This window comes from Schistocerca americana, chromosome X, assembly GCF_021461395.2.
Source record: "Schistocerca americana isolate TAMUIC-IGC-003095 chromosome X, iqSchAmer2.1, whole genome shotgun sequence".
Classification (NCBI taxonomy): Eukaryota; Metazoa; Arthropoda; class Insecta; order Orthoptera; family Acrididae; genus Schistocerca; species Schistocerca americana.
The window spans coordinates 587,981,031-588,053,119 of record NC_060130.1 but is presented as its reverse complement, the minus strand read 5'-3'; the positions used below and the strand labels follow the sequence as shown (position 1 = coordinate 588,053,119).

Here is a 72,089-nt window from a genome sequence, read left to right as displayed (position 1 = left end):
CAAGCAATTACTGATCCAGTGGCAATAAAAGCTACATCATGGTGTTCTGGTTCCAAACAGATCTGGATATGCAATGTGAATGGTTAAAAGCTATTCCAGGGAAAGACTAGTTACCTTACAAGAGATCTGGGGTCTGTGCCAAGCATTTCAAAGAAAGGGGTGTAATAAACTTTGACATGTTTAAACATGTGCTAGGAAATGAGAAGAAATACCCAAAAGCTTGACTAAAATTAAGAGATGGTGCAATGCCAAGAATTTTTGCCAATCTAACACATTATTTACGTGAACTGTCTAAATCTGACTCTATACAAGATCCAGGTGAAATAAAATGAAAGCAAGAGGAAGATTTTCATAGGAGAAATGAATAGTGGCTTGCAGAAGATGTTATTAAAAGTTTTACAGAGTTGTGTGAAAACATCTGATAATAAAATTAAAGCAATTTGGAATATTATTGAAAGGGAAACAGGGCAACCAAGAGCACAGGAAGACTTTAGTGCCATAAAACTGAATGACAAGTGTACTAACAAACAATCAGAAATTGAAAATATTTTCAATAATCATTTTTTAAATGTTGTGGAGAAAACAGGATCTAGATCTTCACTAGAAGAGGCAAGGCTACTAATAGAAGAGGCCATACCTGTGCAGTTTGAAACAACTGTAATTCCACCAACCTCTCCCTCTGAAATCAGTAAAATAATAAACTCACTGAAAAGTAAAAGCTCTTACGGAATTGATGGTATTTCCAGCAAGGTACTTAAAGCTTGTTCCCCACAGATAAGTAGGATTCTCAGCCACGTATGTAATAGCTCTTCGGAGCAGGGTGTTTTCCCCGATAGACTGAAATATGCCATTGTAAAACCATTGCATAAAAAGGGGGATATGTCGGATGTCAACAACTACCGCCCAGTCTCTCTTCTGACAGCTCTATCAAAAAATTTTGAGAAAGTAATGTATTCAAGAGTAGCCTCCCATATTTGTAAAAATAAAGTACTAACAAAATGTCAGTTTGGTTTTCAGAAAGGCTTTTCAACAGAAAATGCTATATACACTTTCACTGATCAAATATTAAATGCTCTGAATAACCGGACATCACCCATTGGTATTTTTTGTGATCTCTCAAAGGTCTTTGATTGTGTAAATCATGGAATTCTTTTAGATAAGCTAAATCATCATGGTTTGAGTGGGGCAGTGCACAAATGGTTTAATTCATACTTAACTGGAAGAATGCAGAAAGTTGAAATAAGTGGTTCATGTAATGTTAAAACAACAGCTGATTCCTCAAACTGGGGGGGGGGGGGGGGGGGCTAATCAAGAACGGGGTCCCACAGGGTTCGGTCTTAGGTCCTCTACTGTTCTTTTTGCTGATGATACAAGTATAGTAATAACATCCAAAAACCAAGAACTAAGTGATGTAATTGTAAATGATGTTTTTCACAAAATTATTAAGTGGTTCTCAGCAAACAGACTCTCTTTAAATTTTGATAAAACACAGTATATACAGTTCCGTACAGTAAATGGCACAACTCCAGTAATAAATATAGACTTTGAACAGAAGTCTGTAGCTAAGGTCGAATTTTCAAAATTTTTAGGTGTGTCCATTGATGAGAGGTTAAACTGGAAGCAACACATTGATGGTCTGCTGAAACGTCTGAGTTCAGCTATGTATGCTATTAGGGTTATTGCAAATTTTGGTGATAAGAATCTCAGTAAATTAGCTTACTATGCCTACTTTCATTCACTGCTTTCGTATGGCATCATATTCTGGGGTAATTCATTGTTGAGTAGAAAAGTATTCATTGCTCAAAAACGCGTAATCAGAATAATTGCTGGAGCCCACCCACGGTCATCCTGCAGACATCAATTTAAGGATCTAGGGATCCTCACAGTATATATATTCACTCATGAAATTTGTTGTTAATAATCCAACCCAGTTCAAAAGTAATAGCAGTGTGATCTTCACTATGCAGGGTTAAATCTGACTTTGGCACAGAAAGGGGTAAATTATGCTGCCACAAAAGTCTTTGGTCACATACCAAACAGCATCAAAAGCCTGACAGATAGCCAACTAGCATTTAAAAATAAATTAAAAGAATTTCTAGATGACAACTCCTTCTACTAATTGGCTGAATTTTTAGATATAAATTAAGGGAAAAAAACTTAAACATTAGTGTCATGCAATATTTTGTGTAATGTAATATCTTGTACAGACATCTTTTATTAACCTGACACGTTCCACATCATTACGAAGTGTCGTATTCATGATCTCTGGACCAAGTATTAATCGAATCTAATCATAGGTATAATTTTGCAAAGTGACATGTAGTGTCACGCTGAAATTAATGATTATATATGTTCTTAATTGATATCAGTGGAAGGCATGCCAAAAATTCAAGTTAGTGTAAAGGCTCACAGTTGTATGCGTGTTCAAGTGTGTTCTAGCAATACCGTAAATGCCCACGATCTGAAATGGATAGTGCCTCTAAACTTGAAAATAACACAGCTAGAACGCATTCTATAGTGTTATGTAACCACTGAAACATCCAATGGAGGTTGTGAGCTAAGAGACTAAAAGACTATGTTGCATATTTGGAGCAAAATTTTACTAATGGCAATTAAAACAGCACTTGTATCAATTTCTTCTGAGAACAAATTATGTTATGTGGTATGAAAAAGCAAAAGTACTCGGTCAGTATGTTCTCTCTTAATATTTGAACACTCCAATGCAGCATACAATGCTCCTCATTCAAGCTGTCTTCTATATCTAACACATCCAAACGAAATACAGAAAGTTATTGCTTCCTTAAATGTTTCAGCAGAAAGTAAGTAATTATCATTTTCTTACGACTGTAGCAACCAAACTGCCTGAATAGGAAAAAAATACGTATTTTACAGTTGGATGAGATTTATATTAATCCAAAATTTCAGTTCAAGGGAGGTGTTATAGCTGGTGTTGCTGAGAATTCATTAAGAACTGAAGCTAAAACAGTTCTAGCTTTTCTACTATCATCTGCATTGGGGACATGAAAGAAATTGTTTCATTGCATCCAGTGAAAAATGTGTCTATACAGGAGGTATATGAAAAAACACTTGCAGTTTTACAACTTGTTAAGTCTTGTGAGCTTAAAGTCATAACTATAATCTGTGATAACAATGCTGTGAATAGAAACTTGCTCATGAAACTGCAGAAAACTCTGAAAGCAATTATTACTTCCATTTTTCTTTTGACAGTACAGATAATGTCATGTATGACACTGTGCATCTGCTTAAGAACACAATAAACAATTGGATAAACTTAGCAGATGCAGACAAGGCATTTATATTCCCATAATTTGATCAGACTTGTGAGCAAGTTTTAGAAGCTAAGTTTTCTGATGTCGTGAACTTCTACATAGCAGAATGTAAAGACATCCATGATAAAAGCAGCTCCAAAGTTCAATTACAAAAATGTGCATCCCAATGAGATTGAACATCAAAATGTAAACTTAGCAAATAACATTTTTCACAACACAACTGTTGCTGCTTTGATGAGTTTTGAAGTGTAGAGTGAAAGTACAGCCCAGTTTTTATGCATAATTACAGATAATGATTACAGATTGGTGGAAGGCAGTCAATGTGAGAAATCCAGTTCATGGCTTTGTTTGTAATGATTCTCCGCTACAGCTTTAGGAAAATTTTAAATGTTGGTTAAGCAGGGGCAGTCATTAAATGTAAAGGGTTCATCACTTTCAACAGAAACACACATAGCTTTTTACCAAACTAATGGAATTCTTTGCATTATTCAGTTATGTTTTAATAATTTCAAAATGCAATATTTTCTTACTGGAAAGTTTCAGACTCATGATTTAGAAGCAAGATTTGGATAATGCAGACAACTGGAGCAAATTATCACATCTCATACACTCAGATTTTAGAATCTGAAAAAAAAGTGTTTACTTGATTTATGGTCTTCAGTGGGAATGGTCCAGTGTGTTTGTAGTGATGTGGATGACTACATTTTTCTAGCAAACCCAGATTTTGAAGATCCATGTATCAAAATAATGAACGAAAATGATATAACTAATACTAATCCTATTTTTGTTTACATCTGTGGTTATGTAGCACAGAAGGCTTAACTAAAAGTGTGTTGCAGTTGTAAAGTCAAATGAATGTTGTAGCCTTTATTTCGACAAGCTCAGTAAGGGTGGCTTAACACTACCATCCTCAGCAGTTATAAAATTATGCCATGTGGCTTAGAGTTTGACGTGCGATGATATCACAATCCTACGGATCGTACTTTTTAAAAATGTTTAACCAAAATCAGGTTCTAAGGTTAGTTCTGAAAAGAATGGCTTTTTCAGACAGCAGTTTAAACTTCTTTCTTCATGATACATGTTTGTGTGGGTGATGCTCTAAGTGACATGTCTGAGGATACAGCCAGTACAGTTTCCAATATTCTGCTGAATAATTAAACTAAACAAAAAATGATGGCATACAGTCAAAAAAGTAGCAAATATAAATAAAAGGAAGCTTAATGTCTTTCAAGGAAAATAAAAATTTATTGACAGGGTGATGATTTTTTTTTTTTATTCAATTAATTTCATCTTTTGCTCTTACGTGTCTGATTCTGGTTTTTGCTGGTTGAGTCTACTGATTTAGAAAGTGTGGTATAATAAAAGCATAAAGATTACACCAATTTCAAACAATGGTATGTGAAATTTTTCCTGCCCCAAAGTTTTCAGGGAAGTTACTTCAAGGGACGTTGGATTCACATGGCATCTTTCCCTTGCATTCCCTAATGTGTGAGCCTTTGTTTTGATTAATTGCAAATGGATTTACTGGCACCAGGAAATCAGTCAAAATAGCTCATCAAATGTATGCTGCTTGTATTGAAATTCTAATGCATTAAGCAACTGTGTAAAAAAGCTAAAACCCACTTGATGCATATTTAATTTAATATGTAATAGCAAGTTGCTGTTATCTTTTACAATTATTGGCATAGAAAACTTGTTTTTTAATGTGTAAGTATATACTGATCATGCTGCCCTATCAAGCTATACAATATTTTGATTTCATGCATATAATAAGTTTTATGTACATTAAAATTCCACTCTTGAACATTTAAATGGGAAGTGTAATAGTGATTTGTTCGTGCACACTTCTGTTAGTGATGGAACTGAGCTAACGTCCTACCATATAACTGATTTCTGTACCACTTTATGTTTCCATGTATTACATTTTACGACACTTTAACAAGTGATGTGGCTATTTAAATATGAAGAACACAAGTGATTCAGTCTGGTGTGCATGCTATAATCATATACCTGCATTCATTACAGAATGAAACAGTTTTGTTTTTATCATGCAACAAGACATTTGTTCTAGAAAGCCAGCTGTCTATTTGAAAGCTGTGAGACATTGTGTGATAGTGCATAACTCAACATTGCACGGACTCAACAAGTTGTTGGAAGACCCCTGCAAAAATATTGAGCCATGCTACCTCTATAACCATCCATAGTTGCAAAAGTGTTGGCAGCGCAGTATTTTGTGCACAAACTGACCTCTCAATTGTGCACCAAATGTTCAATGCGATTCATGTTGGGCAATCTGGGTGGCCAAATCATTTGCTCGAATTGTCCAGAATGTTCTTCAAATCAATCACAAACAATTGTGGCCTGGTGATATGGTACATTGTCATCCACAAAAATTCCACCGTTTGGGAACAAAGTCCATGAATGGCTGCAATTCGTCTACAGGTAGCCGAACATAAGCATTTCCAGTCAATGGTCAGCTTAGTTGGACTAGACAATTCAGTCCATTCCATATAAACACAGACAACACCACCAGCTTGAACAAAGCCTTGTTGACAACTTGGGTCCATGGCTTCATGGGGTCTACCACACTTGAACCCTACCATCAGCTCTTACCAACTGCAGTCGGGACTCACCTGACCAAGGCACAGTTTTCCAGTCATCTGGGATCCAACCAATATTGTCCTGAGCATAGGAGAGATGCTGCAGCCAATGTCGTGCTTTTAGCAAAGGCACTTGCATCGGTCTTCTGTTCCTATAGCCTATTAATGCCAGATTTCACCGCACTGTCATGACAGATATATTCATTTTACATCCCATATCGATTTCTGTGATTATTTCATGCAGTGTTGCTAGTCCGTTAGTGCTGACAACTCTACGCAAATGTTGCTGCTCTCCATCATTAAGTGAAGGACATCAGCAACTGTTTCGCCCATGGTTAGAGGTAATACCTGATATTTGGTATTCTCAGCATACCGTTGACACTGTGAATCTTGAAATATTGAATTCCCTAACAATTTCCAAAATGGAATGTCCCATGTGTCTAGCTCCAACTAACATTGTGTGTTCAAAGTCTGTTAATTCCCGTCGTGTGGGCATAATCATGTTGGGCACCTTTTCACATAAATCACGTGAGTACATATAACAGCTCTGCAATTGCACTGCCCTTTTATACTTTGTCTATGCAATACTATCACCATCTGTAAATGTGCATATCACTACCTCATGACTAGGTATTGTCACCTCAGTGTATTACAGATAAAGTATGGGAAACACATGTAAAACAAAGGCTAGACCAGGCATGGAAAGCACTCAAAAGTCTGTTAGTTTAAATGTAGGTCTAAAATATGAGAAAGAAATTTCTCATCTGGAGCACAGAAATGTGCAAAAGTGAATCATAGATTGAGGAAAAGCCAAAACAGAAGACAATCGATACCTCTGAAGTGTAATGTTACAGGGAGTGCAGCAAATTAAGTGGACTGACATGTTAAGAAATGTGAAGATTCTATGCAAAAATACTGAGGAGAGGAATGCGTGGTAAACACTAACTACAAGATGGGCGAGTATGATAGAATTTGTTAAAACAATAATAACTTCCATGGTACTTGAGAGAGATGCAGAGGGTAAAAATTGCATGGGGAGACAGAAATTCGGACATATAAAACAAATAATTGAGGAATTTGGGAGTAACTGATATTCTCAGATGAAGGATGGAAATTGTAGCCAGCTGCATCAAAGTGATCAGAAGACTGATGAGATTCTCCTCCTCCCTCAAGAAAAAACAGATATTGTTTCCAACATTTTCCTCATAATCTCTGCCATTATAACCAACACAAACAAGATGCAGTTCGAACAAGAAGCAAATACACGCCTCTGGTGAAGAATAAAGATTAGACATTGGAAACATCAAGAAAAGAATCAAGTATTTACAGAAAAAATTCTAAAATTATACATATGACAGAACAGATCATCTGGTATTGTTTGGATAATTCCTGCACTCCAGTGTTGTGTCAGTCCATTTCTTTTCCATTTTTCACTCATGATTTACTTTCTCCTCTCAGTTGCTGCTTACTTTTGCACTACTTGTGTGTTTGAAATGCTCCCTTCCTCAAACATCTTGGGAATAGCAGAAATAGTCACTTCTTTTTAGTCTCTATTCATACACCACAATTTTACTCCTGAGTATCTGCACAAGCTTTAATATGTAGGACATCCGCAACAGAGACGCATGATAATAAACTTAGAGAGGTCCACTTCAGCTGTACTACTATTTATTCAAACCATGACCAGTTTTGAGATCTTAAAATCCCTTCTTAAAGTGTATGAAATTACTGTATTTGGTAATATACAACATGAGGTCAGGCCAGTCAGTGCAAGAGTTCCAGTCATTGCATATTGGTGGAAACTGTTTGCTGCCGGGCAGCCACATGGTAGGAATGCCAACCACTGTCATCTCAGAATATCAGTTAAGTTACTCCCAAATTCCTCAATTATTTGTTCTACACACCTGAAGATGGGATTTTAAAATCTTGACACTGGTTGCAGTTTGAATAAATATCAGTACAACTGAAGCAGATCTCTCTAAATCAATTATCCTAAGTATCTGATATACAGGTGACACAAACTGAAAATTAGCATTTCAATTACTTATAACAACAGTTTCTTTTTTAAGTGTGAGACACATACATACTATATTTGATAATTAGCAACAGCATAAAGATTCTTTGTTGATGTCCATTCAGCACTTCCAGCAGGTTTCAAAAATTCCATGGCAATTTGACAAACCTCTCACCTACTATTCCATTTTCCCAGCCTAACACCTTATGAATACAGAGTAATTATAGTTTCCAATGTTGTGAATTCAAGAACCATCCTGATTAATATTTATTCCCTTTATGTTGCATATATTGTCTAAATGGTAACCTCTTCATTCAAAGGATCATTGATTGATCTAAAGATAGGTCTCATCATCTTGTTTCAAGTATTCCGGTTGTAGGTTTTGGCAAAATGTAAGGAACATAAGATGATTATATATACTTGTAACCATCCCTATTCCTCCACTTTCAAACAGTAGTTCTTTTCTCCAGCAGTCTATAATATATGATTTTATGTTACCCATAAGTAATCAAATTACCAAGAAGATAAATATTTCCTCTGTACTTAAGCCACTTCCAGTCACAAATCTTAAAACCATCCATATTTTTGCTCAGGAATATAACTGCACCATTGTTGTTTGTTTCAATTATCACAAACAGAAGTCTCTCTGTTGAAAGTAGTAGACTAAAGAAATTCATTGATATTTTAGTAGGGGAATGAATTTGCAATCAATCTTGTTTTGACACTGGATGATTGTGCATGCCACGTAGGATTCTCCTCATCCATAGTTTCACCCAATTTCTCTCCCAATTCAAATGTGGGTTCTTCATCATTGCTGATTTGGTCACCACAGTTACCAATATCCGCATGGTTTCCATTGTCACAAAACACATTAAAAAAGTCTGCTTCCACACTGTCACCACTATGTGAAGTTTCTGCATTCCTGGGGTTGCAACCATTGTCCTTTGATTTGTTATTTCTGAACTTGTAACTGCTATCTTCAAATAATTGGTAAATTGTTCAATCCTCCTACACTTTATTGCGTCAGATTATCAGTTTTCAGTTGTTTACCCACCATTTCAAACAATGCACAAGAAAATTAAACCATAGGCAGGAAAATGTTCCTTGAAACTTTGTGCAAACATGTGGGAACAGCTTCAAAACTAGCCTGAATAACACACATGTGGATGGCACACTTGTCAGTCACACTGGCTCACTCATAGAAACCGAAGTGTCAAGTGCACTAATCTCATGTTGACACTCACAGATATCAATGGCAGCTAACATGATAAAAAAGGAGATGCACAAGACACTGGAACACATTGGATTACAGTACACTTCCACAACATATGCCAATATTGATCATTAGGTAAACCAAGTGTAGCAAATAAATTTATAGTATGTGCATTATTGTATGTGACGTTAGGTATGTTTCTTGGTGGGCACAGCGGAACCTCATGCCTGTCACTGCTTGTCCACTGGCGGCCTCAAGCTCCACCTCTGTTTAGCACAGTGTATCTTTGGATGGAATATATGTAAAACAGAACATGTAGTTTGCTGATGAAACACATACTTTAGTTGAATGTGGCCTGTAAATGTGATGATTAGTTGGCAAAATGTTATCAGTTTAGCCTTGGCAGCAGTTGTGGCTTCTCACAGCTCTATTTCTTGCATTGCTGTGCATCAATTTGTATTTCTTCGTTCAGTTGATGCCATTATACATGAAATTAGGTATCATGTCTTTTTCAACATTCTCTAGGAGTCAGCAACGATTACCACAGTCTCATGGTTGGCTGGTTGGTTGATTTGGGGCAGGGAACCAAACAACTAGGTCATCAGTCCCGTTGGAGTAGGGAAGGATGGGGAAGGAGTTTGGGGATGCTCTATCAAAGGAACCATTCCAGCATTTGCCTGAAGCGATTTAGGAAAACCATGGAAAACCTAAATCAGGATGGCCAAACACAGGTTTGAATATTTCTTGAGACAGGTTTTTAAAATGTGCATACAGCATGAGTCTTACAATAGGCCTCTCTGGCTTGACAGAATCTCACTCATAATTTTGCAGTTTTTGGACTAATGAAATTAACTGATTGGCAAGGCTTCACTATGTTCTCTTACTTACAGTAGTATAAAAATGTTTTCTGGGAAATATTCATATTGTCTCATGACAACGAAAATTTAGTCCTTGAAATTATATCTTTGCAAGTCCTCACACTGAAATACTGAATTAAGGTAATTTATGTTAGCACACCCTCACACTGAAATACTGAATGAAGGTAAGCAGAAATGGTCAGTCATTTACATTTTCTAAAAATTGCATAAATAAAATGTAAATTTGAAATTAAAGAATTACAGCTAAACAGTACTTTTGTTTACCTGTGTTAATTATGAAAGCAGTCAAACTGTTTGGTATGTAAAAGTTTTGTGATGAACAAATATGTTTAATATTATGGAACTTTATGAACATTAACTGCTCTGAATGTGTTAACACGCGCGCCTTTGTACCTGTCCCTGTGTGCTCTGAACGTGTTTACACGCGCCACCAGTCCTTCTACAAGGTACTCTGAACGTGTCTACGCAGTCCTGCAGTTATGTTTCCATAGATGCAATCCTTGCAGTATTTATACATAGAAGAAAAACAAGAAAATATTTTTGCACCAAAGAAAAGTAAACATTTAAACATTTTCTACAGATTCATTTCATAGTTAACTTTATTCTTTCAAGTTAATCACGTGAAACTGCAGAAATTCGCTTGCTCCATCCCCCATGTGATACCTTAAAGTATCATGATTCAAACTGTGTGTTTAGTCATCAAACTAACTTTGTAATACACTTGTTCCTATCTGCCTAGATCATAAAGTTCCACACAATGAATAGCATCCCTGTATGACATGAGTGCATTTCTTATAGGACTGCGCCTACTCACCTGTCCTGCAAAAACAGTTCTCAGCAATTCAAGAAAACGTGTTTTAAGTGAAAGTCTCCTTGCATCTTTCAGTAAATAATGCATGGAAACATCGCCAAAATGTCGACCTATAGCAGATCTCACACTGAGAGGGGAACCCTAAGTTCATTTTGTCCAGTTCAGCAAAACAGCTAGATGTGGGACGCTTCTATCTTTATTAATGCCAACATAATTCAGAATTTCTGCAGACTTTACTCTAGGTGATGAAATTTGCTTAATGCATGAACACAAAGAGGATTCCAAAGAGGTCAATAGTCAACCACCATGGAACAATAATGGTATGAGAAAACACAAGGAGATAATCAAATGTCCAATTTCTGACATTTCACCTTATATTACACCATATCTCATTAATGACTGCTGCAATCACTGAACATCAGGACTGATTTTTTTTATTAAAATCATATTTTCCCTGTTTAATATAAGGCCAAATAATTTTCACTTCTCACATACAACAATCAAATTCCTAATAATGTCAAAGCTATCAAAAGGCGCTAAGCTGTAAATGTACACTTCTAAAGACGCTTTGCAAAACCCCATAAGTTGAGATGGCCTGATAATAAAAAGAAAGTTAACATGCAATACAGATTTTTAAAAAGTGAAAAACATACCATTCAATTATTAAAGGAATCACTTTTCTCTCATTCTGTTAAGACACGTACATTTTGCTGGTTTTCAGGGCAATTTATTTGGTATAAATTCTTACAAGAAATTCAAGCACTTGACAGTGTAAGTCAGGTTAAATACCTGAAAAGAAACAGTTTATGTCTGCTGAGGGACAATTAAACCAACCAACACATCAATAAACCAAACAACACATCAATAAACAAAACAGAGTTAAATATTGTAACATACTCTTCACACTGTTTGAAGCCAATAAAATTTTTCACGTCATTACCAATACAATTAAAAATGAAGTAGCAAACTGAATATAAAATAACACTTGTTATCAATAATTTTTTTTTTTTTTTTTTTTTTACTGTATTAGGATATCAAAACATGCATTACACAGCCTGGAATGCAAGACAGAACTACTTTAACTATTACAAAGCTGTGGTGTTTTTATATTTAGATATTCCTTCTTGTGACCAACACCATTCAACATGACTTTGGCAATGACCACGGAAATTAATGTAAACTAATGACAAGTTTATTCACAGTATAAACACAGTTTCAACTGAAATTTTGTACATCTACTACTACGCTCTGAAGACAGCTTAGAGAGTATGGCAGCAGATACTTCCAGTATCATTATCATTACTCCCCCTCCCCCTACCTTTTTGTGGTCCATTCATGATTAGTGAATAAGAATAATAACTGTCAGCAATCCTTCCTATAAGAACTCGGTATAAGAAAAATAAAAATCAAGTTTATTCCAGGACACCTAATTCTTTAAAGTATATCATTAACAAAAACACTACAAACAAGTTCAGACATATAACCTATTCCATAAATATCAAATAAATGCAACTCCATCCAAGTCTTTTCTCAGCTGCTGCCAACTGTTAACATGAGTGTTCCATCATGCAGGAAACATTCAGGATGAAAGCAAATAACCCACCAGATTCCTAATTTGCAGTTTTGGAAACTACTCAAGTTAACACTCCCACACTTCAAAAACAAACTGATACCACAGAAAATAACACATCAAAGTCACATTATCCATCAGATCTAAATCTTTAAATCAATCTCTTAGAATAAAATATTATAATTCAGCAAATCTCCAACCATTCTCACTCCATCCCCACTACCACACTAGCCAACTCAAAGACCCCCCCCCCCCCCCCCCAAGAGAAGAGAAACTATTTAAAAAAAAAAACACACAAACTTTTGAATTAACCTTCTATAAAACCTCAACAACACCTCCGCAGAATACACTTACCGAAGACCTATTTATGAAACAGAGATCTCTCTCACTTCCCATAAGTAGGTGTATGCGATATTACACCATGATAGTTTTGGTGTAACAGAATTCTTTCAAGAAATATACAAGAGTAGAGCTACCTCCATCCACAATAGTCTAAATAAAAACATTACATAAAAGTTTAAGGCATAAAAATTTACCAAGCCAAATGTTTAACTTTGTAAACATGTCCACAATTTACAGAACATTTAGGATAAGTTTGTTTTTGGATGCACTTGACAATTAACAGCAATAGATCACTTGACTACAGAAGTTGTGTGTTGTGACTCGCTGATCATTCAAAGTGCCGCCGCGCAATTACGCGCATCCTCTACGTGCGGCGCTGTCTGCCAGCCATGCAGCAGCTGCGTCACCTAAGCGGCCAGCCAAGCAGCGGCCGCTAGACTGGGACTCAGTGCTCATTCGAATGCTAACGTGTACACATGTCTTACTTGTCAATTTACTCTTTGACTTATATGTGTTGTTGTGTCGTTCCACAATATATGTGTTAAACTTGAAGTTCTAACATTATGCACCAGCATCAGATAATATAATTGCTTTGACCAATTTGTAATCATCTGCTTACAAAAACAAAAATTCTGAGGTCAAACACTGTACCTCTCAACTGCTGGCACAAAAGAAAATAGTGCGTTTTTGTCTCTACAATAACAAACTTGAAAGAAAATTTCAAAAAGCCAGACCAATACAGAAAAAAATTTAAATGCCACTTCAACCCAATTTAGTCTTATTTCTGCGTAAGGATGCAAAAGATGATAGAATAAAAAAACGAGGAAGCACCTATTATGCAAATTTTCAAGTTTTATGAGGTCTGCTGTGTCAATGATTAAATTCAAGAGTGTTTCTGTCACTCCAAAATTACTGTCCAAGCAATAAACTTGAACGATTTGAGACTGAGGCCAGTGACAAAAATGTGCAAGGCCAAAAAATGCATTAACAATGCCAACATCACAGATACATATACACTTTGCATTTTCAGTACATTAACTCAACTACTCCAGAGTAAAACGTCGACTAAGACAACCACTCATAACAAGACAGAGAAAACGTGCAGTATCAAGAAAAAAATAATGTATTTACCTAACTATTAGAAGACCATGAATATGAGATGACTCATTATTTTAATATGCTTCTTGGGAGTTATTTTTTATTTTAAAGAAATACTCGTTAATCAAAATTACAAATTGTCTCACTAATGTAAAGTACCTTAAGATCAACCAAAAAGATTTATGTTATTTTAAACACTTCAAAATTATTGGTTGCCTAAATTATAATGATATATTCCCAATCTTATGCATCTGCCCAAATAGTCAAGTACATTAGTATGCAGCTTCTGGGATTTACGGAGGTGCCCCATCCCATGATTGAATCTGTCAAGCAGATTAACGAGGACCAGTGTGCCAGCCCACCTCGATGTGGTTTTAAGCAGTTCATCACATTCAACTAGGTGAATACCAGGTTAGAATCCATATCCAGCCTCAGTTATCACTCGGATAACACTACACATAGATGTATGGGGATACACATATTCCATCCCGTGGGTAGATTGAAGGCGGCGGGAGGGGGGGGGGGGGGGGGGTCGTCAACAGGAAGGACATCCAGCCACCTTTTATCAATAATATTGCCAAATTCATAAAATAATGTGCTGATCCAGTGAAAATACAGAATAAAAGCCACAAAAAAGAAGACGATATTCTAATGTTATACCCCACCTTACTGCCACACAGTTTTTTTTGTGGCCTCTGCTTCAGGTATGAACATTAAAGTTAGCATCACACTGAGTTGGCATTACACTTGTAAACTGCCAACTGTTAGATCTACCTTTCTCAATGAAGTCACTGCTATGACTAGGATCCACAATCATTCTGTATAAATTACAATCCTTACAGATTTGATAATGAAAGCAAACTAAATGCTGTGGTCACTCTGAAAAAGATCATCATCATGATCTCCAAATGTTGGTTTACCAATTACATAAAATACTTGTAAATTTGATATCTGATATCAAAACAAGTATTAATTTTTAGTGTTCAGCAGCAGTAAGTACACATTGTAAAACCGCTGAGGTCAAGTACTAAAGTTTCACTTGCAAATGAAAGATTGCAGGTTTTTTAAGGGTGAATTTGAAAAATTTCTTCTTATAGCCAGGTAAATACAGTATTCCTTCCACACAGTACAATACAGTAAATAGGACAATACATGACGACAGTATTTACACAAGATGACAAACTTACTGAATTGAAGAAATCTATTTCAACAGCATGACACTAGATCACAAAGTGGCCATCAGCAAAGAAACTCTTAAAATTAAGTAATAATAAGTGTGTGTAAACAAAAGTTACAAAGCACTGGAGTGGATTCTTTGCTGATGTAAAGTTTCAATAGAAGGCAATAATGACAAAATTATAATGCTATGGTCACCAATTTTTCTTAATCCTCCCAACAGATCTCTTGGAATAGACAAACAACAAAAAACCAAATCACATTTTGTATAACAATGAATGTCAATATTTTAAGTCTCCATTGTAAAGTCTCTGCATCATTAACAGAAATCCTAATAGCATGAGAAAGAAGGATTAGTTAATAACCTGAATTAGATAAGAGCTTGAATAAAATAGTGAAATAGTTTATTGCTTTAAAAAATCTAATATCAGTACGCTGACACAGTAAATGGCTTGTTATTTTCAATATTTGTGTAATGTGATAGTAGTAGAATTCAAATGCACATTTCAGAAAATAGTGGAAGTTTGTATAGTACATGACAGAAAACTAAAATAACTGGACTGATGAAATTGTCAAACCACAATTAAGAGTAGAAAGTAAATCACTTGTACTCCTATATATGCAACTTAATAACATCACTGCCATTATAAGGAACTAATACTGTACGACTTATCTTTGCAGCATGAATATGATGTTCTTACTCACAAAACTACAACTGCAAATTCTCATATATTTAATGGTAATTTTAAGGAGTTATTTTTTACTTGCTAATAGTGAGAAATGAATATTGTACTGTGGCAGTTCAATAAATGTCTATAAAGCGTAATATTGTATTCGATAAGTAACTACCATTTTACAAAGATTAATGTACATATATAAGAGAAATATGCAAGTTCAGTAAACACTTACATCTACAATACTTTATCAAAAGCCATTTAAATGATACACTGCAGTGATAAAATATGTCTTTGCCTTAAAAAATTAGTTAGATATTGGAACATTTCAGCCTTTTTAAACATCAACATTATTTTACAGTACTGTTGCATGCACTTTCACATCAGTTAAGTCTCACATTTCAAAATAAGCAGCATTTGAAAAAAATGCAACAGCATTATCATGTAGTAAAAAATAAAGCCAACCAGTTCTTGGTCCAACATCCATTTAAATATGCACAAAAACATTATTTTAAATTACTCTAATTTTAAAATTTCGCTTCAAGCATTTACTGTAGATATGAGTTTGGTGAATTTCATTGGTATAATATTTAACATTAATTGCTTAAGTATCTCTCTCATTCCTATTTCCTTTCATACTTAAATGAGTCACTACAGGAGACAAGCTGCCATTAGATTTTTGTTTTTTCATGTTACCATTACCACATGTAAAATGGGCATGACCCTACATTTAGAAATTTTACATTTCCAAATATATGTTCACAAATCACACCTTACCAGTTCCTTTCAATTGCCCAGGATAGCATCATATTATATATTTTTTCTAAAATAGTTTTCAAATTACATTTACACTATAAAACAATATTTTCATTTGATATTTGTCATTTTCAATCACCAAGCAAACTTATCATTGCCTTCAAACAAAACTTCGGAACAGATACAACATAAATAATATAATCATGATACATGGACTGTTCTTCAATGAACACTGTCAACAATGATTAATACTGATGCAAATAAACACTTTGGTGAACAACAGAAAAACAAAGCTATAACCATTTAAATAAATGCTAAGTGCAATGTACTGACTAGGTAGGGAACTGTTGTAGCTGCAGGCCATTTACAGCTACTCATTGTTTCCTGCAACGTACAAACAGCAAGATGACCTCTGTTCTGGTTGTTGCCTTCTAAGATCCACTGTTTCTCCAATATACGGACGATCCAGTTTGGCTTCTAGCTGTGCCCAACTCTCGACAGCTAATGAAAATGCTTCTTGTACATTTGTTGCATCTTTAGCACTAGTTTCTACATGTGGTAGATTACCGTTTTCCAAACACCAAGCACGTGCTTCTTCTGTAGTAACTTCACGTTGCTCATTACCCATATCCACTTTGTTCCCAACGACCAAAAATGGAAATGCTGTACCTTCTTTCACGTCAGCATAATATAAAAACTCATTACGCCACATTGCCAAGTTTTGGAAGCTGGCTCGATCATCGACTGCATAGGTCAGAAGACAAATGTCAGAGCCACGATAAAATGGGGTACGGAGGCTTTTAAATCTCTCCTGACCAGCAGTATCCCATATCTGAAACAAAAGACACAAAGAATTATTTGAGTGACATCTTTTGTGTTATAAATAATATATTCATTTGTATGTTACAGGTAAGAAATATGCCAAAGACAATTAGACGATACACACTGATGCCATGTAACTACAACAACACACAACACAAATAATTTTGCTGCTTTTCTAGCAGTTTCTCAGAATAGAATATCTCCATGTAATTAAACATATGTATAATAAATTTGTGCAAACAATAACTTGGATGAAATTACCACATTTAATTATTAAAAAGCCTAAAATTTTCTTTCATTCCATGGCAGTATAATCTACATCTTTATTCCAGATAAAAGATTCACTTTACACCTTTACACTTTGTGCAGGGTATCAGCCTTGATCACACAGCACTATCTTAGTACACAAGAACTTCACTTATCTGGCCCTCATTAAGTCCAATTTCTGGTTTACCCAGATTCATTTTTGATTCCTTTTCTTTTTCTTTAAGATGAAAATGTGTGGTACACAGTTGGTACAGTGTGTTGCACATACAGCTGTTATATTTGCACCACAGGTAGTACAAAGAGCAGAGAATGGCAGCTGGAAGCTTGGGACTGGCATGCTCTATTCTACCTGTGGTGGAAACATAACATCTGTACATAAAACAAACTGTACCAACTGTGTACCACACATTTTCGCCTTAAAGAAAAGGAAACAAAAATGAATAAATCTAACTTAATGAGGGCCACATCAGTGAAGTTCTTGTGTATTACGACAGTGCTGTGTGGGCAAGGCTGATACCCTGCACCAAGTGTAAAGGTTTAAAGTGAATCTTTTACCTAAAACAAAAATGTACATTGTACTGCCATGGAATGAATGAAAATTTCAGGCATTTTAATGATTAAATATGGTAATATCATCCAAGTTATTGTTTGTATAAATTTATTATATATATGGTTAATTGTATGGAGATATTCTATTCTGAGAAACTGATAGAAAAGCAGCAAAATATTTTATTCTATGGTCTGTATGGACCTGTTTGTTACAGAACTGTACCAGTATGTTCTTTTGTTCCTTTTTGAGTGTGCACAAGTGAAATGGCTTCAAAGTGAATGAAAGTGGTCATTTCAGTGGTCAAAAAATTGACAGCATTAGACAGAATAGGCAAAGGAGAACTGAAAACGAATAACTGCAGAATATAGAATAGGGACATCAACTGTCTTAGACTGGAAGGAGAACTGAAAAGAAATGCAAGACTTCTGCTTCAAAAATATGACTACAGAAAGTTTGCAGAATTCTTTGAAATGTTAGCAAACATTCCTGGTTGTTCAGATGTAGACAACAGTGACACAGATGTCTTGTCACAGAATGACGGTGAAGCTGGTTACAGGATGATAACTGATGTAGAAATTTGTACTGCTGCCTGCTGTACTGCAGAGAACAACAGTGACTGTGAAGTAGACAATGATGTGGTGTTACAAGGGAAGAAATAAACATTTCATGTGGAGGCAATTGCGTAGCTAGAAAAACTGACAGTATATCCAGAATGTCACATGGAAAACACTCCAGCTGAACTGATTCCAGCGAAACATCTGTGCAATAGTGCTGCTCTCCTACACCAATCAAATTTGCCACAAAAGACCCTTCACACTATTTCGATAAATAAACACGAGTAGATCACAGGAACTATGTAGTATAAGTGCCAAAAAAGTGTTTCATGTCAGTATCAAAATAAAAAGTTTGTATACAGCAGAACATTTCGGGGTCATCCAGATTACATCTGGTCCTGCCTAGTCCAGATAAATGAAGTTCTTGTGTACAAGACGATCTCACCATCTTTTATCTTGACTATGTGATAAACTGCTGTTACAAGGACAGAAATAAACTGTAAAAAGTTATTCTGTTTTCATAACACATTACAAATGTGCCAGCAATGTTTGTAGCGGTAAGATTAAACATTAGGATGCTCCAATACAAAATTTCAAAACTTACAGCAATAAATTTTTGCTGTAAGTACAACACAGAACAGTGACCATCCAAAGCTACATGCATGATTCTAAAGGAATTATTCTCTTATATGGGTAAATCCTTCTCATCCTTCCCCACAGAGATCTGAACAATTATTTAACACATTTAAGAACATGTAATATAATGTGTGTATATGACAAGTAAATGCCGATTATCTGTATTTAAATTTTGTCAGTTCAGACCGAAGTTGCACAAATGCAACACCATCTATTAATTGCTCATGAAGCCACAAGTTACTGTTTTGAGCCCGTTGTCCTTTTATAATTGTGAGTGAAAGCAAGCAATGGCTTCAAAAAAATCATTGCTCTCATCAGTTACAAAGAGCATCCTGTATACCATTTTTGTGTGCAAAAGGGCCTGCAGCTGCTCAAATTAATCTGAACACAGTAATTAATGGTGTTGAGACTTTAAAAATGGCAGTACACACACACATTATGAAGAATGGAGTGCCAGGTCCAGTATCCAGATCTACGAAATAATGCAAGAAGTGATGATGGGTGCTCTGGCTGATGAATTTCCCTACATTGGACACACCAATATTATTTACATGAGTGTCATGGAAAAATTCGGACATTGCAAATTGTGTTTGTTCAAAGTCAGTACTGCAGACCCTACTGACCGACACAGAGCAAAGTATATAAATGCAGACAAAAGCTTATCGACCACTATCTACAAGGTGGGGATTATTTGTTTATTCTTGTTGTTATGGGATACCCAGAATCAGAAGAACCATCATAGCAGGAGACCAACTTAGCCAAAACTTAAAACTTCAAGCAATCTCCTAACTCAAGCAATGGTTAAAAAATGACAAAGAAACCAAGCTTGCCACTGTCAGTCGGCTCAATTCCCACACAAAGAACATCTACACAGAAGGATTTAATAAGCTAGGGTAAAATTATGAAAAATGATTTGAAGTGAAAGGCAACTTCATGGAAAAGTTAAGTAAGTTTGTAGAAAACTATGACTGCCAATGAAAGCTTTATCCAACTTCTTTTTAATGACCAAACAGCTCTTACTTTTCATGTGTCTCATACAATGCAAATATGTTCTCTCTCTCTCTCTCTCTCTCTCTCTCTCTCTCTAGTATTGGTGTTGTTTGTCGAAAGTATCAGCCATGTCCTTCATAAAATACTTGCACTGGTAATTGTCTTGAATGACTAGTGCAAAGCAAACAAACTTAATAGATGGCTCTGTTGAAATGTACATCTGGGTTGCTTTAGAATGATCTAAAGTAAGGTACTGAAATAATCTGAGACTAATGAGGATCAAAAAAATATATGGCTGAAAGTGAATAAGATACTGACTCAGTTAAAACTGCACTCTCTCATTCACTTACACAATTATTTTCAACCACATTTTTCTAAAGCCAGCTAAAAACTTGTACAAAACAACATTGTAAAGACAAAATAAAGAACTCAGGAAAGTACAGCTGGCCATCACTTACAGGAGAAAGAGAGCGGAGGATCTGGATAAAAGAGGGGGGGGGGGGGAGGGGAGGAGGGGATTGAACGAGTAAACTGTGTTGAAAATACATTAAAGTCTCCTTCCCAATAATTTAGGAACATGAAACTTCCTGGCAGATTAAAACTGTGTGCCAGACCAAGACTAGAACTTGGGACCTTTGCCTTTCGCGGGCAAATGCTCTATCAACTGAGCTACCCAAGCACGACTCATGCCCCGTCCTCACAGCTTTAATTCCGCCAGTACCTCATCTCCTGATAGGATACTACACAATATTATGCAAATTATTTAACGTATACAGGGTGTTACAAAAAGATACAGCCAAACTTTCAAGAAACATTCCTCACACACAAAGAAAGAAAATATGTTATGTGGACATGAGTCTGGAAACGCTTACTTTCCATGTTAGAGCTTATTTTATTACTTCTCTTCAAAGCACATTAATCATGGAATGGAAACACACAGCAGCAGAACGTACCAGCATGACTTCAAACACTTTGTTACAGGAAATGTTCAAAATGTCCTCCGTTAGCGGGGATACATGCATCCACCCTCTGTCACATGAAATCCCTGATGCGCTGATGCAGCCCTGGAGAATGGCGTATTGTATCACAGCCGTCCACAATACAAGCACGAAGAGTCTCTACATTTGGTACCGTGGTTGTGTAGACAAGAGCTTCCAAATGCCCCCATAAATGAAAGTGAAGAGGGTTGAGGTCAGGAGAGCGTGGAGGCCATGGAATTGGTCCGCCTCTACCTATCCATCGGTCACCGAATTTGTTGTTGAGAAGCGTACAAACACTTCGACTGAAATGTGCAGGAGATCCATCGTGCATGAACCACATGTTGTGTCGTACTTGTAAAGGCACATGTTCTAGCAGCACAGGTAGAGTATCCCATATGAAATCATGATAACATGCTCCATTTAGCGTAGGTGGAAGAACATGGGGCCCAATCAAGACATCACCAACAATGCCTGCCCAAACGTTCACAAAATCTGTGTTGATGACGTGATTGCACAATTGAGTGCGGACTCTCGTCAGCCCACACATGTTGATTGTGAAAATTTACAACTTGATCACGTTGGAATAAAGTCTCATCCGTAAAGAGACCATTTGCACTGAAATGAGGATTGACACATTGTTGGATGAACCATTCGCAGAAGTGTACCCGTGGAGGCCAATCAGCTGCTGATAGTGCCTGCACACTCTGTACATGGTACGGAAACAACTGTTTCTCCCGTAGCACTCTCCATACAGTGACGTGGTCAACGTTACCTTGTACAGCAGCAACTTTTCTGACGCTGACATTAGGTTTATCGTCAACTGCATGAAGAATTGCCTCGTCCATTGCAGGTGTCCTCGTCGTTCCAGGTCTTCCCCAGTCTTGAGTCATAGGCTGGAATGTTCCGTGCTCCCTAAGACGCCAATCAATTGCTTTGAACGTCTTCCTGTCGGGACACCTTCATTCTGGAAATCTGTCTCCATACAAACGTACTGCGCCACGGCTATTGCCCCGTGCTAATCCATACATCAAATGGGCATCTGCCAACTCCGCATTTATAAACATTGCACTGACTGCAAAACCACATTCATGATGAACACTAACCTGTTGATGCTACGTACTGATGTGCTTGATGCTAGTACTGTAGAGCAATGAGTCGCATGTCAACACAAGCACCGAAGTCAACATTACCTTCCTTCAATTGGGCCAACTGGCGGTGAATCGAGGAAGTACAGTACATACTGACGAAACTAAAATGAGCTCTAACATGGAAATTAAGCGTTTCTGGACACATGTCCACATAACATCTTTTCTTTATTTGTGTGTGAGGAATGTTTCTTGAAAGTTTGGCCATACCTTTTTGTAGCAGCCTGTATATATTTATGTCTACTAAAACAGAGTGCACGTCAGCTAGTACACTAATCTCTGTTCTCTTATCTGAATATAACATACAAACCATTAAAACATGAGACATCCAAATCTATGTCACAAGTACTGTATTTTTGTGGATCTTCTCATCAGATCAGGAAGACTTGTCATCTGACTACTACTTATATGTACATGTGTCAGGTTCACCTGATCTGCATAGACTAAAGGAAGAAGGAAGTTTAGCGTTTAGCATCCCAGCAATTATGAGGTCATTAGAAAGAAAGCACAATCTCATACTGGGGAAGGATGGTGAAAAGCCTTTCAAAAGGCATCATACCAACATATTTTTTTTAAGCAGTTTAGAGAAACCTTTGGCAAAAAGGAGGATCCTTCAGCCAAGTAATTGGTTTCACAAGCTGTACCTTTTGTCCTTACACTATCAGCTACTCTTCTGTCCACTAAAACATGACTCTGTACCTTAAAATCAAGGAAATGGCATGTAGGGGATAATGTGCTCAGCCATGGGATTTGCCATGTACATTACCTCAATTGCTATATTCACTAATTCCTTTTTCCAAAATTTCCTTGTGCCCTGACATCCATCAGAATGACACCCCCTAACCGGCCCTTGTACAGGGCTAAGGATGTCCGGAATGTTCTGGACTTTTATCTTTCTGGGTAGTCATGGATTCTGAGCTGATAAAGAATTTCACAACATGAGTATGACTCAGAAAGAGCCTGCATGTATCCAAGGAAATCTCAAACATCTGGCACATAGCAGGTGCCCAGAGATTGACTGCTAATTATGGTTTCAGCTCAACAGCCACCTATCACTTTAGCATATAGAGTACCTAGAGCAAACTGTTCGAGCTCATGTGAAGACGGCCAAAGACAGATTTGGATCATTGTCCTCCCGAATGTGGGTCCTCAGTTTACAATAATGGAACAATGACGCACTGGCCAATCACAGCTGAAGAATCCTGAGCTCGAAAAAGCTGAACCTCGAATCCTGAGCTCAAAAAAGCTGAACCTCGTCACTGTTGATGGAACTCAATGATTGATTAATATTGTATGGCCCTGGTGGCACAAGTTGCTCATTGAAAGCTACAGACGAGGAAAGCAGTAACTGCTCTAAAACATTTTGACTGAAGAGAGCATACCTGCACTCCAAGTAACTACAATAAATTATTTTTATTACATTTACTTACAACAGTTCCAAAATATCGCTCAATGATTAACGGGAGACGGAAGGCAAGTGGGCTTCAAAAATTCGATTTTTAGATTTTGGCATATTTGAAATGCCTGGTCTTTCCCATGTAAAACAGTTTTTGTTTTGTATAAATATGACAATTTTTTCGTGACATATGATTCCTGACACCCTGTGCAATCTGGCAATTAAATGCCACATCTTCCCTTTTGCGCAATGCAGAGATAATGCACAGCATTCTTTTACTCATTGTATATTATTTCATACTTCTGTTTTATTGCTTCAACGTTTCCTACCCTGTATCTACTATCGATATTCGTTTTTCTGATCATGTTTGTTATTGTTTTCGAGTGCTAATGGTTGTGCTTAGTGAAGTTTGTTGTGAGTGACGTACCTGTTGATTTGTATTTTCTTTGGTTCCCTGTGTTTTCAGAAAAAATTGCCTTCTGTCTCCCCTTAATTCTCTTTCAATTGAGCTTAATTTAGTAAATTTATTTCTGCACATCATTCTTCAAAAATCCCAGCCACATATTTGCCACAATTCTCAGCATTGTAATGACTATTTCTCAAAGCAACAAGAGAATATTAACTCAAATATGAAAGGACACTACACTTAATAACTGACAGTTCATACAGCATAATAACAGTCATACTAGCAGTCATAGAAGCAGCAGAAAACATGTTGTCAAAACTTTGAATCTGGCCCCCGGGCCTTTGCCATCAAAGGTCTTCCATTCAAGGTACATTAACATCACATTACTTAAACATCCTTTTGGGTTTCATAATTTTGTGCAATGCTCTAGAAATAATCTGAATAAATGTAACAAAAGAAGTAAATGTTTGTGTAAAATATAGCACTTCCAGATTCAGATCCTTATGAAAAGTCTCCGTAGAAGTATTAACTACTGACCAACACTACAACTTTTGTTTCGTTGTCAACATTAGCAATTCTTATCATCTGGGTTGTTATACGATTATTAATAAATGCACTGGATAACATGAACATTTAAGTCACAACAGCTCACAATCTATCATAAACTAATTGTTGCTAACAAACTGAGATACAGTACCTGTAATTACTTTGCACTGCAACATATCAAACACCCTTCAACTCTAGTACAACTTATGTCCCAAGCATACATGGTAGTTCATAATTCCTACTACAGGATTCTAGGGTTCATAGAAGGGACTGAATATATAAAGTTTCGATATGGCACTTGTGTCCAAAAATGAACAATTTGGATACAAATTAAGTTTGAATATCAGATCAGAGGGATAGAGAAACAATTAAAATCGCTCGAAAGAGGAAAGGCCGCTGGACCTGATGGGATACCAGTTCGATTTTACGCAGAGTACGCGAAGGAACTTGCCCCCCTTCTTGCAGAGGTGTACCGTAGGTCTCTAGAAGAGCGTAGCGTTCCAAAGGATTGGAAAAGGGCACAGGTCATCCCCATTTTCAAGAAGGGACGTCGAACAGATGTGCAGAACTATAGACCTATATCTGTAGCGTCGATCAGTTGTAGAATTTTGGAATACGTATTATGTTCGAGTATAATGACTTTTCTGGAGACCATAAATCTACTCTGTAGGAATCAGCATGGTTTTCGAAAAAGACGGTCGTGGGAAACCCAGCTCGCGCTATTCGTCCACAAGACTCAGAGGGCCGTAGACACGGGTTCCCAGGTAGATGCCGTGTTTCTTGACTTCCGCAAGGCGTTCGATACAGTTCCCCACAGTCGTTTAATGAACAAAGTAAGAGCATATGGACTATCAGACCAATTGTGTGATTGGATTGAAAAGTTCCTAGATAACAGAACGCAGCATGCCATTCTCAATGGAGAGAAGTCTTCCGAAGTAAGAGTGATTTCAGGTGTGCCGCAGGGGAGTGTCGAAGGACCATTGCTATTCACAATATACATAAATGACCTTGTGGATGACATCAGAAGTTCACTGAGGCTTTTTGCAGATGATGCTGTGATGTATCGAGAGGTTGTAACAATGGAAAATTGTACTGAAATGCAGGAGGATCTGCAGTGAATTGACGCATGGTGCAGGGAATGGCAATTGAATCTCAGTGTAGACAAGTGTAATGTGCTGCGAATACATAGAAAGATAGAACCCTTATCATTTAGCTACAAAATAGCAGGTCAACAACTGGAAGCAGTTAATTCCATAAATTATCTGGGAGCACGCATTAGGAGTGATTTAAAATGGAATGATCATATAAAGTTTATCGTCGGTAAAGCAGATGCCAGACAGATTCATTGGAAGAATCCTAAGGAAATGCAATCCGAAAACAAAGGAAGCAGGTTACAGTATGCTTGTTCGCCCACTGCTCGAATACTGCTCAGCAGTGTGGGATCCGTACCAGATAGGGTTGATAGAAGAGATTGAGAAGATCCAACAGAGAGCAGCGCGCTTCGTTATAGGATCATTTAGTAATCGTGAGAGCGTTACGGGGATGATAGATAAACTCCAGTGGAGGACTCTGCAGGAGAGACGCTCAGTAGCTCGGTACGGGCTTTTGTTAAAGTTTTGAGAACATACCTTCACCGAAGAGTCAAGCAATATATTGCTCCCTCCTACGTATATCTCGCGAAGAGACCATGAGGATAAAATCAGAGAGATTAGAGCCCGCACAGAAGCATACCGACAATCCTTCTTTCCACGAACAATACGAGACTGGAATAGAAGGGAGAACCGATAGAGGTACTCAAGGTACCCTCCGCCACACACCGTCAGGTGGCTTGCGAAGTATAGATGTAGATGTAGATCTTCCTCTTCACAGTACACACACAAACTATGAAGTTGGCAACGTTGTCTGTTGCAATTATGACATCACATACCATTTTTATCCGAAAGCAATAATGGCTGCAAGAAACTGATACATTTGCAACTAGATAGTTGTGGCACTCCACAACAGACACAACACAATCTCAACTTGGAAGAGGAGATCCTTCAACACGTAGAAGAGAATCTTATGACTAGATCTTCTCAAAACATTATTCATGCCATGGGCTCCTGTAAAGCACACAGATCAGAATGCAATAGTCTTCACTGTGTGCATATTGCAGTAGATTTGACAGTTATTCCATCTTCAAACAGTAAATTTCTAGACATGGGTTCATTATCAAAACTTATCTCCTAAGCCCTCCCTACAACCCCTAGAAGCCTGTAAGAGGAACTGTTAAACACTCTGCATACCAAATATAATATGCTCAAGCTGCAAAATTCAACCAACGACATGACACATATCTATTATCAATCAACTTTACGTACATGGTCCAGCACACTTATCATAAACCTATGACAGAAGCATTTTGAGTTATAGGGAAGAAGTTCAGCACACTTATCATAAACCTATGACAGAAGCATTTTGAGTTATAGGGAAGAAGTTCAGGAAGAGATCCAAAGATCTTTTGGTGATTTACAAATACATCCAGCTGAGGAACACAAGAAATTATCAATGTCAAGAAGAATATTTGCAGCCCAACATTCAAAGCATTTTGGGGGTGGGAGAGGGGGGAGAGTTAGGGGAGTAAACAGCAAGGTCGTCTGTCCCTCAGTCAACAGAAAGATCGCCTGGAGATAGTTTTGTCTGCCAGAAAGTCTGTTAAATTATTAAAGTATGTAGGAGTTGGGAAAGTGATGCAAAGTAAGCAAGACTGATGCCAGAACTGAGACCTAATCAAGGGAGCTAAAAGTATATGAGCTGGCCCAGCATGCAGGTCAGAGAGCCGACGAGGGCTCCCCCAAGGCTCACCTGTGGCTTGAGAAATGTGACTCACATCTGACCCCCATGAAGCCAATTAAATGCTAATACAGTTACAGAGGTTGTAATAGTAAAAGGAAGAATGCTAAAAACATAACAAATGTCTGTTGCACTGAGAACTATAAAATAATTACCAAAGAAAAATTGCCAAATAGCTGCCTGTTTCCAGAAGTTATTTTAATTAGACTACCACAGCTGGCATCTCATTAATGCCATGTTCAGGCCCATATGCACTCCATGTATAGACAATCAGGTACATGGATGAATGCATAACTGGAGCCATCAATATTTGGATACCATGAATTTTTTGTGGTGTGTGTACTTCACACTTGACAACAACTGTTGCTGTCAAATCTTCGAAGTACAAACACCACAAAAAACCATGGAATTCAGATACTGATGGCTCCAGTTATGCATTCATCGATGTACCTGATTTGTCTATACATGGAGTGCATAGGGGCCTGAAAATGACATTAATGAGATGCCAAGAGTGGTCGTGTAATTAAAATAACTTCTGAAAACAGACGGCTGTTTGGCAATTTTTCTTTCGTAAATATATGACTGCCTGCTGTCCCGTATCCACAGTGGATCAACAGAGACTATAAAATAAGGTGAAAGAAACTCTCAGGTCAGAAGGTGTGGCAAGGTGAGTATGTGTTCGTCCCTCGCACAGCCCTCCCACTCTACATCAGTTACAGATACAATGTTAAAGATGTGAACAGCACCACATCTTCACGAAAGTATTAAATTTAGCCAACTGCTTTTTCATCATCAGTTAATATCAAGGATGAGAATCCATAAGGTACCACCTTAGAGAGCTACTCCTACAACAGAACATACGATGTGGCAGAAAAAAAGAGGTAATCACATCAAACAGCAACTAAAAAGAGTAAAAGAAGGGTGACCAAGGCAGTTGATAGTGGAGGAAGCCTCGAGGGTCCTCCAGACTCAGCATGTGGAGCCAGACACCCCATCCTCAATCATCCTGCCCTTCCCCCAAAAGCACTTTAAAACAATATATCAGAGAATAAAAATTACTTTCATGGAAAATACGAAGAACCAATGTGCATCATCTGCCAATAAAGGAGACAAAGAATCCAGAAGATCATGTTTAGCATGGAGAGCCAGAAGGAAGTGCATTCCATCAGGTCATGAGCTACTCTCTCCGTAACTCCAATGTGGGGGCGCTTAGTTACAGAAAATAAAACTACAGGTTAATCTGGTATGACTATGAGGAAGCAACATATGATGGTGGATTCCTTCTGGGAATAATAGCAGGTGGTCTGAGCAGCGAGAGTAGACTCCTTGATATTGCAAAGTTTATTAGTTCTTCTCCAACTGAGGAGATTTCTTATCCACACCCACAAATCTGCAATTGGGATAGACGACTTTCCTATGTTAAAAATGTGGTTTGGACTGTTTTTATTCTGAATGATTATAACATTTAAATAGCACTTACAGTCAATATTCTCATGAAATATTTGTTATTTTTATGTAATTAAAGCTTAAAAATCATTAAATACAAAAACGTTCTGCCACCGAGCAGTGTGTCAGCAGTGGGCAAGTAGCAGCAAGTGGCTTATTTAGCGTTCATATAAGTGTCGTAGTCAAGTTGAAAATTTGTTCGAGTGTTCTTAGCACACTTGTTTAATTAAATCTGCCAAATTATTGTGTAGTTTTTTAATTAGTAGAGGCAGATTTGCATTTTAATATCTGTGACATGTAAAGTCGCGTAGTCGTCTGTCATTTGCTTATTTCTTTCAAATAGTCTTCGTACGTTACTGAGTACAGTTAGCCTTCTGCTGCCGAGCAGTGTGTCAGCAGTGCACAAGTAGCAGCATTAATGCATTTACTAGGCGGTCTTGTATTTTAATAACCGTTTAAATTTTGTGTCGAATCGTTTGTGCTCTCTGTAGATTAGTTCAGACGTTCTTTGCACAACAGTATTTAGCATGGATAGGGACTGTGACTGCTGTGTTCGGATGCGGGCTGAGTTGGCATCCCTTCGCTCCCAGCTTCAGGCAATGTTGGCTTCAGTCACACAGCTTGAGGCTGTTGCCAATGGGCATCACTGTGGGGGTCCACACCGGGGCTTGTCGGGGATGGCCAGCTCGTCCCACGCATCCCCCGATCGGACTACAGCTGTGGCTGCCCGGGATACTGCCCACATTGAGGTTGACCCCTCACCCATGGTAGAGTGGGAGGTTGTCTCGTGGTGTGGCAGGTGGTTTTTTTTTTTTTTGTGGTTTTAGGGCGCACAACTTCAACGGTCATTAGCGCCCAGACTACGTTAGGAATGCACCGCGAGTCACAAGTTTAAAACAGCAACGAAACGGAAAACACGATAAAAGACAGACTGACAGGCATAGGATCAAAAAAAAAAAAAAAAAACCAGCATAATCAAATGTCCTTAGAGAGGGTTGTCAAGTTGATAAAATGAAGAACGCGAGCAGCTGCTCGTGGGTCATCCGCTAAAATGGCATCTAGAGTACATGGCAGGCCAAGATCAAGACGCAGTGTGTTAAAATCCGGACAGGACATTAAAATGTGGCGGACCATCAGCAATTGCCCACATGGGCAGAACGGCGCCGGCACAGCCGTCAGCAGATGGCGATGGCTGAACCGGCAGTGTCCAATTCGTAACCGGGCCAAAACTACCTCCTCCCGCCGAGAAGGGCGTGAGGAGGACGTCCAAGCCGCGGGAAGAGGTTTCAAGGCCCGAAGCTTGTTGTCTGTAAGAGCAGCCCAATCGGCATGCCACAGCGATAAAATGCGCCGACAAATGACCCTGCTACAATCTGACGAAGGGACACAACAAGAAGCTGTCCGAGGCTGGAGGACCGCAGCCTTGGCCACGGCATCTGCAGCTTCGTTCCCAGGGATACCGACATGGCCAGGAACCCACATAAAGCTAACCGGTGAACCGACGTCCACCAGCTGCTGAAGAGAGCGTTGGATCCGGTGCACGAAAGGGTGAACCGGGTACGGATCACTGAGGCTCTGGATGGCGCTCAGGGAATTGGAGCAGATGACATATGCAGAATGTCGGTGGCGGAAGATGTAAAGAACAGCCTGGTAGAGGGCAAAGAGCTCAGCTGTGAAGACCGAACAATGGCCATGGAGCCGGTATTTGAAACTTTGTGCCCCGACAATAAAAGAACACCCGACCCCGTCACTGGTCTTAGAGTCATCTGTATAAATGAAGGTCATATTAATGAACTTCGAACGAAGTTCGACAAAACGGGAGTGGTAGACTGAACCGGGGGTAACCTCCTTTGGGAGCGAGCTGAGGTCAAGGTGAACGCGAACCTGAGCCTGGAGCCATGGTGGCGTGTGGCTCTCGCCCACTCGAAAATTAAGGTGTTGAAGGAGGCGACAAAAGCGAACTCCAGGGGGTAGCAGGGCAGAGACATACAACCCGTATTGACGGTCGAGAGAGTCGTCAAAAAAGGAACGATAAGACGGGTGGTCGGGCATTGCCAGTAGCCGACAGGCATACCGACAAAGCAGTATATCGCGCCGGTAGGTGAGTGGCAATTCACCAGCGTCAGCATGAAGACTCTCGACGGGACTAGTATAAAACGCTCCGATCGTAAATCGTAAACCACGATGTTGTATGGAGTTGAGGCGGTGTAAGATGGATGGCCGTGCAGAGGAGTATACGAAGCTCCCATAATCCAGCTTGGAGCGGACGATCGACCGATATAGGCGAAGTAGGACGGTTCAATCCGCTCCCCACGACATACCACTGAGAACACGGAGGACATTTAGAGAACGGGTACAACGGGCAGCCAAATATGACACATGTGGAGACCAGCTAAGTTTCCTGTCAAATGTAAGACCTAAAAATTTTGTTGTCTCCACGAATGGGAGAGCAACGGGACCGAGTCGTAAGGACGGTGGGAGAAACTCTTTGTAGTGCCAGAAGTTAATACAGACCACCTTCTCGGCAGAAAAACGGAAGCCATTGGTGACACTCCAGGAGTAAAGACGGTCAAGAGAACGCTGAAGACAGCGCTCCAGGAAACACGTACGCTGCGCGCTGCAATAGATGGTAAAATCGTCCACGAAAAGGGAGCCTGATACATCAGCTGGGAGGCAATCCATTATTGGATTGATCGCTATGGCGAAGAGAGCGATGCTCAAAACTGAGCCCTGTGGCACCCCATTCTCCTGGCGAAAGGTGTCTGACAGGACAGAACCCACACGTACCCTGAACTGTCGATCCATTAAAAAGGAACAAATAAAAAGAGGGAGGCGACCGCGAAGGCCCCATGTATGCATGGTGCGGAGAATGCCCGCCCTCCAACAGGTGCCATAAGCCTTCTCCAAATCAAAGAACACAGCCGCAGTCGGGCGCTTCCGCAAGAAGTTATTCATAATGAAGGTCGACAAAGTAACCAGATGGTCAACAGCAGAGCGGCGCCTACGAAATCCACATTGTACATTGGTAAGTAGGCGTCGAGACTCTAGCAGCCAAACCAAACGAGAGTTAACCATTCGCTCCATCACTTTACAGACACAGCTGGTAAGCGAGATGGGTCGATAACTGGAAGGCAAGTGCTTGTCCTTCCCCGGCTTAGGGATCGGGACAACAATAGACTCGCGCCAGCATGCGGGAACATGTCCCTCAATCCAGATGCGATTGTAAGTACGAAGAAGAAAACCTTTACCCGCAGGAGAAAGGTTCTTCAGCATCTGAATATGAATAGAATCAGGCCCTGGAGCGGAGGACCGTGATCGGCCAAGTGCGTTTTCGAGTTCCCTCATGGTGAATGGGGCATTATAACTTTCACGATTCGAGGAGCGGAAGTTAGGTGGCCTAGCCTCCTCTGCCTGTTTGCGGGGGAGGAAGGCAGGGTGGTAATGAGCGGAGCTCGAAACCTCTGCGAAAAAGCGGCCGAAGGCATTGGAGACAGCCTCAGGGGCCACAAGGACGTCATTTGCGACCGTCAAGCCAGAAACTGGTGAGTGGACCTCAGCGCCAGATAGCCGGCGCAGGCTACCCCAGACAACAGAAGAAGGAGTAAAACTGTTTAAGGTGCTTGTGAAAGCAGCCCAGCTGGCTTTCTTGCTTTCTTTAATAATATGACGACACTGTGCACGTAATCGTTTATAATTGATACAATTCGCCACTGTAGGGTGGCGTTTAAAGGTGCGTAAAGCATGTCGACGAGCACATAAAGCGTCTCTACATGCTGCGGTCCAACAGGGGATCGGTACGTGGAGAAGAAGTAGGGTGAGGGATGGAATATTCAGCAGCAGTGAGAATGACTTCCGTGAGGTGTGCGACCTGACGATCGCAGCTTGTGAAGGTTTGATCCTGAAAGGTCGCCCTGGAAGAGAAGAGCCCCCAGTCTGCTTTGGATATGGTCCAACTAGATGAGCACGGAGAGGGGGTATGCTGCAGGAGATGGATAACACACGGGAAGTGGTCGCTCGAATATGTATCAGAAAGTGCATACCACTCAAACCGGCGGGCAAGTTGGGGAGTACATATAGAGAGGTCTAAATGGGAATAGGTGTGAGATGTGTCCGAAAGGAAAGTAGGGTCGCCAGTATTGAGGCAGACAAGATTGAGCTGGTTGAAAAGGTCTGCTAACAGGGAGCCCCTCGGGCAGGATGCTGGAGAGCCCCAAAGGGGATGGTGGGCACTGAAGTCTCCAGGTTAACAAAAATGGTGCAGGTAGCTGAGCAATAAGTTGCATCATGTCTGCCCTGGTAACGGCAGACGACGATGGAGTGTAAACGGTACAAATGGAAAATGTAAAAGTGGGGCGAGTAATTCAGATGGCAACTGCCTGCAGGCTAGTGTGCAACGTGATGGGATTGTAGTAAATATCATCCCGGACCAGCAACATAACCCCTCCATGAGCCGGAATACCTACCACAGGGGGCAGGTCAAAACGCACAGAGGTGTAGTGTGACAAGGCAATTTGATCGCATGGGCGTAGCTTCGTTTCCTGGAGGGCTACGACGAGCGGACGGTGCAAGCGGAGCAGCAACTGTAAGTCCTCACGGTTGGAGCGAATGCTGCGAATATTCCAGTGAATAAGTGCCATCGTAAGAAGAAAAGAAGATAAAAGAAGGGATCACCTCGAAGGCCGCTGAGGGCCTGGCTTCGAGCGAGCACTGCCGCCGCTATCAGTAGGCGGACAGTCATCGTCCATTGGTTCTATAGGTTCATCGGCCATCTTGGTAAGATGGCCGGGAGTGGGAGCTTCCTCCGCCGGTGAACGGCCAGATGTTCGGCTACCAGCGGTGCGGCCAGGCGAAACGGATGACGGCCTGGGGCGGCAACCGCTGGGTGGTGCAGGAGAAGAAATGCGCCGTGGCGGAGAAGGAGAACTGTGCTTCCTATGAGCCTTCTTGGAAGGTCGTTTGGTGGAAGTACCGGTCGATGGCTGGGAGGTCGAGGTACGTAGGAAGTCTGCACGGGACGGTTCCTTCTTGAAGGTCCGTGCATCTGACTTCTGGGTCTTCGTCTTAGCAGAAGCTGATGAAGGGGCTGGTGTCTGTGGGGTGATGGGAGGAAGAGGAGACATCGACCGCGCGATCTTAGCACTGGCCGAACGGACGACCATGGTGCTGAAGGTCAGATCACATGTCTGGGTTGCCACCTCCCTGGTAGAACGAGGAGAGGCGAGGACAGTACTGTATTGCCCCGCTGGGAGCAGCATGGGCTTCCTACTAGCCAATAGCTTGCGAGCAGCCGAGGTGGACACTTTCTCTTTGACCTGAAATTCTTGGATACAGCGTTCTTCCTTATAGACGGGACAGTCGCGGGAGGATGCTGCATGGTCACCCTGACAGTTCACACAACGAGGAGACGGAGGTGGACAGTCACCCTCATGGGCATCCCTGCCACAAGTGACACATTTAGCCGCATTGGAACAAGACTGTCGAGTGTGATTGAAACGCTGACACTGATAGCAGCGTGTAGGTGTCGGGACATAGGGGCAAACAGAAATAACCTCGTAGCCCGCCTTGATGCGCGATGGCAGCTTAACACCGTCAAAGGTCAAGAAAAGTGTCCGGGTCGGTACAAGGTCATTGTTGACCTTTTTCATGACCATATGGACAGCCGTCACGCCCTGCTCAGCGAGGAAAGATTGAATCTCCTCGTCAGTCAGTCCGTCGAGGGATCTAGTATAGACCACACCACGAGACGAATTCAAAGTTCGGTGAGCCTCCACCCGGACAGGGAACGTGTACAGGAGTGTGGCTCGAAGCAGTTTCTGTGCCTGAAAGGCGCTCTCAGTTTCTAGTAACAAGGTACCATTACGCAACCTCGTACAAGACTTAACAGTACCGGCTATGGCATCTACGCCCTTCTGGGTAACGAAAGGGTTGACAGAGGAAAAATCCTTTCCGTCCTCAGATCGAGAAATGACGAGGAACTGTGGAGTAGGCGGTAGTACTTTTGTCACTGGGGGCTGGTCATGTTTCCGTTTATGGGCAGAAGTCGAGAGAGAAGAAGAGAAATCCATTGCGGAGGAATCCCCCATGATTGCCAGAGTCTCTGATGGCGCGCTCCTTCCTTATGGGGATCCTCTCAGAGGGCACTCCTGCCTTAGGTGAATGTTTACACCTCAGGTCACACCTCCCAAGAAACAGACGGAGGGACCAATCGGCATGGTCAGAAGGTATCAGCTCAGGCAATCACCCCTCCCTGGGCCTGGCCTTTACCAGGGGGTACGTGCGTGCCTTACTTGTCTACCCAGGGCGGGGAATTACGCGTTACCCCGTCACTGGCTACGCGTGTGAACGCGTGGGTCGGCCTTCAGGCACGCACAGGGAGGAAGGAAGAAGAAGAAAAAGAAGAGAGAGAGGGAGAGAGAGGACAGACTGTCTCAAACGCCGAGGCGGAGACCAGAGAAGGCAAGGAGAAGAAGGTAAGGAGAAGAAGGCAAGGGAAAGAGTAAGGAAGACAGAGAGATGGAGAAGAACAAAGAAAGGAACCAACCAAAGAAGGAAGAAACGAGAAGTGAAAAACTAAAAAGACCACAAATATAGGTCGTGGGACCGTCTGTCTCCGGACGCAGGCGCTAACTACCCCCTTGAGGGGGATGGAATCCTTTTAGTCGCCTCTTATGACAGGCAGGAAGACCTCGGGCCTATTCTAACCCCCGGACTGGCAGGGGGTGAAGGACATTCCGGAGGGCTGAACGGAAGGCCTCTCCAGTTTGTCTGATGAACCGGTTTCAGGCTCTGTCTCCAGCTGATACTGATCTTTGGCTGGACATGTCTGCTTGTCCTGTTCCAGAGGTTGCCCCTCAGTCTGCAAGATCCGGGCAGTCGCAGGGGGTGAGCTTACTGGTAGTTGGGAGCTCCAACGTCAGGTGTGTGAAGGGCCCCTTAGGGATATGGCTGCAAGGGAAGGGAAGGGAAGAAAACCAATGTGTACTCCGTGTAAATACCGTGGGGAGTCATTCCAGATGTGGAAAGGGTCCTTCTGGATGCCATGAAGGGTACAGGGTGCACCCATCTGCAGGTGGTCGCTCATGTCGGCACCAATGATGTGTGTCGCTATGGATCGGAGGAAATCCTCTCTGCCTTCTGGCGGCTATCTGATTTGGTGAAGAGTGCCAGTCTCGCTAGCAGGATGAAAGTAGAGCTCACCATCTGCAGCATCGTCGACAGGACTGACTGCGGACCTTTGGTACAGAGCCAAAGTGGAGGGTCTGAATCAGAGGCTGAGACGATTCTGCGACCGTGTGGGCTGCAGATTCCTCAACTTGCGCCATATGGTAGTGGGGTTTCAGGTTCCACTGGATAGGTCAGGAGTCCACTACATGCAGCAAGCGGCTACATGGGTAGCAGGGGTTGTGTGGCATGGACTGGGTGTTTTTTTTTTTTTAGGGCAACAGCCTCAAAGGGTGCGGGGCAAAGTCAGGACATGCGGGGACCAAGCAGCAATCGGTACTATAACTGTAAACAGTCAAAGCTGCGTTGGTGAAGTACCGGAACTTCAAGCGCTGATAGAAAGCACTGAAGCTGAAATCATTATAGGTACGGAAAGCTGGCTGAAGCCAGAGATAAATTCTGCTGAAATTTTTACAAAGGCACAGAAGGTGTTTAGAAAGGATAGATTGCATGCAACCAGTGGTGGCGTGTTTGTCGCTGTTAGTAGTAGTTTATCCTGTAGTGAAATAGAAGTGGATAGTTCCTGTGAATTATTATGGGTGGAGGTTATACTCAACAACCTAGCTAGGTTAATAATTGGCTCCTTTTACCGACCTCCCAACTCAGCAGCATTAGTGGCAGAACAACTGAGAGAAAATCTGGAATACATTTCACGTAAATTTCCTCAGCATGTTATAGTCAATTTACCAGATATAGACTGGGACACTCAGATGTTTAGGATGGGTGGTAGGGACAGAGCATTGAGTGACATTATACCGAGTGCACAACCTGAAAATTACCTCGAGCAATTAAACAGAGAACCAACTCATGGAGGTAACATCTTGGACCTAATGATAACATACAGACCTGAACTTTTCAACTCTCTAAGCGCAGAACAGGGAATCAGTGATCATAAGGCTGTTGCAGCATCCCTGAATATGGAAGTAAATAGGAATATAAGAAAAGGGAGGAAGGTTTATCTGTTTAGCAAGAGTAATAGGATGCAGATTTCAGACTACCTAACAGATCAAAACGAAAATTTCTGTTCCGACACTGACAATAATGAGTGTTTATGGAAAAAGTTCAAGGCAATCGTAAAATGCGTTTTAGACAGGTACGTGCCAAGTAAAACTGTGAGGGACGGGAAACACCCACCGTGGTTCAACAACAAAGTTAGGAAACTACTGCGGAAGCAAAGAGAGCTTCACTGCAAATTTAAACACAGCCAAAACCTCTCAGACAAACAGAAGCTAAACGATGTCAAAGTTAGCGTAAGGAGGGCTATGTGTGAAGCGTTCAGTGAATTCGAAAGTAAAATTCTATGTACCGACTTGACAGAAAATCCTAGAAAGTTCTGATCTTACGTTAAATCAGTAAGTGGATCGAAACAGCATATCCAGACACTCTGGGATGATAATGGCATTGAAACAGAGGATGACACGCGTAAAGCTGAAATACTCAACAACTTTTTCCAAAGCTGTTTCACAGAGGACGACCGCGCTGCGGTTCCTTCTCTAAATCCTCGCATGAACGAAAAAATGGCTGACATCAAAATAAGTGTCCAAGGAATAGAAAAGCAACTGAAATCACTGGACCTGACAGAATACCAATTTGATTCTACACAGAGTAGGCAAAAGAACTTTCCCACCTTCTAACAGCTGTGCACCGCAAGTCTCTAGAGGAACGGAAGGTTCCAAATGATTGGAAAAGAGCACAGGTAGTTCCAGTTTTCAAGAAGGATCGTCGAGCAGATGCGCAAAACTATAAGCCTATATCTTTGACATCAATCTGTTGTAGAATTTTAGAACATGTCCTTTGCTCGCATATCATGTCATTTCTGGAAACCCAGAATCTATTCTGTAGGAATCATCACGGATTCCAGAAACAGCGATCGTGTGAGACCGAACTCGCTTTATTTGTTCATGAGACCCAGAAAATATTAGTTACAGGCTCCCAGGTAGATGCCATTTACCTTGACTTCCGGAAGGCGCTCGATACAGTTTCGTACTGTCGCCTGATAAACAAAGTAAGAGCCTACGTAATATCAGACCAGCTGTGTGGCTGGATTGAAGAGGTTTTAGCAAACAGAACACAGCATGTTTTTCTCAATGGAGAGACATGTACAGACATTAAAGTAACCTCTGGCATGCCACAGGGGAGTGTTGTGGGGCCATTGCTTTTTGCAATATATATAAATGACCTAGTAGATAGTGTCGGAAGTTCCATACGGCTTTTTGCGGATGATGTTGTAGTATACAGCGACGTTGCAGCACTAGAAAATTGCAGTGAAATGCAGGAAGATCTGAAGCGGAATGGCACTTGGTGCACGGAGTGGCAACTGACCCTTAACATAGACAAATGTAATGTATTGCCAATACATAGAAAGAAGGATCCTTTATTGTATGATTATATGATAGCGGAACAAACACTGGTAGCAATTACTTCTGTAAAATATCTGGGAGTATGCGTACGGAACGATTTGAAGTGGAATGTTCATATAAAATTAATTGTTGGTAAGGTGGGTGCCAGGTTGACATTCATTCGGCGAGTCCTTAGAAAATGTAGTCTATCAACAAAGGAGGTGGCTTACAAAACACTCATTCGACCTATACTTGAGTATTGCTCATCAGTGTGGGATCCGTACCAGGTCGGGTTGACAGGGGATATAGAGAAGATCCAAAGAAGAGCGGCGCGTTTCGTCACAGGATTGTTTGGTAAGCGTGATAGCATTACGGAAATGTTAAGCAAACTCAAGTGGCAGACTCTGCAAGAGAGGCGCTCTGCAACACAGTGTAGCTTGCTGTCCAGGTTTCGAGAGGGTGCGTTTCTGGATGAGGTATTGAATATATTGCTTCCCCAGATACATAGTCTGCTTCCCTCCCAAGGAGATCACAAATGTAAAATTAGAGAGATTCGAGTGCGCACGGAGGCTTTCCGGCAGTCATTCTTCCCGCGAACCATACGCGACTGGAACAGGAAAGAGAGGTAATGACAGTGGCACGTAAAGTGCCCTCCACCACACACCACTGGGTGGCTTGTGGAGTATAAATGTAGATGTAGATGTTATCGAAAACACTCCGTTATTGGCTGATCCTCTGGTGACATTACAGGCTAGGAGTAGACGAGGTTATACTTGTATTATAGGAGTATTAGCCAAAGTTACGATGTTTTTACATAGTTTCACTGCAAACAGTTTAGCTATTTAGTGATGGAAGACGCAATTACAAGTTTTAAGTAACAATAGAAAGGAATTTTGTGAATGCTGATGGTGGAAGCCTTGCCAAAGTTGATGTGTTTATGCTTCACCCATTTAGAGTGGCAATGTATGCAACAACGGACATTCTTTTCCCTGCTCTCTGCAACATCTTTAAATTCGCTCGAAACTAAGGAATTGTGGAACTTTTGCAAATGGGTCCATATATTATAACTGTATTGTCGGCTATCAGTCATGAACTATGACACAAAGCACAATAAAATTATTCTTGTTAAAACTCGGTGCCGATTTCCTCTGTAGAAGGAGAGTTATTGCATCCGTCAGGCATTCCGTGGAGCAACGGATAGCATTTTTGACTGCAGTGAAAGGGGTCACATGTTCGAAGGACCATCATGGTAGCTCAGCATGTTTGGTTAGAGGGCTGCTTGCCTTCTGTAATAAAAAAAAAACCTGAGTAAAGGACTCAACAATCAATTTGTGAGGATGTCATCTGACATCAACCCAGACCAAATGCAATGAACAATACCAAACAAAACGAACAAAGAATAACGTCCTGGTAGGGTCATAAATTTTTAAAAGTTTTACATGAAATACAAAAATAGTGTTAGCAAGAACTGATTGTAGGAGTTGTTTCAATTGTGAGGTGTATTATATGTAGCTTCAATTTAGTCTTATTTTGAGAAATGGACAATAGAGGATCAATGCATTTACTTTACAAACGAACAATTCATTTTTTTGGAAAGCATTGCTAATAGTGAAGATATAAACATATGTTCACAGTACAACGAGGTGTAGGACGATGAGGTTATATGGAGAGATATAAAGTGCGTACAACATGAGGCGACACAAATGTAAGGGCTGTGATGTTTGTTTGTGGAGACTAACATTAGCATTTGAAGCAGACATACTTCATCTTTATGTAGGACGATGAAACTGCAGAAGTTTAAACAATAAAGACATAGCTAGACAGTATGAAGATAAAAACATGGTTTCTAATAAAGTAAAAAGTGTGTGGCAACATTAACTAGAAAATATCTTTCTGAACGTGATGTGAGAACAGCGATTGCTAATGTAAGCGCACATAAACGGCATGGAAAACACAATAATATTATGTTTCTGATTGGTGTGGTGAAATTTTATAATTGTAATTTGGTTTTTATATGGGAGGACAGTCACGTTATTTCACAAATAAGTTAAAATGTTTTTTCGGGTTGGATTTGAACCAGCACTCTATGGGCATCATCTAATAAAATTCGACAGTATTCCCTTTAAAAAGTGAGCTGTCACATAATTGTGGATTAGTTAGGTAAAACAACAATTTCAACTTAGACCTTAATTTCATTGAATGACACTACCCTTCGTCGCAACAGTGGAAGAACATATCTTGGAGATAAGTTCATGTTAATTTCATAGTGCAAGACATTTTTTAATTAAGTTAGTGAACTTGTGTGTCGACATAGTGGCAATTTGCCAGTAAGTCCAACCGCATTTTATGAATCATCTCATTCTCTGGAACACTCAAAACCAACTTTTCAGGAGTTTTTGTAGATGTATTTGTACAGTATTCTACCACACACCATTTTTAACTCATTTTCCTAAACATAAATTCGAAAACAAGACTTCACTGTGAATTAGCATCATGAACTACAAGTAGCGAGCTAGCCAGTGACATCGTGACTCTAATGGAGCATTTTAGCGAGTATTTACATTATTTGAATTTCATTCCTGTTTTTATAAAAACATATGGTAATTCAAGAGGAAAAATAACATATGAGGAGCATAAAATGACATAGTTAATCATTTAATACGATTTCCAGGGAACAGTCAAATACCCTATTGTTGAAACGAATGTTGGGCAAGTAATCTTTTCTCTAGCCGAACAGCTAGCCAGTTCATTCCCTGAGATACCCACATGACTCATGACCCAGAGAAAGAGAACAGAGCAGGCACTACGACTAAAGTCAGTCAGAAGGGCAGGAATAGCAGGTATCACAGGGTGACAAGAGTAACATCAATAAATAGCCTGGAGACTGCTCAGTGAGTCACTACAAATTAAAATGTTGTTGAGGGATGTCTGTCTAGTAAAGCAGTGTTCTTTTAACGGCTATCAGCTCTAGTAAAAACACTACGTCCCCAGAAAAAAACTTTGTTCTTGACCGTCCTACCCACAGCTTTACAGCCACCAGTGTAAATGATGGTAATACCCCTATACTTCTGAAGAACAAAGAGGAACACACACTGGAAAGTTGAACCTAAATCATAGTCTGGATACTAACCAATGGGAGGGGAGAGGGAACACAAGGAGCACATTCTAAGGATGTTAGGCAGAAGTCCCGGCAGAGTAGTTCCAGCAGAGTAGTCCCGGCAATGAGTAGACCCACCCCAAGGGTGGGGTCATGGGGTCCCTTGTATGCAAAAGGAATTTGATATTTGGATTATTGGGCCGGAGCCACATGGTGACTGCATAAATGACAAGACTATCTACAGGACTAGTCTGGAAGGCACCATTGGTCAGTCTTACTCCACGATGAAGGACTCCATCCAACAATTTCATAGCTGAAGGTGCTGCTGAGCCATAAAGCTGGCAACCATATTCCAATCAGAACAAAAGCTAGACCCATTAAACCTTGAGCGGGTGCGGCCATGTAAGAAGTACGCTAAACACGAATAATTGTTTTTCACTGTTCCAGCATTGTTTCACAATTGCGAACCGATACTCAGTCCTTCATTACTGATTCAGCTAACTCAGTGATAAATTGTGTTGTTATATGTCCAAGTCAGCATGCAGTAATATAAAATACACAGCAAGCTAGGTCAGAAAAAAATTTATAATCCATGCAAGAAAATTATCAACAATATGAACTAGCAGCACAACACCACAATGAGGCAGATGTCTACAAGATCATGGGTAATCGAATAAGCATCTGACTAGGATCTGATGCAACTGTGCTTCGAGTGGGTCATTACTGTGGATAACACCAGTCAGTGGCAACAAATGATACAAAGGAAGCTTAGTTCATTATTGTTTACTTAAACAGTGCTTTAATTCATATTATGCACATTTATTTTATTATTGTTTAATCAAACTATGTTTCACTCTTACATGTTTACCTTGGTAACATTAAGACAGCTATTCTTCGCATGGGCAGAAAGTATGTCGCGTGCCCACTCATGTTATGAAAACTTGCACATCCATTGAAGATTAAAATAGGGAAAAGTAGTGTGATCAGCAAACCAAGTGGTGTGAGCAACAAAACGGAGTGGGTTAAACAATTCATGCAGCTAGTCTTTAGTTCAATATGGGGCAGCCACGTCAGCTTTTTATCAACAAGGAGTCCAAAAATCAGGACTTCGCATCAACGTTCCAGTGCTGAGTACCCAAGTACAGTTCTTGGCCAGGACAGACCACACTGAGACGACAGAAACTCATGACACATTTTCATGATATAGAACTGCAATAATGGGAATGGGTACAATTGGCAGCTGTCTGATTGGTGCCTTGGAGTTGACATTTGGCCAAGGCTACAGATTGGGAGCTACATCAAATGCAAATGTTGTTGACGTGTTTGGACTAAGACCACTAGTCATTAATAACTATAAGGAGAGTGTAAAAAACAGCATGGATCCCTGTGGGATGCTGCTCCCTAGGACCCGTGGAGAGCTGAGTGAATTACTGAATACAGTTTGGTAGGGAGTCTCAAAAGCCCCCATCATGCAGGTTAAGTACATGATAGTCCCAGCCAAGTTGTGTTGTATGCCTTATGCACATTAAAAAAGATTGTAATGAGGTGTTGGTGTTTAGAAAAAGCACGTTGGATTGCTGTTTCCCACCTGAGCAGATGGTCAATATTGGATTGAGCTTTAAACCGCACAGATAGGGAGCAAAAGGCCCCGTGATTCGAGAACTGAGCACAGTAGTCAGGCTACCAATCTTTCAGACAGTTTGCGAACACACTGATGAGGCTAACTGGTCAGTAACTGTTGATGGACATTGGGTTTTAGCCTGGTTTATGGATTCGGTCGAGAGAACTATTTAGCCACTACAAAGGGAACACACATTCTAGCCAAATATGGTTAAGATAATCAACAGATGAAGTAAAAGTAACATTCAGATTTTGGGATCATGTGATGATGAATCACGTTAGGGGCTAAGGAAATATTGTGTGACAAGCCAAGAGCCTAAAGCAGTTGCCAGTCAGTGAAAGGTTCATTATATAATTTGATGTGATGGGGTCAAAGATAAGGGGATGTCCTCAACTTGTCTTTTTTGAATTTGAAAGATAGCCAGGTAAGAATAGGACACCAATGCAGTCACAAAACAGGTCACGAGGTGTTCAGCAAGAAGTAAAAGTGTCAGTAAGTATACCACCACGAAGCGGGATATCAGGACATCTTTGGCGGCCCACTAGACTACAGAGCTTAGCACACACCTGGGATGAAAAGGCATACATTCCCAAGGAGGAGCATTTCTTCTTACTGTGTTTAATTACACAGAGAGCCTTAGCATGCAGCTACTTAGAAAGTGAAGAGTGTGGTCTGTGAAAGAAGTCACTTGAGGCATTGCAGGGGCCTTTTACGGTCCTGAATAGGTGTTCCAATGTCTGTTGTCCAGCACAGCACTGGCTAACACTGGAGTGGGCCCATAGAATAAGGAAACTAGTTCCAGCAACACAGGTAATCTCATCAAAGATGTACCTCACAACCTCATCGATGCAGTGTGACAGAGGGGACACAAGTGATGGCAGAGATATCCAAGTGCCAGTTGGCTCTTTGACAAGCCCGACAGAGTAAATGGTCTGTCAGGCAGTGACAAGGAAGTGACAGCATCACCAACAAATGATCACTGTCACAAAGATTGTCGTGCAACAACCATTGTAGCAAAGCCCTGACATTGAGGGAAGAGTTCATAAGGTCATTAGCCAAATAGGTGCCATGGGCGACACTGAAGTGGGTACGAGTATAGTGATTGAGGAGAGGGAGATCAGGATTGGAAAGAAGCTTGTCAATCAGAAGGCAACTCTGAGGAGTGGTGTGCACTGAAATCCCAAAGGAGGAGAAAATGGTGGAAGAGTTGTTGGATTAATCTCAAGGTAAGAAAGTGACCTGCCTGGAGGTAAATAAAAATTACAGATGGTGATTGCTGGGGTGGTTTGCAGTCCAACTGTTGTTGCTTCCAACGTGGTACAGAGGGAGCTCTACTCATTGTACAGATCCCTCCAGATGCTCTCTTGGGGCCAGAATAGTTCCAACACAATGCATAGTAACCTCTAAGATCTGGATAATGGTCATCAGTGCAGTGTGTTTCTTGAAGAGCAATGCAGATCACAGAACAGGAGGAAAGCAGCAGTTGTAGTTCTGGCAGGCGACAGTAATATCTGTTGCACTTCCACTGAATTACCATGTGGAGGGTGTCCTGGTTATGTCTGAAGGGGTCAGAAGGGCAGGTTACTCCCCAGGATCACTGTGTCACCAGTGGGGTCTAACAACATCAATGAACATTTGTTCGAAGTTGTATCTCATCGGAGTAGCAGTCTCTCGAGATTTCTGCTTTTTCTCTTTCACAACTTTTGGCAGTCTAGAATCTTGTGAAGACTTATCCACAGTGAGTGTAGGAAAGGAAGAAGAGCAGGCAGCCTCGAGACGAACAATCTGTGCTTCCTTCAGCAACTGACTGGTATGAGGTTGCTGGTCTGTAGGTTTTGGAGGAGAGGGTTCCTGAAAGGGAGCCCTGTCACTAGGAGAAACCAGAAGAGACTGCTGTTTCCCCAATCAGCTACAGGAAATGGTTCCCAGATACGGCACTACAGGAACCATGAAGCAGGTGGTCCTATTGGCTCCAAGTTCAAGTTTGTTTGCACGATTACTGAAGGCCAATGTAGAGGGAATAAATACACCTGGCACTGCTGACAACCTGACTACAGTAGTGGTGGAAGTTGATATTACTGAGACAGGACAGAAATTATCATATTTTTACCAAGTTTCAAAATATGAAAGGCAAGTGGTGACTATCAGGTCCTGAACTTTGCATTTCTTGGGTAGGACAGCACATCACGTGACTGGAGAGGGTGGTCATTCCCACATTTGGCACAGACAGGTGGTAGCATACACAGTGAATTTTCGCAAAATAGGATCATATGTACACTGGGGAGGCATATGCCCAAAGCACTGTCATTAAAAACACACCATCGACGGTAAGATATATGGCTTTGCACTGCAGCAGTAAACCACTACTTTGACCTCATCTAAAAGTGAATCCCCCTCAAAAGCAAGGGGTCAACTTTATTGTCTGGCAGTCAGGCATTGGTGCACATGCCGTACAAAGTGGATCCGCACACTTCATGTGTTTGCATAGGGCTCCATCAGTCTGCAGCATTATGCACCATGTTTATGTTCTTATAGAGGTCATGGTAACAGATACATCACAAGAATGTCTACAAAAGAGTAATGCCCAAGACTGTGTGGGATCTTCCATGTTAATTACGATGGAATTACTTCATACTTGACAAAGGGAAGGCAGATTGCTAAATACATACTTCCTATTCTCCGCAAATAACAGCGGCTTAGCAGAGAGAAAGGATACTCCATCTGCCCACGTGCAAACCAGGAAATGAGGGGGAATAATCGTCTGCAAGTCACTTGGTTTTGTTTTTCTTCCATGGTGTGGCTAAGAACGCAAAGTTCCTAGGATCATAATGATCAGCACTGAATTGCAGTCTATCTAAAGAGACTGCCTGAGCACCATTGCCACCAGCTGATAACACTAGTTGTTTCATAACATCAAATATCCACCATGACGCCATCTACCCTAAAGGAAGGTTCTCTTCACAGGTGCCATCCAGAGACAGCAAACACCACCAAATGTGATGGCCAGTGCTTGCAGTCACAGTGTTCCCAAACAGACATGCAACCACTACTCAGCACATACAGGGAGGTGACACCTCGGCATGAACTGCCGACCATGCTGGGTACTGGACAACCTTTCCTGCATTGCCTGCACAAGCTGTAAAAAAATTTGAAAAGGTGGAAAAAACCCAAATAAGGGGACCTAACATAAGTTAACTGAAAAGTGTGGTGCAAAATAAAGGGAACAAAGTGAGAAAAGCCGTAAACAACATCCTACAAGAAAGCTAGCTTATGAGCAGGGAAACTTTCCTAGAGAATAAGTCTGAGAAAAGATATACCGTATTTACTCGAATCTAAGCCGCACTTTTTTCCGGTTTTTGTAATCTAAAAAACCGCCTGCGGCTTAGAATCGAGCGCAAAGCAAGCAGAAGTTCTGAAAAATGTTGGTAGATCTTTCCACAACCAACTTCTGCCGTCGAATACATGTAGCGCTACACGGGCATGCTTTGTAGGCACAAAGATAAATACTGGCGCCAAAACCTCTGTGTCAATAAAGAAATTTAAAAAAAAAGGTGGAAGACGAGCTTTTTTTTCTCCACCCTGAGTTTCGACCACTGCATTTTCATACATTATCCAATGAAGTAAATACAAATTCCGTATTGTTCATCTTCGAATGTAGCAGCATTTCAATCTACTATGAAAATCCGACTGGCAAGACTATTTGGGGTGTTTTTCAATATGGCCAACTCTACGTTCTGAATTTTTTCCTACCTGTGAGAAGAGATGGTTGCTAATAGGAACTTTTATGAATTGTGAATCATATGCAGTATTCTCTTCACCATAAGAATAATACACATATAAACATTTTGCCATGTATTGTTTCGTGTTTGCTGCTATCTCATTTAATTCCTGTCTGCCTAATAAACTATGAAACTAGAGTGAGACAACAGCAAACGCTGAAGAACATACATATCATGTCATGTTTATATTCATATTATTCTTATGCCTAATAGTGATACAGTCAGAAATGAAGCACGGCAGTTGACTAGATTTTTAAATCTAAAATGACTCTAATTTCTGTGCAGAATGTAATATACTAAAGAGGCGCCTGCAAAGATTTTCAAATGGAGAAAAATTTTTGCTAAACTCTGGTTCAGAATGTCTTCTATCATATGCTATCTATTATTTGGTTCTTGTTGATCATTATCAAAGAAAGCAACAGTGTAAGTAACAACAAATGGCAGTCTCTTGCCATCATTTCGCTAATGAGACGATTCCTCTCTTTTTTTTTTTTTTTTTTTTAATTGTAAGCAGCGGTAGCGCCTACAAAAGCAAGCCGTGCCGCGGGCAGCGACAAGCCGTAAACACTCATTATCACCATGCGAGAAACAAATGCACGATACAGTACAGTAATGCATTTTCAGCTTAGTGTGACGTAAACACCTATAACAAAGAGAACGACACTTATCAGATCAAAGAAAATAAGCCAACAATTCAAACCAGACGAAGCACGTGAAAAAGGAAGGGTACCCGTATAAATACGGACAGAGCGCCTGACGCATAGCAATAGCTACCTGGTAAAGCTTAACTGCTAAGCTTACGACTCGAACCAAACTACTGTAGCTGTATCGTCATTCATTCGACCTAAATTGTGTCTCATATTACAATGGACCAACTTTGTTTTGATTTGGACGTGCAGCCTAAAACTTTACTCTCCCCTCGAATTTCGAGTCTCAAATTTCAGGTGCGGCTTAGATTCGGGAAAATTTTTTTTTCCTCGATTTCGAGTCTCATTTTTCAGGTGCGGCTTGTTTTCGAGTAAATATGGTAATCAGAGTGCATGATAGCTCCACAGGAAATGAAGTAGTACGTCAGTGCTCATCACACACACTCACAAAAAGTTGTGAGCCCCTGGGGGCCGCATCGTGGAGATGAGATAGACTAATTACAGCATGCACAGATGCACTCTCTCATATCTTCATACATGATTGGAATGGAAAGGAACCCTCTGCAGCGCAGTTTACTGTAATTTGCAGAGGATGTATTAGATGTAAATATATGCTACTTTCTGAGCCAATTTTACTATGATTGTCATGTTGAGAGACACGCTTAGGAGTGTGACAGTAAACCACAATGTAATGCACAATGCCTCTCTTAGCAGCTACAACTGGATTGGATCAGCATCGCTGTATCTTGCTAACTAGAGCAGTGATGAGACATGCTACTCTTCTTTGAACCTTCCCTATTTCCTCCACTAATTCTTTGTGTTGAGGGCCACAGGATGAGCAGAAATACTATAAAAACTGGCCAAATGAGGATTTTGTAAATTACATCCTTTATGAGTGGCATACATTTCTTGAGGATTCCTTCATTCCCAATTTGGCACCTGCCTTTCCTATGATTAATTTTATATGGTAGTTCCACTTCAAATTGTTCCATATGTATACTCCAAGATATATAAGCACTTAATTGTAGCAATATATCTGCAAAATAATTTAAAAATCTGTGATATCAAGCACATTTTGAAATGTTATTGTTTCACTGAACAAGGTTCCCATTAGTTTAGTCATTATAGTTAGCACTAAAGCCCAAAGTAAATGTTTTTTCTAGTGCACAGACTGTTAAGAAAAATGATCGTATCTGATATGCTGTCAGCACAGGTTCATACTGTTCTCAAAGTTTATTCTTCTCCACTGCAAGTAAATTGCAAATCTCCAGTGGTCACACCAGTAAACATGGTTGAAAACTGCCAAAAAAGTACATTACTTATTTCTACACCTATATTCTCACCAGTGAAATGGTGTTGTAAACAAGCACAACATACAATAATGCCATGAGCCTTCACCACACAAAATTTTCATATAAAAGGAAAGTATCCACTAACCACCCATTATAAACAAACTTGCACCGCAAATTCTGTTCCATTCTGTGAGAAATGACTACTGAGATTCGCATCTTCAAACATTTGTTATTATTGTTGCTTACTGTTGTTATGTTGTTGTTGTCTTCAGACCGAAGACTGGTTTGATGCAGCTCTCCATGCCACTCTATCTGCGCAAGCCTCTACATCTCCGAATGACTACTGCAACCTACTTCTTTCTGAATCTGCTTCATGTATTCATCTCTTGGTCTCCCTCTATGACTTTTACTCCCCACCTCCCCCACCCCCTTCTCTCTCTCTCTCTCTCTCTCTCTCTCTCTCTCTCTCTCTCTCTCTCTCTCTCTCTCACACACACACACACACACACACACACACACACACACACACACACACACGCACACATCCCTCCAATACTATATTGGTAATCCACTGATGCCTCAGAATGTGTCCTATCAACCAATCCCTTCTTCTAGCCACGTTTGCCACAAACTTCTTGTCTCCCAAATTCTGTTCATTACTTCCTCATTAGCTACATGATTGAGCCATCTAATCTTCAGCATTCTTCTGTAGCACCACATTTCGAAAGCTTCTATTCTCTTTTTATCCAACCCATTTATCGTCAATGTTTCACTTCCATACATGGTTACTCTCCAGACAAATACCTTCAGAAAAGGCTTCCTACGACTTAAATTTACATTCAATGTAAACAACTTTCTCTTCTTCAGAAATGCTTTTCTTACCATTGCCAGTCTACATTTTATATCCTCTCTACTTCAGCCACCATCAGTCAGTTTGCCGCCCAAATAGCGAAACTCTTCTACTACTTCCAGTTTCTCATTTCCTAATCTGTTTCCCTTAGCATCACCTGATTTAATTTGACTATATTCCATTAAAAGTGTTTTGCTTTTGTTTACATTCATCTTATACCCTCCTTTCAAGAGACAGTCCAGTCTGTTCGGCTGCTCTTCCAAGTCCTCTGCTGTCTGACAGACTTACACTGTCATTGTCAAACCTCAATGTTTCTATTTCTTCTCTCTTGACTTTAATTCCTACTCCATATTTTTTCTTTTTTTCCTCTACTGCTTGCTCAATGAACAGATAGAAAAACATTGAGGGCAGGTTACAATCCCATCCCACTCCATTTCCAATCACTGCCTCCCTTTCCTGCCCCTTAACTCTTGTAACTGCCATCTGGTTTCTGTACAAGTTGAAGTATTTTACACAAGCTACCTTCACAGTTTCAGAGACAGTAGTCCAGTCAACACTGTTAAAAGCTCTCTCTAAGTCTACAAACGTTATAAATGTAGGTTTGCCTATAGTTATCGTATCTTCTAAGATAAGTTGTAAAGTGAGTATTGTCTCGCATGTTCTAACATTTCTCCGGAATCCAAATTGATATGCCCAGAGGTTGGCTTTAATAGTTTTTTCAGTCTTCTTTAAAGAGTGTGTGCAAGTATTTTGCAGCCACAGCTTATGTAGTAATCAAAACCAACTGCGGGAACACCTTGGGCTGCGGATCGGAGCCGCCAGGCGGGGAAGCCGCCGGCGGTGGAGCACGCACCACCGGGTAAACACAAGGACGAGTCGGACGACAGACGAACGACAACTGACAACAACCGACTATGACTGACACAACAAGGAAGAGATAAACAACGGAGACTTGTGGAAACCACAACACCAAACACCAACAGTAAATCCACTCGGAACCAGAGCCAGGCAAATGTCAACAACACGCAACGACCAGAATGCAGTACCGCCGAGATAGAAACGAAATCCAGGGCCAGTACCGGACTGACTGGACTAGGGCAGACTGGGTCCCTATATACGAAACCGGAGGGAGCGGCTATTGGCCGCTGTCTGCACGTGGTGTAGCGGTGGCGCCCTCGCTGTGCAAGAGCCGCTGTGCAGAATAGCCGCCGCGGAGGCGGAGCCCTCTATGGGCTGACCACGTCCATTTGTTCTGGCGCATGTTCAACTTCCGCGGTTGAAGGTACTAGAACTTAACTGATAGTTAGGTAATTTTCGCACCCACCAGCAAAGTCCATTCTTTGGAATTGACATTATTACATTCTTCTTGAAGTCCGAGGGTATTCATCTGTCTCACACATCTTGCACACCAGATGGAATAGTGTTGTTGTGACTAGCTCTCCTAAGGCTACCAGTAGTTCTGGCAGAATGTCGTCTACCCCTGGAGCCTAGTTTCAACTTAGGTCTTTCAGCACTCTGTGAAATTATTCTTGCAGTGTTGAATCTCCCATTTCATCTTCACCTACATACATTTGTTCTCTATCTATTCCTGCTTAGCAACTTTGCACTTCCTATCGATCTTAAACATTTGTATTCCCTTTCACCTGCTTCATTTTTAAATTTTCTCCTTTTGTAAATTAAATTCAATATCTCTTGTGTTATCCAAGGATTTCTACTAGGCCTTGTCTTTTTTCCTATTTGATCCTCTGCTGCCTTCACTATTTCATCTCTTAAAGCTACCCATTCATATTCTACTGTATTTCTTTCCCCTACTCTAGTCAACTGTTGCACGACACTCCCCCTGAAAGTCTCATCAACCTCTGGTTCTTTCAACTTATCCAGGTCCCATATCCTTAATTTCCTACATTTTTTTCCCAATTTCTTCAGTTTTAATCTACAATTCATTATCAATAAATAGTGGTCAGAGTCCACACTTGCCCCCGGAAATGTCTTACAATTTAGAATTTGGTTCCTAAATCTCTGTCTAACCATTATATAATCAATCTGAAACCTTCCAGTGTCTCCATGTCTCTTCCACATATACAAGCCTTCTTTTGTGATTCTTAAACCAGGTGTTAGTGACGATTAAATTTGCTCTGTGCAAAATTCTACCACACAGCTTCCTCTGTCATTCCTTTCCCCCAGTCCATATCCGCCTACTATTTTTTGTTCTCTTCATTTTCTAACAATTGACTTCCAGTGCCCCATCACAATTAAAGTTTGATCTCCTTTAACTATTTGACTAATTTCTTTTATTCCATCCGACATTACTTCAATCTCTTCATCATCTGTGAAGCTAGTTAGCATGTAAACTTGTGCTATTGTGGTACCAGTGGGCTTCGTGTCTATCTCTGCTATGATAATGCGTTCACTATGCTGTTTGTAGTGACCTACTCGCATTCCTATTTACTTATTTATTAGTAAATCCTCTCCTGCATTACTCCGATTTGACTGTATTTATAACCCTGTATTCACGTCACCACGTTTCCTGTCCCTTCTGCCACCGAACTTCACTAATGCCCACTATATCTAACTTCAACCCATCCATTTCCCTTTTTAAATTTCCTAACCTACCTACCTGATTAAGGGATCTAACACATTGCACGCTCTAATCCATAGAATGCAATTTTGTTTATCCTGATTACGCCAACCTCCTGAGCAGTCCCCGGCCAGAGATCCGAATGGGAGACTATTTTACCTCCAGAATATTTTACCCAAAAGGACACCATCATCATTTAACCATACAGTAGAGTTGCACGTCCTCAAGAAAAATTACGGCTGTAATTTCCCCTTGCTTTCAGCCATTTACTGTACCAGCACAGCAAGGCTGTTTTGGTTGACGTTACAAGGTCAGATCAGCCAATCATGCAGACTGTTGCCCCTGTAAAGTACGACAAAGCTGCTGCCCCTCTTCAGGAACCACATGTTTGTCTGGCCTCTCAACAGATACCGCTCCGTTGTGGTGGCATCTAAGGTACGGCTATCTGTATCGCTGAGGCACACGAGCCTCCCCACCAACGGCAAGGTCCATGGTTCATGAGAGGATGCGTATTACAGGGTGATTGTAATCTTCAGTGAGAAACTGGTCTGATACTCTCCACATTTGTATGTTCTGTGCATACCCTATTCCTGCATAACCACTAGTACATTCCGTGAAAGTCCCGTTCCTGCATAACTACTGCAACCAACACCTCTTTGCATTTCCTAATTTTACTAAAGCCTTGTCTCTCTTTCTTCTACTTTTTTTTTAGCCCCACACTTCCGTCCATCACCAAACTGACACTTCTTTCATGCCCTAGCATGTGTCGTACCAACCAATCCATTTTTCTAGTCGAGTTGTGCCATAATTTTTTTCCTTCCACTTCAATTCAGTACATTTTCATTAGTTATTCAATGTACCCACATAATATTCAGCAGTTTTCTGTGGCACCAGATGTCAAAAGCTTCTATTTGCTTCTCATCTGAGCTGTTTGTCATCCAAATTACCTTCTGCAGAAGACTACACCCCTGGCAAGTACTTTCAAGAAAGACTTCCTATCATTAAGGTTCAAATTCAAAATCAACAAAATTTATCTTCTTTAGAAACGCTATTGCCAGCCTGCATTTTACGTCATCACTACTTCAAATATTGTCAGTTATTTTGCTGGCCATATAGCAAAAACTCATCTACTGTTTTCGCTGTCTGCATTTCCTAATCTCATGTCCTCAGCATTGCCTGATTTGAATTTGTCTACATTCAATTACCTTTGTCTGCTTTTGCTATTGTTCATCTTTCATCCTTCTTTCGAGGCACTATTCATTCCATTCAGCTGCTCTTCTAAGTCTCTTGCCATTTCTAACAGAATTACAATGTCATCAGCACTACTACCTCTTTTGTGGCTCTACAGCTCATTGTGAGCCTTGCCCTCTTCAACAATTTTCCACCATTTATCTCAATCCATTGCTACAGCTCTCCAATTTCTATAATTAATTTTCTGGAAATCCTCAATGACTCCACTTCAATGTCTAATTCTCAGTTGACCAGGCCCTCTCTGTCCTCCTGGATTTCCTTGTAATACCTTTTTTGGGTAGCTTTGCATCACTGATAAGTGTTACATGCCCAATCCACCTCAACCTGTAAGATTTCAATATTCTTCTGATAGGTGACTCTCTATAAATGATGTACAACTCATGATTGTACCTTTTCCTCCAAATTCCTCTTTCACAAACTGGGTCAATTATTCATCGAATGTGTTCTGCATTTCAATGTCTTTTGCTGTCAAGCCCAAGTTTGGGAGACAAGTGTAAAGATTGATCTTAAAAGTGTTTTGTAGATGAGTAACTTGGTACAGGTCAGAAGCCTTGATAAGTCTCTTTAGAGCAACTAAGGCTCTACTGGCCACTAGTAATCTCTGATCTCATAGGAAATGTCATTAGAATATATAATTGTTGAACCCAGATACTTGAACTGCTCATCTCTCTCAAGAGGTATAGTTTCCCACCATTATTGAGCCAGCATGTTCTCCTTGCATGTCTTTTTGGCAATCATGTATTTTGTTTCCTGCTGGCTGATGTTTAAGCCCATATTCCTGCTAACCTGTTCAAGGGCACTAAATGTCTCATCCACTGCCTTTTGGGTTCTCTCCACTATATTTATGTCATCTGCACGAGTGAATATCTGCAATGATTCATGGAAGATCATCCCCCTGTTCAAAAAACCTCACTCTAATTTCTCCGGGGAAGCACGGAAAAGAAGCAGGAGTGCATCTCCCTCTCTTGTTCCACTTTCAATATGTACTGTATCGGAAAGCATTCTTCCTGTTCTTACGCTAATTCCTGTTTCTCACATTGTCATTCCCACAACCCTTACTAATTTTCTAGGGACTCCAAATTCAGCCAGGGCATTATATAATTGATCTGTATCTACACTATCTTATGTTGCTATAAGTCTAAAGAAGTGACGTGTGCCAATCCCAAATTCAATCTTATTCTCTCAAATTACCCTTGGAGTATAGGTCTGATTTATGGTTGTCTTTCTTGCATTTTACATCCTCCCTATTTCAAACATCATGTTATTTTGCTGCTCAAACAGCAAAACTCATCTAACTACTTTACCCTCTCATTTGCTAATCTAATGTCCATGGCATCATTTAATTTGACTGCCCTTATTTCGCTTGTGCTGATTTTCATATTGTCATATCTTTTCAAAATACTATCCATTCTGTTCAACTGCTCTTCCAAATCCTCTGCAGTCTCTAACAGAATTATGTCATCAGCAAACCTCAAAGTTTTATTTCTTCTCCCTGAACTTTGGTTTTATTCCAAATTTCTTCTTCATTACCTTTACTGCTTGCTCAATGTATAGACTGAATAACATCGGCGACAGGCTATAATCCTGTCTCCCTCCCTTCCCAACTACTACTACCCTTCCATGTCCTTCGCTTTTAGTAACATCAGTCTGTTTTGTTCACAAGTAGTATATAACTTTTAGCTATCTCTATTTTATCCCTGGTCCTTTCAAAATTTCACAGGATGCATTGCAGTCAGAACTGTCGAAAGCTCTTTAAATCTGTAAATATCATGAATGTAGATCATACAAGGTAGGCTTTCACAGCCAATATTGTCTTCAAACTTCAGGTCTGATAGGCCACGATCAATGTATAAAACTCTTCCATGATGTTTTGTCTCTGACTGCGGGACACATTCTCTGAGGTAAAGTGGCGAACTTTCCTCAACCTATATTCTAAGATGAATAGTAGGCTGAATATTGCTTCACATGTTCCTACATTTCACTGGAAGAAAAACTGATGTTACTGGAGATAGTTCTACCAGCCCCCCCCCCGATTCTTATGTAAATAATTCAAGTGTGAGCACCTGCCTTCTTTGGGAAAGGAATTATTACATTCTTCTTCAGATACAGTATTTCACCTGTCTCATATTTTACGTACCAGGTGAAATATTTTTGTCACCATTGGCTTCCCAACAACGTCACTAATTCTGAAACAATGTCATCTACTGAACAAGCCATATTTCAACTTGGGATTTAAGTGCTCTGTCAAATTCTTCTTGCAGTATCATATGGCCCATATTCCTCTACTTAATCCTCCCATTCTATAGTACTGTCCTCAAATTTGTATTCCTTATATATACCACCCACATACTCCTCCCACCTTTCAGCTTTTGACTCTTTTCACCGTAAGGGCTTGTCATCCGAGGTATTAATATTCATATAGATACTACTCTTGTCTTCAAAGGATTCTTTAATTTCCCTATAGGCAGCATCTATCTTCTCCTATTTATGTGCACTTCTACAGCCCGGCATTTCTTGTCTAGCCATCCATGCTTTGCCATTTTCCACTTCCAGTCAACCTGTTTTTCTAGATATGTATTCTCTTATTCTTTATGTGCTGCACATTGTTACATTTTCTCCTTCCATCAATTAAATTCGATATCTCCCTTGTTATAGAAGATTTCTACTATGACTATCTTTTTTACCTTCTGCCGCCTTTGGCATTTTATCTCTCAATGTTACCCATTCGTCTCCTACTGTGTTCCTTTCCCCATCTCCTTAAACAACTACCTTTCAGCAATTTCTTCAGTTTTAACCTGCAATTTATAATCAATAAATTATAGTCCAAGACCAAATCCACCACTGGGAGGTAGGGGGGGGACAGACAGCGATGGATAATAATATAGAAGATCAGTAAATTGAAATCAGTCCTCTTCTAGTACTAATAAATCAGTAAATAAACACACACACACACACACACACACACACACACAGAGACAGACAGACAGAGAGAGAGAGAGAGAGAGAGAGAGAAAATGTGTATTCATTAGTAATGTCAGAGTCAGGCATGACAGCAATTGATTAAAATGCGCAGTAATTTGAACAAATACTTTATATTTTAAACATAGTGGAAAGTTTTTGCTTATGCGACACTGTTTTTAGGCCCATACAAAGTCGATTGATGAAGCACTTGCTTTTATCAGTTACCAGAAATTAATACAGATGTGGTAAGGATTGTTCTTGTAGGACATAAACAATTTTACATTGTGCCGGCTGAATACACTTTGCCACGATTGCATTCCTGGCATAGTGCAGCCAGCTGTAAATTACACTGCTGGTAAGTGCATGTCTCCAACACACTATGTCAATGTCAAATTCAAATACAACTGTACCATCATATTGTCTGCTATGTACCGAATAATTAGGTTCTTGTAACATTGTAGTCCAAGTTGCAGTGTGGCTTCAGTTTAAGGAGTAAAATATCACTCTACCATTAGACAACTGAACAGAATTCTTTGGAGTAATCAGTTACATAGAAGTATGCAAATGAAAGACATTTGTTTTATGAAATGAGACTGAAATACATCCATGAACTGTGCAACACTGCTCAAATCTGAGAAAACTTTGTTCAATGTCTGGTGATTCACCACTTATATTTATATCAATTATCTCTCACAACCTATTGTGTGAGTGTAGTTTCCTTTGGAATAGTGTTATCTGTTAGGGGAAAAAAAGGGCAATAAAATCTATACATCTAACTTGGCCCCACCACACTCTACACATTACACACCGCCATTTTGCTCATTCTACATCTACATCTATACTCTACGAACCGCTGTGAAGTACATGGCAGAGGGTATGTGTCACTGCACTATTTATTAGGGCTTTTGCCATTCCATCAACATACGGAACAGGGGAAAAAATGACTGCTTAAATGCCTCTGTGAATGCTGTAATCAGTTTCATCTTGTAGTTAAGATACCTACGGCAGCAATACAAAATGGGTTGCAGTATATTACTAAACTCATCATATCTTAACTTTATTAGCAGATTTTCTTGAGACAGTTTTTGTCTACCTTCATGAATCTGCCATTTCAATTCTTTCAAAATCTCAGTGACTCTCTCCTGCAGGTCAAATGAACCTGTGACCACTCATGCTGCACTTCTTTGTATATGGTCAGTATCTTGTGCTAGTCCTATCTGGTACGAGTTCCTAATGTTTGAACAATATTCTAGGATGGGTTGCACAAGTGATTTCCAAGCTATCTCCTTTGTAGACTGATTGCATTTCCCTAGTATTCTATCAATAAACTGAGGTCTGCTCATTACACAGGGCTGGTTTGTAAACTTTATTAAATCTTAACTACAAGAAATGTGCTCTACAAATATGAAGTTACTTCGGTTAAAAATATAAGTGACATGATACCCACAAAATTAATCTTGTCAGTTCATCTGATGCCAGGTAACTAATTTTTTTTATTATGATTTAACAAATATCTGAATAAGTATGAACTAAGTTTATATATATATATATTCCACTCTAAAGACTCCAAAACCAAGGCATACACTTTTCAGTGGTAACTGCTAACATTCTTCCCAGCAGATCAGTATTATAGTTGCAGCAAATTACCACTGGCAACATACAACGATGCACTCCACAGGAGCACTTTATTCCTCAAACTCCTGCTAATGCAAGATTGATATTGTATGAAGCAATTGCAATGTAATGAGTCTCCAGTGAACTAAAAAGTCTGCTCACCAGTCCATGTGCCACACTGAAGCAAGCACTGAAATGCAAAAATTAGCTCCAAGACTTACTTCACACATTGTTACAATTTGTTACACTGAAATCAAATGTCAGATTATTGCTTTTAGAAATATGAACTCATGACCAAAGATTATTTTCATGAGCCCCAAAATTAACTAATTCCCACATATCTCAATCCAACAATTTTAAGTAGTAAATGTACTGGTAGCAGTGTCATTAGAAAGTTTATTCAAATAATTCTGATACAATCTTTTCAAATTGTTCATGTTCTACTGTGTAAATAATGAAGTTGTCACTCATTACATGATTGTTTCAATAGTATCCTGCTTTACTAGGCATGGCTGTTTTTAGGTCATGTATAGCCTTGATTTCTCAAACTTGTGAACCAGCTCATGCAACCAGTTATTCCTTGGTCCACACAGTTCATCATGGAAGCTATATCATGATATATTTTTCAAATGGCCAGAGAAATGCCATGCATAAAACACACACACACACACACACACACACACACACACACACACACACACACACACGCAGATAGAGAGAGAGAGAGGCAGGCAACCTTGAAACTTCCAGTCTACAGCTTCACAGTGACTCACCAGACTAACAAGCCTCTCTATTCCCATATTAAAAAAAGCATACAGAAATCAGTAAATATTACTGTATCTTCTCAAAAACTGGCTTCCTTGCTTATGTGTTCCCATATATGTATTCTTAAATCAAAGTAAAAATTTGTTTTCACATTTCAACAAAGTAATTAGTCATGTCAGTTATTTGGAAAAGGGGAGGAACATCGGTAGTAAATCAATATCTCATTGACACAGGGGTCAACAGAGACCAAGCATTAGTTCAGGTTGGAGCAGGAGGCAACAGAAATTTTTACATCTTGGTTAGATTATCTAATCCCACAGCCAACAACTTTCTGCAGAAAGAGACAATGTTTCAGAGGATAGTGGAAATCCTGTAACAGTCTACAAATATCAACCTCATTATGAAAGAAGGACTAGTACCTTCATAGGATCAACCCGTAAAACTTCCTGGCAGATTCAAAGGTCATTCCAGATTGGTTTTCAGTTCACAATTTTATCCTTTATGGACAATGCTCATACTAATTCAGTCATTGGAGAAACCCTACAGCCCAACAATCTGCAACCACCTTTCTCCTACTGTCCAAAGTTCCATAGAAGCTCATATGTATACCTTGGACAATAAGGTAACGAAATGTTTAGTGGAAGATGCCTCAGTCATAGCCACTCTCCAACACATTCAGGATGTTCTCCCAACCTTGACAATAACATAGTGGTTTAGAGGGTTCAAAAAGACAATGCTTGGAATCTACGAGAGATCAATAAGTTCTGGCTGTTACAGTGAATGAGAATTACTAACTCATCTGCCACAATTGCAAGAGGAGATAACTGAATAGCACTAGATACACCAAGACATATTTCACATGATAATCTGCACTTGTATGACTTCTGAACACAATCAGTTCCATTACATTTGAGGACTGGTAGACATATAGGATGAAATTTGTATGACATGGAACTGACTACTTTAAAAACAATCTAGACCTTCATAAAATCACTACATGAGTAACACAGTCACCATTTATTTCATCATTCTGTAGCCACAAAAATTCCTCATTACTTGCATTTGTCATGTATACTAGAAAAAACAAACACACTGGTGGTAACAACATTAGCATATCCAATATAGCAGCTCTACCTTCATGCAACTAAACCAACTAGCCATTCATAGAAAACTGGGTTACGATAATCTAGAAAAGCACAAACCCACCAGGTTATCAGATTTAAAACATTGCCTAAAAATCTCTCAGGAAACAGCTAGTGCAAAGTAATAGAGAGAGATAGGCTGCTTTTTGCTAATAGTGACAGTCTCACTGACAAAATTAGGCAACAAGCACTAAGCTCAATAAAAGAGGAGGAAGAAAACAAACTATAAACTTGCCCTGTGAATTAATATATGGTGGGAGTAGTTTGGAGCATGACTGAAAATCTAATTAAGAGGAGCACACATTCTTCCTACTGTGCAATCTTTGTACATTATTATTGACTGACTTACCCAAAATGCCATTAACACAATCAATTCCAACATAATTGCTACAACTTGTAGTGCACATATGCTACAATCATAGTAAACTGATATCTTGAAAATAATGAAAAGAAGTGCAAAGCAGTATGTAAAGGTTTCACACTGCATGCCAGTGTCACCACAACTAAGATTTTGGGGTGAGGTCAAATACTACACTCTAGTTTAGATTTCATACTTTACGGTATATGTGATGACAGTCCACCGGAAACAAATGGAATTATAATAGAGTCTGAAAAACAGTGACAGTAAATTTTCACATTCCGCAGAAACTACACCCTGCAAAACCACTTTTTGGCATTGATGGAAAAACAGTTTCAGCAGTGTATAGAAGATGTTATTTAATAAACACCCACACAAATGCTGTAAGAGGTCTCAAACAAAATAAAGCCGTGCAACAGAGGCAACACTGTACCATCACATTATCCAATCACTATTGATGTACGGAAATATCTTTTGAGAGAACTCAATAGTTAGCAGCAAAAAGATTTAGACTACATAAAAACACTGTCAGAATTACAAAAAAAAAAGCAAAACAGAGAGACTCCTGTAGACCAATATTTAAAAGGATTAATACACTGTCCCTGCATTATTTATACTCTCATGAAGAACTGATCTTCAAAAAAGGAAGATCCTTAAAAAAAAAATCTTCAAGCATAACTGTGATTTTCACTCATATGATACTAAGCAGAAGCATACACTACATGTCACCTTTTTTTATGATGTAGAGCACAACCTTCGAAAGGGCAAGTGAATGACAACAAGAGCACTTGACTTAATTAACAAATATAAATCAGGGTTTTGAAGATGATAAGTATACAGTACTGGTACTTTGTTCTCTTACTAAACAGTTCGATGTAAGGCCATGCTCAGCAAGTCAAAATCATACGGTACTGGGGGCACTGTTTTGCAAACTCTTCAATCCTACCTGAATAATAGATTGTATCAATGCACAAACCATCCTGAAGTGGAAAGAACTAACACAACATACGTACCATACAGGTACGTAATAAGACCTCTGTTGATCTTGGTTTTCATTAACAACATAAGCTGTAATGGGCACACTTTGCAATTTGCAGATGACACAACAGTGTTCTCAAAAGGGGAGTGTGTTGTTCAGGCTGTTCAACAAGCAAAAGCCCTGGTTTATTCCAAACAGATGAAAACTAATGAAGACAAAATACAGAGGACAGCATGCAGCCTCAGTGATAACGGAGCACTCGGTGATAGAGCAGCTGTTAAACATACGGAATTTTCCATTTATACAAAGTTAAACTGGCAACAGCACACTAAACAAGTATGGTCCAAACTTTCACAGGTCATGTATCTCTTGAGGAAACTAAAAAGTACAAGATCAAACAGTATCTACTAACAGTGTACTATAATATTCCACAGCCATACCAGCTATGGACTGCTGCTGTGAGGCTACGTTGTAGACTGTAAGAACGTGTTTTTGTTGCAAAAGGAAGCAATGAGGATCACTGTACCACAAGCAACAAAACTCACCACTGTACACTATTTTTTTCAGATTAGTTCTGAGTGATTTCAGCCAAAATATGTTCATCAACTACCTGATCCACACTAAGATAAATAATTCATTAGATATACAGGAAGAGAAATGAGATTCATCAACACAACAAACTCAATAATGACACTATAGGTAGGCCAAGATGCTCATTAAGAACGACACAAAACAGTTTTCCAACAGTGCCCTAAAATTATTTACTGCACTACCTAAGGATATTCACTGAACAATAGAGTAATTTAGAACTATAATTCTGTGTTAATTAATGAACCTTTGTACAGTATTGAAAAATTCTTCGCTGGTGATAGAAGTGTCTACCTCAACTGCAACCAAGGGTAATGACAACTCTGCCATTTAATTACAATATGTTCTAGAGTTTAGTTTATGATTGTGTTTTTATTGTAAGGGCAGTGTAATCTAGTTCTTCACTTTAAAACGTAAACACCATCAATGTTAGTATCACAGTTTACAGAGCAACATTGCATTCGTTTTACTGTGGTAATATTACTGTAATATTGATCTCCAGCCATAGCTGGTGAACACACAGAATTGGTAGCCAAAAAAATTACAATAAACTGATAATAGGACAATTACAAATATTTGTAAAGGAAGAGTATATCATATTCCGATGTATAACCAACATCATCCTGTTTGAAGCAGATACCAAATTTACCTATGATTAAAGCAAAACTGAAACAGCACCTGGTTGATCACTGCTTCTACCCTGTTTTAAGTTTTTTGAGCCTCAAATGGAGGAAGTGATAACTGGTGCAAATGATCTGACATTCCGAAACACACCTATTGCAAATGATATGACATTCTAAACCACACTTATTGCTTTCTATCCCGTTATTTGTTTACATTATTATGTTATCAATACGCAATCAAGCCATACTTGTCCTATAGAGTATGTGCAGACTATTTACGGTAGCATCAGAGAAATACAAATAAATGAACACCATATTTGTATTATATTGAGTAAAATATTTGTTCATATGCGTATGAGAATTTGAGCATATTACAATAACGAGGTAGCACCGTCAGAATATTGAATTAAACTCACAATGTTTCAGTAATAAGGCTGAAAATGTAACACCCGTAACTTTCACTGAATTGTAATATGTCTCAGTTCTCACCATTTTAGCGTTTACTTCTGACATCACTGCAATATTAGATCTTACATGGGAATAGAGCGCGCAAACAGACACATTTTCACTTAATAACAACAATTATGATCACTGCGCTCACCTGTAGTGTGTACATTTCTCCATTTATTTCTATATCCTTATTAAGAAATTCTACTCCAATTGTATGGAAAGAATGTTCATCAAAATGATTGCTAACAAATCTATTCATAAGACACGACTTTCCAACTCCTCCATCACCAAGTATAACTACTTTCAGAAGCGTGTTTTTGCTTGGCTGGCGAGAGTGTCGTCCTTGGAATGTATTCCCTGCCATTAGATATGTAAATAATATCACAATCACTCTGTCAGATGTCAAATTGTCGGTGATGGCTATGTATGGCCCCAAAACACATACTGCATCTGAAACACAGAATGCATGAAGTTGCAACAATTCAGGTAGTTCATTTGTGTTAATATCGACCGCGTCAATCGCAGCATCTGCCGATGACTGTCGTCCACTGTTTTTAATTATTATCGTAAATATGCTACAAACAAACTGCAGCTACATATATTTAATATCTTTCCCAACGTACCACACACCCCACCATTCCTTAAACAACTTCTGATACCAACTTCAGACTATTGTCAAAAGTGCGACACAAAGATGTTATGCACAAGCAAATGCAAGTCGCGACCCACTGCATATACAATGTGCTGTGTCTTTCATGTTACAGTTATATTTCCTTCTGATGACTATAGAACTACGAATTGCAGCGCTAACGAGAAACGTGGTCTATATCTAATACCTGTAGATGCATTTTTACTTACTTCGTTACTTCCCAAAACGTAATCAGAAGATTGTCTTTTAAAAAGATCTGACTGATTTCTCTGACATCATTCTCGAACTGAGCTAATGCTTCCTCTCCTATTACCTCGACAGGGCGTCAAACTCTAACATTCCTAATCAAACATAAATTATTGTCTAACAATATTTTTATCAGCACATAAGAAAGAATGCAACACGGTCTGATATGGAACTCCAAAACTACTTAACAGTGACGCAAATCCCGCAACAGGTAAACATTGATGCCTAAGCTATGAAATCTGGGCTATCGAGCAATGGAAGACAGTCATTTCGTCAGATGAGTGTTCTTTCACACTGTTTCCAACTTCTGGTTGAGTTTACGTCCCAAGAGTGAAACATGACGGTAGATCGATGATGATTTGGGAAGGGCAGCCATATCGTGGTATTCCATGAGCCCCACGGTTAGGCCTGATGTGCAAAGTCGCATTATTGCCGAAGATTATGTGACCATTTTGAGGTCTATCCCATGGTACAATGTCTGTTACCCTATTGTGATGCTGCACTCCAAGACAACATGCAAATCAATAGCAGATTCTGAATTAGGAATTAACAACATTTCTGCTATTATGTGTGGGTACTTTGACCTTTACAATATAAGTTTCTTCAACTTATAGCTAGCTTTCTGCACTCTCTGCGAAACACGTATCATAGTCATTAGCTTCACTTGTTTTTTTTTATTTGGTCCAAAAAACTGATGAAAATAACTCACATCTTTACTTAACAACGAGGAATGTTTCAGTTTACTGTAGTTCAATGGCGGTTGGCGCATGCCCGCCCAAATGCGGGAGATTGCTGCGTTGCCCGTTGCATGCGTCAAGCAAACTTACGTTTAGGGGGAGCGCGCAGTTTATGAAGTAAAGCCACCATGGCCGCATTAACGCTTTCGCTGCTACAGAGACGTGCTCCCCGCATTCCGCGCTGTGCGCGATTTTGTCATCACTGCACTGCTCGTCTGTGCAGACACAAGGTGTTCTGACTGCTTTGACACCCTTATCATTCGAGTTCACAAAAACCATTTGGCCCAAAAATTTGATTTTCACACAATTTCTTGACTGATACCTTCCCCCAATAAATGACTTAATTTTGTTTTGTTGTTCAAAGCAGTTATTGTGCAGCATTAAATGTAGTAAACCACTACACGAAATTTTGAAGCGTTTGCAGAGGTAAAAGTCCATAGCATATACTTTCCGTATGGTTGATTTCAGTTGCCACAAGAAAATTCAAAAAATTACATTCAAACGAATAAAATTCATGAAGTAAGACACTTCGATATTGTTTTTAAATAAAGAAAATATTAAGCATCGAACAAGATTTGAACTCAGAACCTTTCACTTAGCAGCAAAACACTTTATCTATTATGCTAATGCAGCTCGTCAATCAATAGACTTTCTGGAAGCCTTTAAGCTAGGGCGCAAAATACCGACAAACACTGTTGGTATGACTATGAATTACTCACGTTTCGTCGAAGTACAATAGGAAATAAACAGTAACCGCTGTTCTTTATTGCAAAAAAGCGGTTAGTGAGAATGATACAAACACCTCAATTAGGAGGCTTATTGCTTGTTTGGCTTAATTAATTAATAGAATATGAAGCAATTGGTATAAAGAATGCTTTTTCCAAACTTTCTATAAAAGAAATTCTGCTATCAAGACATTGCTTTTGTACAGTTACAACTGTTATGACTGAACGTTTCTAAAACTGAAGACACTCATCTGTGCTCTGTACTGCAGTCGAGCCCTGGCAACGTCGTTCTCTGTTCATTGGCCGACTGTGTTTTGTGACGTCAGATGCGCAGAAAGAACCTAAACTCGGCCGCCGTCATAAATGAAACGTACTTTAGGAGCCATAGCACCATTACTGAGTGTTTCACCACACACATTTTACTAAGGGATTGGGCATGTTTTGTCACCACATTAAAAACCTGTAATATAATTAATTATCACTATATTGCCTTCAAACTACTTTCTGCTTCTTTTCTTCAGGCTCGATGGTTTCGCTACTTGCCTTCTGGAATGGGCCACACCATACAATGAAATTGTCCATATCGAAAAAATAGTTTAATAATACCATAATAAAAAATACCGATGTACAATCATAACATTCATACAATTCCAGAACACAGCTGGGATAAAACTAAACTGAAATAATGTGCTTTTTGTGGGACATCCACAACTGTCTCTAAAATTTTTCATGAAAAATAACGCTGCTCCAGTAGTATTTGATTAATCCTTTTTTGGACCCAGGTTTAAGGTTGTAAACTGAAATACTCAAACAATGAAAAGTCCTAGATCGAATAACAACAACATTGGTGAACTGAGATACTCTATTGTTCACTGACAATGTGTGGATCCTTCGGTGGTTAATGAAAAGAGCAGTAAGGTTTAAGAAGCAGCCACAAACTCGAACAAATATCAAAGCAAGGCAATAATAATAATAATAATAATAATAATAATAATGGAAAATGATTTAAATCCAAATAGAGGTGTTTTTCAGGATATGCTTCCTGCAACCACCCTAGAAGGAAAACAAAGACAGAGGATGAGATGGTCAGATGAAGTTCATCAACACCTCACCTCATGTTCTGTTATTACCAAGCAACAAACCTAGGAACCAACACAACTGGATACAGATCACAAGTATACACAACATTGATTATCAGATACCCAGAATTAAAATTTTTAACAGAACAACGACTAGCTGATCAGATCCGTGTAATAATCAAAAATAACAGGATACCCCAGTCAGAACTAGAAAACCTCAAACAACAAGTACAACAAATACTGGAACAAAATAATGTGCAATCAGAAGAAGAAGAAAATACAGTAATGGACTCAAACATCCCAGAGCAAACAAACAAAGAACAACATGCATCAATTAAACAGTCAGAGGAAAATGAAATCTTAAGACAGCCACCAGAACAAGCACAAATAGAACACGAAGTGACACACATGTTAGATATAGAAGAAAAATATCAGCTGACATATATAGAATACAAAGACACAAATACAGACATTAGACCATTCTTGCATAGACCGCCAAATAACCCACAAGTCGAAACAACAATAAAAACTATCAACACAATCATACACAACAAAATAAATGAAAACACAACTATGGAAGAGTTGCAACTACTGGTTTATATAGGAGCACTCACTACACTAAATGTACACACTAGGCGGAGATCATAACCAACCAACACACAGAAGAAACCCACAAAACCAGCATGGCAACACAGGCTACAGATCAGAATAGAAAAACTGAGAAAAGACATCGGACAGCTAAAACAATTTATAAAAAATGAAATGTCAGAAAAAAACGAAAAAGGTTAGGTAAAATCTCACAACAAGAAGCGATAGAGCAATTAGATGAAAAGAAGCAGAAATTACAAGCATTGGCCAAACGATTTAGAAGATACAAAAAAAGTGAAAATAGAAGGAACAAAACCAAACATTCAACACAAACCAAAAGAAATTTTACCAGACAATAGATAACACACACACATTAAAATAGACAATCCACCAAACATAACAGACATGGAACACTTCTGGAGCAACATATGGTCAAACCCGGTACAACATAACAGGCATGCACGGTGGATACAAGCAGAAACAGATACATACAAGATGATACCACAAATGCCTGAAGTGATAATTTTGCAACATGAAGTCACCCAAGCAATTAATTCTACTCAAAATTGGAAAGCCCCTGGAAAAGATAAAATAGCAAATTTCTGGCTAAAGAAGTTCACCTCAACACATTCACATCTAACTAAATTATTTAATGGTTACATTGCAGACCCATACATATTCCCTGATGCACTTACACATGGAATAACTTATCTGAAACCTAAAGATCAAGCAGACACAGCAAACCCAGCTAAATATCGCCCCATAACATGCCTACCAACAATCTACAAAATATTAACTTCAGTCATCACACAGAAATTAATGACACATACAACACAGAAGAAAATTATAAATGAAGAACAAAAAGGCTGCTGCAAAGGAGCACGAGGGTGTAAAGAGCAACTGATAATAGATGCAGAGGTGACATATTAAGATAAAACTAAACAAAGGTCGCTACACTACGCATACATTGATTACCAAAAAGCTTTTGATAGTGTAACCCACTCATGGTTACTACAAATATTGGAAATATACAAAGTAGATCCTAAATTGATACAGTTTCTAAACATAGTAATGAAAAACTGGAAAACCACACTTAATATCCAAACAAATTCAGATAATATCACATCACAGCCAATTCAGATTAAGCGTGGAATATACCAAGGAGACTCATTAAGTCCTTTCTGGTTCTGTCTTGCTCTGAACCCACTATCCAACATGCTAAATAATACAAATTATGGATATAATATTACTGGAACATACCCACACAAAATCACACATTTGCTATACATGGATGATCTAAAACTACTGGCAGCAACCAATCAACAACTCAACCAATTACTAAAGATAACAGAAGTATTCAGCAATGATATAAATATGGCTTTTGGAACAGACAAATGTAAGAAAAATAGCATAGTCAAGGGAAAACACACTAAACAAGAAGATTACATATTGAATAACCACAGTGACTCCAGAGGAGCGATGGAAAAAACCGATGCCTATAAATACCTAGGATACAGACAAAAAATAGGAATAGATAATACAAATATTAAAGAAGAACTAAAAGAAAAATATAGACAAAGACTAACAAAAATACTGAAAACAGAATTGACAGCAAGAAACAAGACAAAAGCTATAAATATTTATGCTATACCAACATTGACCTACTCATTTGGAGTAGTGAAATGGAGTAACACAGACCTAGAAGCACTAAATACACTTACACGTTCACAATGCCACAAATATAGAATACATCACATACATTCAGCAACAGCAAGATTCACATTAAGCAGAAAGGAAGGAGGAAGGGGATTCATCGACATAAAAAACCTACATTATGGACAGGTAGACAATTTAAGAAAATTCTTTCTAGAACGAGCAGAAACTAGCAAAATGCACAAAGCAATCACTCACTCATATAAATACATCGGCTACACCACTGCAATTTCATAACCACTTCTACAACCCTTTAGATCACATAACATCAACAGATACGAAGAAAGTAAATTGGAAGGGGAAGACACCATATGGCAAGCACCCGTATCATCTAACACAGCCACACATCGATCAAGACGCATTCAACACATGGCTAAGAAAAGGCAATATGTACAGTGAGATGGAAGGATTCATGATTGCAATACAGGATCAAACAATAAACACCAGATATTACAGCAAGCATATTATTTAAGATCCCAATACCACAACAGATAAATGCAGACTTTGCAAACAACAAATAGAAACAGTAGATTACATCACAAGTGGATGTACAATACTAGCAAATACAGAATACCCCAGAAGACATGACAATGTAGCAAAAATAATACATCAACAGCTTGCCTTACAACATAAACTTATAAAACAACACGTTCCCACATACAAGTATGCACCACAAAATGTACTGGAGAATGGTGAATACAAATTATACTGGAACAGAACCATTATAACAGATAAAACAACAACACATAACAAACCTGACATCATACTCACCAATAAAAACAAGAAATTAACACAACTAATCGAAATATCCATACTCAATACAACAAATATACAAAAGAAAACAGGAGAAAAAATTGAAAAATACATCCAACTGGCTGAGGAAGTCGAGGATATGTGGCATCAGAATAAAGTTGACATTATACCAATTATACTATCAACTACAGGAGTCATACCACACAATATCCACCAGTACATCAATGCAATACAACTACATCCAAACTTATGTATACAACTACAGAAATCTGTAATTATTGATACATGTTCAATTACCCGAAAGTTCCTAAATGCAATATAACATATACCGTACAGTTAAAAGGAAGTGACGCTTGATCAAGGTCCGCGTCACTTTCCATTTTTAACCAGACTTAACGTCTGAGAAAGTGAAGAAATAATAATAATGGAGGGACAGTTTTGATAATTCCCAGAATGTTAGGGAAAAACATGTACAGCCAGCCGTAAACAAAGTATGTGGTGTTACAAAATACTTTCACCTCTGGGGCCATGCCAGTGCAGTAGTGCAGGCGAGAATACAATTAACTTAAGGTAAGTAAAGTGTAACTAAATAAATTACTCATAATTTCTATGAAATATAAAAGTTACCAGAATGTATTACATAATTAAAGAATAAACAAGGACATTCTTACTTAAATTTGAAGGAAATTAATTACATTTAATTTCTTTAAAAACAAAAATTCGCAGTATGCCTAAAATCGAAATCTCTTAATTTTACAAATACTATTTATATGTTTGTCTCACACCGTTTGCTTTCTGACAGCACATCAGTGTGCCACGGCACACACTGGTGTACCATATCAGATTGAATATGGCTTCGAAAATTGTATGGAATACTAAGAACATCAAAAACATCTACATATAAAACTACACACCGCAGACTGCCTTACAAACTGTGTCAGAGAGTATTTATGTTACCAGCATCATCGGTGCATGGGAAGAGCTACCCTCAATAAACCCCTGTATGAGCCTTTTACTTCTTGTGATAGCCATTCCTGAGACTTATGTGGGAGGAAGTAATATACTGGCTGAACAACACCTCATTTGAAGTGTCTTGTGACTGGCATTTTTTAACATCTCCACAATTCTCTCACACTTACAAAACGATCCTGTGACAAAATATGCCATCCTTTGTACCATCTTTTTCTCTCTTCTGTTAACCTGGTAATAGTCCCAGACTCATGAGGAGTACTCAAGAATCGTTCTAGCGAGTGTGAATTACATTTCCTTAACTTCTTTCATATAAATCTCAGTCTGACACCTGCTTTTCCTTCAGTTATTTTTATGTTGTCGTTTCACTTTAGATAGCTCCAGAGAGTTACATCCCAGTATTTTACGGTTGTTCCTGTTTCCAATGTATCACAAATACTGTAATCGTCTGTTAATGGATCTCTTCACCTATTTATGCACAATACGTTAAATCTATTTACTGCAGCTCCCTGCATCAAACATCGATCCCCCACAGGTCTTCTCGACTTTCCGTGTAGTCTTCTTAAGTTGCAGCCTTGCTACAGGTATCTGCAAACAGTGTCATGGAGCTTCCAATGTTATCTACTGGAACATCAATGTATATAGCAAATGGGAACAGCCCTATAACCGTTCCTTCGGGTACTCCTGAAAGTACCTTTACATCTGTCGATTTCATCTGTTAACAAGAATATGGCGCATTCCGTCTGCTGGGAAGTCCTAAACCTAGTCAGAAATCTGGCACAATACTCAATAATCTCGTCTTTTTTCAGTAAACAACAATGTGGAACTTTATCAATGTCTTAGGCTTTCAAGGAACACTGCATCAATATGTCTATGGTTCTCTGAATGTCATGGATGAACAGTTCCAGCTATATTTTGGTTTATTAATGGAATACACATTGATTTTGATAGAGGAGATTTCTGTTCTCAAAACCATAGTACTGTGAGACCATAAAAAATGTTTAACAATTCTGCAACTGACTGACAACCACAATATAGGCATACAATTATGTGCATCTATCCTACAACCCTTTTTGAAAATGGGAACAACGTGAGGCTTTTCCCAACTGCTTTGTGCCCTTCATTTCTTCAGGGACCAACGATAAACTATTTCTGGACGGTATAATGGAACTGGTCAGTAGTACGCTTTCATTTCATAGTATACAGCATGGTATGTGCAAGAAGCCACCACTCAATCCAATGAAATTTTTTTACACAACATTGATTTTTTATTTTTGTCAATGTTCAGACAGATGGTAAAGTATGATTTGTTTATACTCACGCATTAAAATGTATAGTGAAAAGCTGTTTCAGAGAGAAGACTGCAATATTAAAAAAATTATCAGTAATATTTTATAATTTTGAAAAATATCCATAATGCCTATTATTCTTCTTGTTATTTCAACAATTATTACGACCACTTATAACATTTATAATATCAGTT

At 39.5% G+C, this 72,089-nt stretch overlaps 1 protein-coding gene across 1 annotated transcript; it reads right to left on the bottom strand.

Moving 5' to 3' along the window:
* Positions 1-13,153: 13,153 nt before the first annotated feature.
* Positions 13,154-63,828, bottom strand: LOC124555727 (ras-related protein Rab-9B). Its single transcript, XM_047129744.1, has 3 exons — positions 63,771-63,828; positions 63,299-63,597; positions 13,154-17,254 (listed from the first exon to the last, which is right to left on the bottom strand). Exons 2-3 carry the CDS (start codon positions 63,509-63,511, stop codon positions 16,793-16,795), a joined length of 675 nt encoding a protein of 224 aa, XP_046985700.1. The 5' UTR covers positions 63,512-63,597; positions 63,771-63,828; the 3' UTR covers positions 13,154-16,792.
* Between the last annotated feature and the right edge of the window lie 8,261 nt (positions 63,829-72,089).

Bases quoted from the DNA above. Each gene is read 5' to 3' on its own strand.
- LOC124555727 (XM_047129744.1), bottom strand. From the start codon at position 63,511: ATGGCAGGGAATACATTCCAAGGACGACACTCTCGCCAGCCAAGCAAA. The intron at 17,255-63,298 runs GTGAGCGCAGTG...CTTTTGTTTCAG, and splicing joins GAGAAATGTACACACTACAG to ATATGGGATACTGCTGGTCA.